The sequence below is a fragment of the Caretta caretta genome, chromosome 25 (assembly GCF_965140235.1).
Source record: "Caretta caretta isolate rCarCar2 chromosome 25, rCarCar1.hap1, whole genome shotgun sequence".
Lineage (NCBI taxonomy): Eukaryota > Metazoa > Chordata > Testudines > Cheloniidae > Caretta > Caretta caretta.
This window is the reverse complement of record NC_134230.1, coordinates 11,431,364-11,495,151: the sequence shown is the minus strand read 5'-3', so window position 1 is coordinate 11,495,151 and position 63,788 is coordinate 11,431,364. Positions and strand designations below refer to the sequence as shown.

Sequence of the window (63,788 nt, the reverse complement as noted above, 5' to 3'; positions counted from 1 at the left end):
TGTTTGTTTGTTTGTTTCTTAAATGTCTTATAGCCAGTGCTAGCCCAGATGTCTCTCCCAGCTTCCCCCAGGCCCCTCCCGCCCCAGGAGCATCTTAGCTTGTGTAGCAAGGAGGAAAGAAAGTGTCTCAACTGCTGGGTGATGTAGTTGATCAGGGGGAAAGGACCATGGGACGGGGCAGCCCCTGTGTTCTTCCTTGTTTCATTTCTTCTCCGAGGGATACTCAGCCAGGCTTGGGTAGATGATGAGATACGTCTCCTGGGTATAGAGCTCAAAGCCAAAAGCATACTCGATCTTTGAAGTTAATCTAGCATTTCCCAGCTCTGCCTCCTGCCACTCCACTGTTTGGACAGCAGTAGACGTGTTTCTAGCATGAAGCAGGGATTCAGGTTTGAAGTCAGTTTGTTGATGTCTAATTCAGGATAGAGACTTTTGTGGCTTGATGATGCACATAAACCCTCCTCCTCCCCACTTGCCATGAGCCCAGTGACTATTCCAGAATCAGATGCTCAGAGTGGAGGGGGGGGACCCACCTTACAAATTAAATACAAAGAAAACAAATATCAAAAATAATGTCCCCCATTGCTTTTCTTTACCAACCGATAGGCTGGTAGCCAGATCTTTGCCTCACAGGAGCGCCCTGCTTCTAGAGTAACGTAAAAGCCCCCAAAAATTTCGCACAAGGAATTCCCCCCCCCCCCCCAAGGGTGAAGAGAATAAAAAGGGTACAAAACCTGGCAGTCCTGACTCAGCGTTTCCCCCAGGGCCTAGGCCCGGCCTTAGTGTCTGAACGTGGGCTCGCTCCAGGGGACACGGAAACCTCTGGGCTGGTGCCTTTGCTTTCAGGCTCTAGTTCCTGTTTGCAGAGCACGAGGCTGGGCTCGGAGGCGCTGTAAGATCAGGGCCTAGGAGACAAATTGTTGGGAGAATGTGCCCTGCCCTCAAGGGGATGGAATTGATGACCTAGGAGGTTTCTTCACCTTTGACTCTTCTGATCCCATGACAGTTGAGATACATTTTAATAAGATGGCTCAGTAGTTAGTTGCATTTAGTGCCAGAAGCAGGTGTCCCATCTATTAAACTGCAGGGGTTGGAGGTTGTCGGTCAGCTGAAATGTACAGCCAAAGGAGGGACCATATGTCTCCATGCAGCAGCCAACTAAGGGTGACTCTGAAATGCCCCAAATCCAATCCCAGTTTCTCCGTAGTGTTGGTGACAGTGCAGATGCTGGGTCCTTCCTCCGTGCTGTAAAACACCTTAATCTTGGCCCCCGCCTTCCCATCCCAAAGAGAGCGGAGTGGAATGTCCCATGACCCGGGCACTAGCTGGATGTGGCAAGCCACCTCTTCCAGGGATGAACCTCTGCTTAGCACTGGCTACCTATTGCATATGCAAAAACTAGTGTGGACTTGTAAATAGACAGTTACTTGAGGTTCTTTATTGTAATCAAAAGTTGTGGTATCTCTTTTCTCGTTTGTGTTACCCCTTCTCTGCCCCCACCACCTTTTAAAGCTTGTGTTTCTCTCCAAACCTCCTTCTGCCATTTCAGGGGGGGGGAATCCCCCTCCCCCCTCCAAAATGGACAGGAAAAAAATAAGTCTCAGGATTCTTGTTGGAGAGAGCGAGTCAGACACCTAGATTCCTTGTGAGAAATGAGAGCAGCCATGGGGCCTTGACAGTCCCAGCCTGCCAAGCCCCCATCTTGGAGATCCCAGGGTGAGCCACTTTGGAGGTGCTCTCTGCCTCTGAGAATGAACAAACAGGGATGGGGCTGTTCTTAAGGGCAAAAGTCCTGTCCCCTCCTCTGTGAAATCTGCACAGCAGAGCTGGGGCCTGAATTAAAAGCCCAGATCCCAGTTCCAATCCCAGGGCCCCCACCCAAACCAGAACAATCCCACACTTTGGGATAGATCCCCTGAGGAGCTGGAGCAGAAAACTCCCTGGTCAGTCAGTTAACTGTGGGGATCCGGCGTTCTGGTCTGTGGTTTGGGTTGGGATCCATCTCTGCTACAGGCCAGGGGGTATCCTTCCACCCCCGGAGGAACAGAGGGCAGCTTCCACATGATGTAGGATGGCACTACACCTGCCCTCCACGCCCCCCGACCCACACCCTGCCAGTGTCCTCTCTCCAGAGCGAACCTCCTCTCCCTGTCCCCTGGGGGCCCCTGGGCAGAGGTGGGTTTGGAGGCAGATCAGCAATGGCTTCTGAACAGAGATACCGCACCTTATATGTGATATGAGATGCTTTTACCTTTATTAGAGATCCGGGGAGCCGCCGCGTGAGCTTTGATTGATACATGAGTGCCGGCAACACTTTAGCACAAGCCTTGATAAGTTTGCACTAAAAACCAACCAACCAATCTTCTCCCTTCTCCGTGTAGGGAGGCGTTGCCTCCACGTACATTCTGCCTTAACTTTTTGACCTGTCTTACTCTATGTACCAACCGACGATGAACAGACTAGTGCATGCGAAACCTCCCCAATCATATACTGTATATAAGCATTGATTCTTAATGTTGTTAAGGTTATTATTATTCTTTTGAAATTCAGGTTGTGATAAAGTGTTGCCAAAGATACTGCTGAATTATGACGTTTCAGGAAAAAAAACCAACCCAACCCATAACTCCTACGAAACAAACAGACAACACCGCGGACTTTTTAGTATTGCCTCTCTTCGTTTCTTGGTACAAAACAAACCCTGTAATTTCAGTTGTGATATAACTGTGTGTGTGGGTATGCGTGTCTCAGAGAGTGGGTTCCCCTAGACTGGGGGGATGCCTGGGTTGTCCAGCCACCCTAGATGGGGCTTTATCTGTGGAGTGGGGGTTTCACGGGGGCCATTTGAGAGCTCTCCTGCTTTGGGGGCTAGTTGAGGATCCTAATTGCCCAGCCATGGGATCATAGCTTCTACACCAGTGCCAATCAGGAAGAACGCCCTTCGAAGTCAGCAGTGTAAGTGGGCTCCGAAACAGGCCTGGGGTTTTTGACACTAAAGACAAAATGTCGGTGTGGTCCCATCACCCTCTAGTGTTGTGGGAGGAAAGCACAGATTGTCCAATGCACCTGACCCGCTACCCACCCCCCCAGTCTAGAAGGAAACTTACAGAGACGCACATACTGTCCCATGTCTCCCAGCCATGGTGGGATACAGAGAAGCCACCTCTGCTTGCACCTCTGCTCTAGGAAACCATGGATTTGGGTTGCACCCAAGGCTGTCAGGCTCACGGAGGGAATGCTATTGTCGTCGTTTTAGGTTGTTATCTCCTCCCTTCTTTTCCCTTCTCCTCCCCCCACCCTCCCCACATGAAACCAGTGAATGTAAACCCGTGACCGTGGCGAAGGGTTAAGGAAGGCGGGGAGAGGTACGGGCAGAACTGCCCAGCTGTGTTGTAAAAGATCCTGTTTGCGTCCGGGCCTAACGGTGATGAGATCAAGAACCGTGAGTTCCAGCGATTTCTTCAGTCAATACCAAAGTATACTCCACCCTCACTGCAGAGCTCTCTCTGGGGGGCAGGAAGGGGATTTCTGACAGGACCCCTTTGATCCCTTCCCACAGACCGGGATTCGTTCTTCGATTGGCTGCTGCCCCAGCCCATGTGGGGAACTTTCTGGGGGTGATGAACCAGCAGGTGGTGGGTGGGCCGAGATCCTAGTGCTGCGGAAGCTGCCTGACGTGAGCGTGGGGTGTATTTTCCTCTCCGTTTGTCATACTCTAGCCCCCCCTTCCCCATTTTTGTGCCCCCCCCTTCTCTGAGCTCCTTTTAAAGATGCTGCATCTTCTTGCTGAAACCCTCCCCCAGCCTCCGCTGGACCCACGTGTGAGTCGACAGCTTTGCCTGCGGAGGCGGAAAACCGGCCACGCCCAGGTAGAGCTTGGGCTGGGCGGGGGCTGCCCCCAGTTCTGAATTTGGGGGGAGGCGGGGGCGGAGAGAGAAAGGAGTCACAGCACAGAGCAAAACCATGCAGTGGGAGCGGCACAGCTGTCCCCTTCCATCGCTGTCATGGGGGAGCATCACACGTCCCGTCTGCCCTGGTGTGGGTGCAGCCAAGGAAGCTGCCCGCTCTTCCAACCCAGACCTCGAGTCACCTGCCCCAGAGCGGGGGTCTGAGTAAGGGGCAGAGACTCTACTTTCCCCCAGGCCTTAAACAAGAAAGAGGGATGCAGCATCTTGGAGGTGCAGGAGGTTTCTTTGCACTAACGGGACCCATTAGACTCAGTGGGAAGTTGTTCTGTGGCACATGGGAGCTAGGCTAGCGGCTGTTCCTAGGCGAGCCCAGGCTGTTGGGGGATGGGGAGAGGGCTTTCCTAGCCATTTCCCTCATTTCTTGGGGGCCGATCTCTGCATGCAAAGGGCTCCTTTTCCTTTAGCATCTGCTGTTCAATGCTGCGAGGGAATTTTCTCCCTTCTATCCCCTCCCCTCCAGAGCTCTCACCAGCCACAGCTACCCTCAGAGCCTGTGGAGCCCAGCTCCAAGGGAAGAGGGGGATAGGTTGAAAACCCGGAGGGAGAGTTCGGCTGTGGGGTGTGGCGGGGGTGCATGGAGGTTTCTGCGCAGTGCAGGTATTAAGCCATTGGGACAGCTCCTCAAGGGATGGGTGGATTCTCCGTCCCGTGGTATTTTTAAATTGAGATTGGCTGTTTCCGATAAGATTACACCGTTGTCCAGCCACAGGGTGCCATCTGGAAGCAGGAATGGTCAGCCTGAGCAACCATAACAGTCCCTTGAAATTGACAAACCGTCGTAAGTCCCTACATCATCCCCGAACATTTGGGATGCTTGAAATGACCCCGTCTTGAGCCCATCCGTCAGGTTAGCAAACCAAAAGCTCTGTCTGTATTCTCAAAATGCCGGTGTGAGGAGCATTCGGGAGGCCTGATTCGACTATTTAAAAAAATCTCTATATATTTATATTTTTGATTTATTATGAAAGTTTTATTTAAATAAAGAGGAACACTTTTTAAAGAGCAGGTAGCAGATTTAGCTTCCTAGTTGGGAACCTGTGTGGGTAGCATTTATACTGCCTGGGACAAGTAACGAGATGCTGTATTGAAGTTATGTTTTCTAAAATATATATATATATATATATGTATACACACACAGAGATTAATCTTTAATCTGAGGTGGGTAGATTTTAAACTCTCCCATCACCTCCCCAGAAATCAACTGATTTGATACCAGGAGGAAGAAAGAGAATATTAAGGCTAGGGCCACATTTCCTGCGTCTTTATATATAAACACAGAAAAACAAATTCTATATATAAAGCACTCGCAAGTTTCATCAGTTTTATGTGTAAACTACTTTGTGTGGTATCTGGGTAATGAGCGAGGCAAGAAAAGCACAGAAAAGACATTCCATAGATTGTAACTTTGGTAGTTCTTTATAAAGTGTGGGAGACGAGAAAAAAAAATAATAAAAAAATGCACTTTTTGGGGGCGTTAAAAAAAATAAAAGAGATATATTAAAAATATAAAAATGCAACCGGTTTTTCTTCTTGTATATAAGAACCACTAAACCCCACCACACAGCAATGTAACAATCTGCCCGTTACGAATGTGGGGGTAGTTTTTGTTTTTTTAAAAAACTTGTTTGAAATCAAAAGAGAAGAAAAGAGAAACTACAGCTGCATAAAAACTGCCTGTTTCTGGGCTAACACTTGAGGCGAGCTAGGATCCTGGTGGGACGAGAGGCAGCAGCTAACACGCGCACTCCTGGCATGTCACCAAATGCATGGCAATTCCAATCCCAATCCCTCACGATGCCCCAGTACTTTCCCCTGCATGCCTGAGGGGGGAGAGTTTGGGCCCCGTTGCAGCTGCTGTTCACCCCAGAGCAGAGAGGCTAACACCTCTAATGGCCCGGAGGCCTTGTATGGACTCCTTTGCACCAGGATGGATGCCACCCTGGGATCCAAGGACAGGCAATGACGGCAGGCTGTGGCATTGAGCTGAACTGGTGCACGGGCCTAGCAGATGCCACAAGATAGTGGATCGGATGCGGAGAACAACCCTCTTATGCCTCCCAGGTGTACAAACCTCACCCCCCACATCCTGGTCATTAGCTGGCATAAATCACCTGTGGCTCTCTGGACTGAATGGAGCGAAGCTGATTTACGCCAGCTGAGGGTCAGGGGAAATTGTTCTGACAGGTGTTTTCATTGGAGCTGATTTCCCTTTTTGTTGATTTTGCTTTTATTTGGATTTGGGCTGTGCAGGATCAAGCCAGGCAGAAGGAGGTTTGGAGCTTTGTTAACTAGGTTGCTGCTCTTGGATTCTTTCTACTCCTTTCCCCCCAGCGCTGAGCTTGGAACAGTGTTGGGGGAAATGGGGGGGAAGGATGGAGATTTGGGTTTTATATCCATGCTCTTGGCTTTGTTTGCTGAAGGAGGGCAGGGGAGTCTTTGGATGGGGCCATTGCTTGGTCATTTGCCTGCATCCCGCTCCTCAAGCTCACCGCACTCTGGCTAATGGGTCTTTCTGAAAGCTGCCTGTCTCACCCAGGTCCTGTTTGCTGGGCGCCTCGCAGCTGGACTTGTGACTTGTTTCACAGCGACCAGCCACTTCGGACTCTCCTTTCTGTCTGGCGCTATTTATACGAGGGAGCTGATCCCATTCGCCCCGGATATGGGTCTGGCAAGTCAAATCCCAGTGCTGAGGAAGCCAAGCGTAGGTGGGGGTGGAGGCAGGTCTGCTTTTCAGACCCACCACCCCAGTGAGTGCCTGAGACCACTGAAAATTAGTCCCCAAGACTGTGGGGCACAATCCTCAGCTGATGTAAATCTGCATCACTCAGTTGAAGCCAGTGGGCTGATGCTGGTTTACGCCAGCTGAGGATCCAGCCCTGGGTCTACACTGTGAAAATGGCCTGTTGTTGGAAAGTGGGTGGCCGATATGGCTTTTCCCCACCATTGCACTCCTGTCAGTGTTCTCCCCTGGACCAGGATCTGAACAGTGCTGTGGATCTGTCCTGGTTCTCTCTGCGATAGGGGATGTTGATCTCATTTCTGGCCCGGTAAGACAGCCCATTCCCAACCCCAGCTGGACGGAGGCCAGGAAGGGCTGGTAAAGTTTTGGGGGCCAAACTCTACCCCGTGGTACCAGGTCAGTGGCTGTCCTCCCGACTGCCCGGGCTGGAAGCTGGAGTAGAATCAGAATCTGGCCCTTTGGTATTGGAGAGAGGCACGTTTCTCCCAAGCTACTTGGCGCTATCGACAAAGTAACTCAGAGCTCTTTGCCTGAACTATTAGGTCCCATCTGAGGTTCTGCTCAGAGTTTGCTGGGTTCTAATGCAAACCGTGTGCCTGGCCTGGCCAATTCCCCAAAACCAGCCCCCAGCCCAGGCAGGGAAAGGTCGAGGGTTTTGGAACCCGCTTTGTGCCCATCCTGGCTGGGCAGAGTCTAACAGTGGTCGATGGACCAGTTTTCGCCAGCATAAACAAGGTCTTAGTGAGCTCAGGGCCCCGACCGAGCCAATAGATTCACAGAAGTTAGGGATTATTCACCGCACACTCCTGGAGCAAACACCCATCTGTCCTGCCCTGTACTAACTGCTGGGAAACACCAAGTCACCGACCCAGGAGCTAACCGCCTGATTTTAATTGTTCTAGTTTGGTTTGGGACTGTCTAGTTCTAATTTTTTAGTTTCTAGTTTTAATTGTTCTAGTTTGGTTTGGGACCTGCCTGCAATTGGAAATGATGCAGGGATCTCTGCCAGTCTGGTTCTATCCCAGGCCCCAAGATGAACCCCAAAGTCCTTTTGCAGGAAAAACTTACACAGGAGTGAGGACTGGAGAGTGGAAGAGGCCAGCGGCAGCGAGCCTGGGAAGGGGACAGGGGTGACACTTAGATTGGAAATCAGGCATTTGACTTCCTGGCTAAAGGCCAGAGTGGACTTGCCTCACCACTCACTTCACTTGGGTTTTTTCTCCCCTAGTGAGCAGTAATAACCTGGAGGGACTGCTCAGGAAGGGAGTGTTTTCAATCACCTTCCTGGGGTGGATCCACTTGTTTTAAACTGGCTCAGTTCGGCAGCAGGCCTGAATTCCCCTCCCCACCCGCCCTAGAAGAAAGAAACCAACCAATGACTCCACCCCAGTCCCAGAATAATCGAAGAACCCGACTCATTTTGCCCAGGATCTAGCAGCAAACATGCATCTTCCTCGCAGACACCTTTTTAAAACCCAAGCGACAAGGTGAGAGCGGTCACATTTTGTTTGGGCCCGAGTTCCGACGGTGGAAGAAAGTCAAGCCGTTGGGCCCACCGCACAGCTGTGTGGCTCGGACGCTTGGCTCGCTCCCCACCAGCCGCTGGTCCAACAGAAGATGGGACCTCGCCCCTCTTGTGGCTCAAGTAGCCGGGGTCAACACAACAATTTAAAAATCAAGTCAGGTGCCTTCCCCGCCCTGCCCGTCTCCTGCTGAAAGTGACAATGACCCCGGGGATGCTGAAACAGGGATGCTCCCACCCCGCCTCCCCGTAAAGTAGCTCCCTCCTGTAAATGCCAGACTTCACTGCGGTAGCTGCTCCAAACTGCAGAGGAGGAGGAGAGCTGCACTGGCTCGCCGATGGCCTCGAACCCGTCGTTCCAGGCCCGTTACCCGCAGAGCCCGTCTGCCCGAAGCGCCGGCAGTCCACGGTGTCACTCTTGGGCTGCCCTGAGACGCGGGGCTCAGGCCGATTCCGGTGTCGCTTCCACGTGTCTCCTTTATGAGTCGACTAGTGACCGATGGTCAGGGCGGCTGCTAACGCCCAAGGGGAGGAGGGCTGGAGAAGGCCTGGCTGGTTTGCTGGGAGACCTGGGTATTTTTTTTTTTAATTATTATTATTAATTGATGTCCAGGCTGGGGCAGCCACCACTAATTTCAAGTCTGTGCAGGCCACGTTCCCGTCCCCTGGATTTTCTGTCTTGTAAGGAGACGCCAGTCGAAACGCTACATTTGATTCTTTTCTGCTCTTGGTCAGGATCGGCTGCTGACTGAAATGAAGGCCGTTGTCTGTTCCGCTCCCTCTGTTGTCCTGTAATAGAGAAATGGTCATTTTTGCACTAACAGATTGTTGTCTCTCTGACTTCCGGCATCTGCTCTGTTTACTTGTGTCCGACTCTCATTCCCGTGGCGGCTTCCTCGTGACCACTGGCGTTCACGACTCGCACGTGGCTCCGCCGGCCCGGGGAGTCGTGGCTCACGCCCTTGCAGCCAGTCCCTGCGTGAGCGCTAGGGCACCTGAGAGCTCCCTGTGTAACCAGAGCTTTCCCAGCACCACCTGCGGGGAACGGGCCCCGCAGCCCACGCTCCTGCAGCGCCTCCTGCTGGAAGCTTCTTCACAGGCGCTCCTCCCACCCCAGCTCCTGCTGCGGGAGGCTGAGAGTGGAGAAGCTCTGAACTCTCCCGGCTTCTCCCCCTAGAAATCAGCTTTGCAATCCCACTCCTGAGAGCTTCTGCCCTGTGACAGGCAGGGGAAATAAGGAAATCAAATGCCATCGACCCACGTGGCTCGCCAGCCCAATTCCACCAGCTCCCCCCGAAGGAGGGAGGCTGGAGCGCCGCGACCACTCCCCTTCCACTAGGGGGGCTCCAAAGCAGCAGGATCCCAGCAGGGGCAGGGGCTCCTCTCCCCCCCTCCCCCGCACACCCCCTCAGCAGCCCGTGCTGGGAGGGGACGCACCGCGCTGGATGGAGCAGTGATCAGGGTGCGAGCCAGGGGTTCAGGAGGTCTCTGTGCGTAGGCCCCGATTCCCCCCTGAGCCCTGCCGCAGAGGTGGGGGGGGGGGGGGGGGCTGTGCTGCGGGAGAAGATGGTGCGGGGCAATCTAAGGCCCTCCGGGAGATGCCAGCTCAGCCCCCCTGCGCTCTGCAGTGACTCCTTGTGGTGGGAGCTGGAACAAACCCAGCAAGCGCCCGGTACCAGGCCCTGTGCAGCTGATGGCCCCTGCTGGGTGGAACACCCCGGGGGGGGGTTCCTCCCCACCCCTGCCTCTTGCTTATTTATTGGGTGACACAATGTGGCCCATCTTTGCTTATTGTCTTAAAGGAGCTTTCCCGGCGCTCAGCGCTCTAAGCCGCTTGCCGGCGCTGGCAAGAAGTGCGAGGTGATGCTGCCGACGCCGGGATAGAAACACAAAGCACGCGTGTAATCCTCGTTTTGCTCAGCTTACTGCCTGAACGGCTGCTAATGCCCCCCCCCCCCCCCTTTTGCGCAGCGTGTTAAGGAGCTGGGCCAGAGCCGATGCTGAGCGCAGGCCAACCTGTCGCCCAGCGGGAACGCGGCAGCATATGGCACGGGCTTAACGAGCCCCCCGGGGGCTCAGCTGTGGGCCAGGGCCGGGAGTCAGCAGCCCCGCTGCCGGCCCTTCACAAGGGGGTGGGGGGGCTGTGCATTAAGGCAGCCATTAAAACAGCAAGGATGGCTGGAGCCACACGGCCCAGGCGGTCAGGCGTGGCTTTTTTACGGAAGGCCCACGGGCCATAAAGGCTCAACAGGCCGGGGCAGCCTTGGCCTGATGCACAGGATGGGGGCAGGGCCACGTCCATGAGCAAAAATGAAACTAGTCCCACAGCCGGGCCGAGAACCTGAGGCCTGACAGTTGTTCCTCTTCTCCCCACCGCCCCCGCAGCCAGGAGCCCTGCCGCCCATCCCTGCCCCCTGCCCACCCCTTTCCCACCCGCCCGCTATGTGTCAGCCAACGCAAGCGCCGGGTTCTCAGCCGCGCCAGGCCGCTCCCTGCCTCGGAGCACTGCCCCGCGTCACGTTACCCCCACGGATGGATTCGCCCTGAAGCTCCAGCACCATCCCCCCCCCTTCCCCCTTCCCCCCCCAGTTGTGTGCTGCCCCTGGCAAGGGTCGGGCCGCTCACGCTCCCCTCCCCCTCACTGCCGGGGTCAGCTGACGGCCCCCGAAGCGCAGTCTCGCCAGCCCCCGCGTGGCAGCGGGGAGGTCTGCGGGGAGGCAGGGCGTATGCGCCAGGCAGGGCTGTGCTGATTAACCCGGGCTCTGCCCGGCCCGGGCTGGCTGGCTGAGGGCCCCACGCGTTAAAAATCTGCAGCTGATCCCCCCTGGGCTGGGGGGGGGGCCGCTCACGCCATCGTCCAGCCGGGGAACTCCACGCAGCCGAGCCCATTGCTGGCAGGGAACCCAGCCCTCGCCCCCAGCACCCCTGCAGCCTCCCTGCTGCTGCTGGGGGCGTTCACACCTTGCCCAGCAGCACCTGGGCCCGCGCCTGGCACAGCGCAGCCTTCCCCCCCCCGCCCCCAGCCAGGCTATTTCAGAGCAGCACGGGGGGCAGGGGATTGGGCCAAGCCCTGCACCCGCAGGGGCCAGCTCAGCCCGGCCGCTGCTGGATAACCTATGCGGCCTGCAGTTTGGGGGTGTTGGGATGAGGCCCCCCCCTGCCCAAAAAAAGTAAAGCACCTACATAGGCATGAAGCCCCCTCCCCCCCCCCCCCCAAAGCACGTCCCTATACAAGCAGGTTTGCCTGGGCGGCCAAGGGCCACAGCTGCCCCCCCCCCCCCCAGGTTGGTCGCATTTTGCTGGCCCTGGAGCTACGGCATGTGCAATGATCTGGCCACTTGGTCTCGCCCCCCAGCCCGAAGGTGGGGCCTGCCTGAGAACAGGGAACCCTGGGCGGGTGGGAGAGGCCAGGCCAGGGCCTGGGGGAGCTGGGGGCCGGGGGGGGCACACAGCTGTGTCATGCTTACATAACTGTGGACGCGAGTAAGCAGGAATGCAGGCCCTGTGAAACGCATGGGATTGGGTAACACTTCCTGCGTGCCAACCCCCTTGGCCAGCATGACCCCCCCCCCCCCCCCCCCGAGGCGGCCAATGGTGGATGCTGGTGCAAAGCAATCGCCCCGGGTGGGACGTGCACCAGAGCCCAGCTGGCCCCGCACTAGCCTGGCCTTGCACAGGCAGCATAGCCAATGCTTAAGCCCCCGGCACCTCTGGGCTTGGCCGTTCCAAGCCCCCTCCCCCCCCGGCACCTCAGGCCTTGGCCATTCAGAGCCCCCCCGATACCTCTGGGCTCAGCCCTTCAGAGCCCCCCGGCATCTCTGGCCCCGGCCCCTCTGGGCTCGGCCGTTCCTAGCCCCCCCCCGATACCTCTGGGCTCAGCCATTCAGAGCCCCCCCAGCATCTCTGGCCCCGGCACCTCTGGGCTTGGCTGTTCAGAGCCCCCCCGGCACCTCTGGCCCCGGCAGCTCTGGGCTCGGCCGTTCCTAGCCCCCCCGGCACCTCTGGGCTCGGCCGTTCCTAGCCCCCCCGGCACCTCTGGGCTTGGCTGTTCAGAGCCCCCCCCCGGCACCTCTGGGCTTGGGCCGTTCAGAGCCCTGGCACTTCTGGGCTTGCTGCGTCAGTTATGAAAGTAAAATAATTGCTTGAGTCCCGGCCCCTCTTTCATTACAAATTAAGCGCTGGGTGTATTGGGTCCTGGGGTAGACATGCCAGAGGGAAGACTCAGCCATGGAGGCTCCAACAACGCGCTGCAGGGCGCAAACGGGCGAGACGGGAGAGGAAAGACAGATGGTTTGGTGCCAGCCCAGGCCTTGGGACCTCTGGGTTTAGGTCTCTTTGCTGAGTGACCCTGGGCAGGTCGCCTAGACCCACATCCTCAAAGGCATCTAGGCACCTAACTCCCATTGGACCCCATGGAGGAGCTAGGCCATAGGCGCTGTGTGCCTCGGTCCTGTCCCATGGGGACTACTCTGCCCGCCCGCACAGGGGCAAGGGGAGGAGAGAGGCATTACAGATTGGCGGGCGCAGCGTGGGGAGACACGGCCCAGCCCCGGGGAGCCCCTGGGTGCTGCATCGTCAGCCTCACTAACACAGAGATTAGAGTCTCTAGAACTCCAGGGCTGCTGGGATTAGCAGTGGGGCAGTGACGCCCAGAGGCCCCACCCAAGAGCAGGGCGCTGCACGGACACTGAACGAGAGAGTCCCTGGCCAAGGGTTTCAGCCTAACGGGGGCGGGATGGGGAGCAGATTGCTCAAGGATCCAGCGGTGGGATTAGAACTCAGCTCTCCTGCAGCCAGCAGATGGCCCTATGCCCCGGTCAGGCGGCCTCCCTCTTGTGGGGCTCAGCGGGGCAGAAGATGAAGGTCGTGCAACTACAGGGCTAGGTTAGGGGAGTCAGAAGCTGGCTTTTTACCTAGCAAAACGGCTCCCCAGGGCAATGGCAGCACTGCCTGGGGTCTGCCCCTGACCTTAGACAAGCCACTGCCCTGCTCGCTGCCTCAGTTTCCCCACCAGTACCCTGGGACAATGCTACTGACCCGCCTCCTGGGAGGTTGGGAGTTTTGGATGGGAAGGTGCTTCCTCGTACTGCCAGGCCCCAGGAAGTCCAGCCCACGCTGGGTGTTGGAGGGAGACAGACAGACACCTGTAAGCATCCCCACCTCCCAAAGGCAGCGGGGGTGATGCTGCAACCTCACAGTTATGTGATCATGTGCTCATCCCGCAGGGGTGAGACAGGCCCCAGCTGCCCCCCGGACACAGAGTGGGGCGCCCAGCCCCGTTTGAACGTTGCACCTGAACCGTGGTTTGGCCCTGCCAGGTGCCTTGATTACCAAGTGGGCATAGCCTTGTTCTGACTGGATCCCACGCCCACAGACCAGGCTGGTCCTTCAAGAGCTTGCCCGTTGGCAACATGGTTAGAAGCACAGCTGGCCGTCAGGGTCAACCAGGGCTATTGTGGTAGCAGGGAGAGGGGCTTTGATTACAGGTCTCACCACCTGGGGGAAGCTGGGACAGCTCCACCCGGGACCCTCCCCAGGGTGGGCAGCGGGTGCAATTCCAAATACGCCAGGGCAGAGGCTGGTGCACAAAGCGGCGATGGGGGGGGGGGGACTGGTTTGAGACCCAAACTCATTTCCCAAAGGCCCCCACCCAAGTAAGGAGGTAAAAGCGGCGAGTCTCAGCCTCTGCCGTGACCGCCCCCCCCCCCCATGTCGTGAAGTCAGGACCCTCCTCCCATGGAGCCAGCTGGGAAGGGCAGGGTGACCACCGTGTGCAAGGCCCCCTGCGGCCTTAAAGGGTCGAGAACAAAACTATCCCCAAGCCTGCAGAGAGAGGGGGGCCCGCGTGAGAAATCGGGCTACTTTTCTTTGCCGGGGGAAGGGAAGCAGGTGTAGTTGTGTCTAGAAGACAAAGCCTCAAATATCGGGACGAGCCCAACATTCTCGGGACGTCCAGCCGCTCGCTGCGGAGCCCGTGCACCCGAGCTCGGCATCAGGACCCTCGCTGGGTGGGATCCAGGCATTAGCTGCTAGCTAAATAGAAAACAATCACATCTCCTTGCTGCTTTAGCATAGCGGCGCCTGGTTCGCCTGGGCCCACGCATTACAACCCTACCCCCACTCACCCTGGCACGGGCCACATTTACTCTGCTAGAGGTTCAACACTCAAGCCAGGGCCCCCCAAGGCAGCAGGGGAGGGACTTGAGCTAGGAAAGGGCCCTTGTTTGTTCACAGGAGGGGCACAGGATTTTGGGAGAGGACCAAGACAGTGGCTTCCCCTCCGGGGAAAAGAAGATGAGGGCTTGCGGGAGGTGCAGTGGAAAATCGGCTCAGGAAAGGAGCAGGTAACTAGCAGCCGAAAGCCTTAGTGGCAGGACATTTTGAAAGAGAATTTCAGTGCACCAGCCCCCTTGCAGCCCTCGGGCCTGCACCTACATGTACATTTGACCCAGGGGTTGAAATGTGTTTCCCCAGCAGCCTCAATCCAAAGGGCACGGACCACGTTAAAAGATTAGTTTGTGTCATAAGCTTCCTATTTTGCGAGGCCGCTATAAGATTTGGGGGGCTTAGCCGCTGGGCTTAAACCAGCAAAGTCGTCTTTCTTAGCAAGGCTGCTAATGCCACTTAGGGCCTGGGATCTGCGATTTTCATTAAGGGCGTCAGGAACAATTAGCAGGGGGAAATCAGGGCAGGGTCGTTCTTAAATAAAAATGGAGGCTTATCCCATCAGTCAAATGAATTTCCAATCAAAGCACCGCAATACCCCCGCCCCCCATGCAAGGAGGAGATTTTAAGCCCCATATGTGTAAGCGGCTTCTGGGAGGGGTGGGATGAACCTACATGTGCACACTTCTAGAAGTCAGGAGAGAAAAGGAAGTGGCCGTTCCCAGAGGATTCATTGCACTGTCCCAGGAACAGACTTTCACAGTGAAGCGTTGATGCTTGGACAGCGCTTTAATATGAGGCAGGGTGGCGGTGTATTTCCACGCTGGGAGGGGCGGAGGGTTCGCTCGATTTCACTCCAGCTACATCTGAAAAGAGTTCGTGCTGCACAAGACCTTACCCCGCAAAGAAACCCACCCGATCGACTTCACAAGCCAGCCAGGGTCGGAGTCATTAACACGAGAGGAGGGTGGGGGTCGCTGGGTGTCCGCAGGGAAGGGGTCACCCAAACCCACCAAGACAAAGCGCAAGGCAGAAGTAGAACATTACTGCCTGGTTCAAACCAAAATGCCACATCAAAGTCTCAAGGGAATTAAGAGCCTGCTAGGTCCCCGCTCGCCCACTGGTGATTGTTCTCTGCAGCCTGTTAGCGAGTGCTGGGCCCAGCTTGGTTGTAAGTGGCACAGGAAGAATCATAGAAATGGAGGGGGAAAGGGATCTGAGAGGTCATCAACTCCAGACCCCTGCACCGAGGCAGGACCAAGTCAACCTAGACCATCCCTGACAGAGGTTTGTCCAACCTGTTCTTAAAAACCCCAAATGACAGGGATTCTACAACCTGGTCCAGAGCTTAACTCCCCTGAGAGTTCGAAAGTTTCCCCTAATATCTAACCTAACTCTCCCTGGCTGCAGATTAAGCCCATTGCTTCTTGTCGTCCATGGGCATGGAGAACAATTGATCACAGTCCTCTTTATAACATCCCTGGACAGACTTGAAGACGTATTAGGTCTCCCCTCACCCCCATCATCTTTTCTCAAGACTAAACATGGCCATTTTTTTAACCTTTCCTCAGCAATCAGGTTTTCTAAACCTTCCCTCACTTTTCTCACTCTCCTCCAGCCTCTCTCCACTTTGTTCACATCTTTATTACAGGGTGGTGCCCAGAACTGGACACCGTGCTCCTCACCGGTGCCGAGGAGAGCAGGACAATTACCGCCCATGTCACCATGACACTCCCATTAATCCATCCCAGGTTGACAACAGCTGCGAAAAAGGCCAGTATCGCATTGGTGACTCACATTCAAGTTGTGATCCGCAGTAACCTGTTCAGCAGCACGGCCACCTAGCCAGTTATTCCCCAGGTAGTAGCTGTGCAGTGGACTTTTCCTTCCTACTTGAAGTTCTTTGCACATCAAGGGTAGCTGTGCTTCCATCCCACGTTCCCTCAGTCGCACGAATACACTTCTGTGTATTGGAACCCCGCCTCCTCCTCTCTATCACTACCTTCTGGCTCCACTGCCAGAGTGGGTTTGCACCGGCTGGGGGGTGCAAATTCCATCCCAGCTTCCTGGCCCTGAATAGGGGAGTGTGGGCCAGGCTCACCCTGGGCTCAGTGGCTTAGCCTACAAGGCAATGTTGAGAGGATCAGTTGCCCAACTGGAAAATGGTTTTGCTTGTGAACATCAGGCCATGGCCCAGGGAGGGTCATTAGCAGCAGGGCTTGAAGGTGGGACCTCCGGCTCTGGCTGCCTGAGCTGACGCACCCGTGTGCGTTCGCCACAGCTGCAGATGGCTCGTCAAGATCTATCTGTGACCCAGACATCCCTAGTGGTGCCCAGAGCACCACACTGAAGGGAGGCAGGTCACATTGTCTTTATCTTAGGCATCAACATGGTGCTAATCCTGGTATGTGACGGCCCTGCGTTTGACCCTAGCCCAGCAGGATAATGGAGACTCCATGACCTATTCAGTCCTTGGCCTGTCTCCAGAGGCTGCCCACAAGAGTGGTGTGGGATGCAGACAACTGGTTATCATCACGTTAATGCCCAGCCCAGCGAGCAGCTGGGGCCAATCTCCTCCCACCAGTACTGCACTTTACAGTCACCCACCAACCATCAGCAGCTGAGCCGAGCCACGCTTGAGCTCAGGAGCTAGATGCGAAAGGCTCTGTGCATCCCTTTACCGATGGCCTGGGCCCCCAGAGCAGGAGTGGTCAAGTCTGAGGAGCTCCTAGACCAGAATTGGCAGAGCTTCTGGGCGCATTGCAGAAGACCTAGCGGACGGAGGGAGGGGGAGGGCTGGAGAGGATTGCATGCATGCCCCTGGAGCAATACAGAGGTGGACAGATGTCCTGTAGGTGGCTGGCAGGCTGAGTTCCTGCCTGCTTGATAGTTTAACAGCAGTGGGGTGCAATGGAGCTTTAGGGCCCCTTCAGTCTTGCGTAGGCCTCTTGTCTTTTGAAATCAAAACCACGGGGAGACACAGAAAGGAGCAGCCCCAAGCAATGAGGAAGGGCAGTCCGTCAGCATTCAAACGCTAAAGACGCTGGGCAGGTATGGCCATAAGCATGGACGGTTCCATGGCTGTACGTAGGGAGCCAGATGGAGCGGGGCTACTCGGGGGCTGGAGTTGCAAGAGTCACTTCCCCCTTTGAAGAGGGTGGAGGTGGGGAAGATAGCCAGGCCCCAGGGACCCAAAGGCAGACCACACCGAGCTGCTCAGGGGCTGCTCCAAAGCCGCGTCCCAGGCCAAGCAGAGAAGGAAAAGCACCCAAAGATCTCCTTGCTGGGACGATCCCTGGTGGCCCAAGGCTCCCCGGAGGCTGGCGAAGTGGAGGCTACAGGTACGGATGAGCCTGCAGGGGGCGATGGAAGTGGGGTCTGTGCAAAGGCCAGCTGAGCGGCTTCTCCTGCAGGCCTTTGTGGGCGCCCGCGGGAAGGTAGGGGTGACGCTGGGAGGCGGGCGGGTAGAGAGGGAGGAGGGGGAATCCAGGCTGGCAATGCGCAGAAGGGCTGGGGCCAGCAGGGTGCGCGTAGGGAGGGCAGCAGAGGCAGACACGTCCCGGGCAGCAGCTCAATCCGTAGAAGGCGTACGGGTGGCAATAGCTCAGGTTCACCGCCATCCTGCATCGGGCAAGGAGAGGACAGTCAGACAGACAAAGGCCCCTGCTCCCAGCCTGGGGCAGATTCACCTGAGCTGGCTGCAGAAGGGGAAGATCGCGCCTCCCGCGGCAGCCAGCTCACCAGGAGGGTTGGCCCTGATGGAGGGGAGGGAGGGTCGCCCACGACCCCCGCCAAGGCAGGGCAGCTTCAGCAACTCCATGGGAGGGTCAGTTGTCTCAGCTACGTCCCCTTCTGCAGCTTCCACCCCACTGGCACAAGAGTTCATATTGGCCTCCAAGAGGGAACATAAGAGCGGCCATACTGGGTCAGACCAAAGGTCCATCTAGCCCAGTGTCCTGTCCTCTGACAGTGGCCAGTGCCAGGTGCCCCAGAGGGAATGAACAGAACAGGGAATCATCAAGTGATCCATCCCCTGTCACCCGTTCCCAGCTCCTGGCAAACAGAGGCTAGGGACACCGTCCCTGCCCATCCTGGCTAATAGCCACTGATGGACCTATCCTCCATGAACTTATCTAGTTCTTTTTTGAAACCCGTTATAGTCTTGGCCTTCACAACATCCTCTGGCAAGGAGTTCCCCAGGTTGACTGGAAGTGGGTCTCTCTCCAACATGCCCTGATTTTCCATAGTCCCCCATCTCTTCCCATGGGACCCTTATTTTCCCTTCCCTAGTATCTTTCACCTGAGCGCCTCTCCGAACACGCTTACCCGACATCAGCCCTCTCTCAGCGGCTGGGGAGGGAGGTGAGCATTATGCCCGTTGTACAGATGAAACTGCGCCCCACACGCTGACTGGTCTAGAAGCTGCACAGCTGAACCCAGGAGTCCTAGCTCCCCAGTGTCCATCTCCTACCCACAGAAGAGCTGGAGCTCCAGAAGCCAGAAACGAATGAGGCTGCATTTCATTAAATGGCCGAGAGCCTGCAGTGGTCCTTGGTCTCGTGCACCAAGGAATGTTTGGTAAACACGGGAGGCCAGGAGCCCTGGTGCACTGGGCAAACGCCCTCCCCGGAGACCTGACTTGGTCTCTTCACGCCTCACCACAAACCACCACCAGGCCGAGTCTCCCCAGCTGGCTGAGAGGAGACGTGGCAGTTTTTCTCCTTCCAAGAGCAGCAGGGTGATTTTAAAGCAAGGGTGGAGACAAGGTCACCTGCAGGACCAGGCTCCAGTGAAAGGAGAACGCGGGTAGCATTTGGGGTCTGGCAAGGTCAGATTCAGGTCAGCATGAAGGAATAATGGTCTTAGCCCTGAAGAGGGAGTAATGCCGGCTGGTCATCAGGCTAGAGGCTAAGAGTCCATTAGGGAGGGGGTTACCGGAGGGATAAGCGGAGGATTTGAGCGCCTGGCCCCACTCCCCCACCCCGAGCCACCTCTCACCTGCGGATGCGCCTCCGGGCTCGGCGCCGGTGGTAGTCGCCCTTGGAGAAGTCGTCCAGGTTGGCCGGGTGGATGGCCCAGAAGTGCCCTTTGCCATTGTCGCTTCGCCCGGCCTTGATGAAGCATTCGTTCAGGGACAAGTTATGCCTGACACTGTTGCGCCAACTCTTCTCCTGCAAAGCCAATGAGCGGGGGCGGTGGGGGGATTGAGATACGGCAAGCGGGGTAGGGACACAGGCAATCAAACCTCCATGGCAAAAGCCCAGGGGGCGAGGCAGCGGCTACACGAGCCGCAAACCTGTTTTCATGATCCCAGATCATCGGTGGATCCCTCAACCGTCCTGTCACGTCCCCAAGCTCTACAGATGGATAAACCGAGTTAGAGGGGGTCCAGCAAGGGACTTAAAAAAAATAAAGCCCACCATCTCTGGACTTGAGACTTAGACACTCCTGCCATCTTTCTAATGGATAAACGAAGTTTTTCCCTCCCCTGGTGTTTTCCCCCCTAACTTTAGAAATATCCAGTCTGCTCTTCTCCAGGTTTGCTGGAGCAAAGGTGTGGCTGGAGGTACTTGCGATTGCCGGGTGACTCTTTTAACAGAGAGGTCTCTGCTCCAAACGGTTCATTCGCCAGTGGAATTAAAGCAGCGTCGAATGACCCAAGTTTTAGTGGTGGGACAAACCGCTTCCCTCTCTCAGGTTTCAGAGTAACAGCCGTGTTAGTCTGTATTTGCAAAAAGAAAAGGAGTACTTGTGGCACCTTAGAGACTAACCAATTTATTTGAGCATGAGCTTTCGTGAGCTACAGCTCACTTCATCGGATGCATACCGTGGAAACTGCAGCAGACTTTATATATACACAGAGAATATGAAACAATACCTCCTCCCACCCCACTGTCCTGCTGGTAATAGCTTATCTAAAGTGATCATCAGGTGGGCCATTTCCAGCACAAATCCAGGTTTTCTCACCCTCCACCCCCCCACACAAATTCACTCTCCTGCTGGTGTGTGGGGGGGTGGAGGGTGAGAAAACCTGGATTTGTGCTGTAAATGGCCCACCTGATGATCACTTTAGATAAGCTATTACCAGCAGGACAGTGGGGTGGGAGGAGGTATTGTTTCATATTCTCTGTGTATATATAAAGTCTGCTGCAGTTTCCACGGTATGCATCCGATGAAGTGAGCTGTAGCTCACGAAAGCTCATGCTCAAATAAATTGGTTAGTCTCTAAGGTGCCACAAGTACTCCTTTTCTTTTTCCCTCTCTCACTTGCTGCAGCTTGCAGCCTCTCTGCTCGTGTTGCTTTTGCTAGGTCCCCTCTCACCCCGCTGCCATCGGAGATTCTTCCGGGGACGACCAGCCCTCACTTTGCAATGTGAGCAAGCAGGGGTTTGTAACGTATGGAAAAAACAAAGGCAGATGCGGGATATTTTTCTGCCTCCTTTGCGGGTTACTTAAATGACTCCCGCAGCAAGCCATGAGTTCGCCCCACAGCTTGGTTCCCCGCACCCTACTCGAAGCCCTAAGCAGAACTGACGACCCCTCTCCCCCGCACAGGGGCACCCCCCCATGTACTCCAGATGGCAGTGTCACAATTCCCATTGTTTGCGCTCAATCGCTCGGACGACCCAGGGACGGGGACGCTTTCCTAGTACAGTCACAGTCCGATTGTTTTCAAAGATGAGTCTGACCTGAAAACAAACAAACCCCAACCCAACACCACTCCAGGCCCGAAAGCTATGGACCCTCTCTGCACCTGCCCCTCAAACCGCTGCATTCTCCTACCAGGCTGGAAAAGGGCCTTTGCATTCCCCCAGCAATGGAGGTTTAGAGCAGACTTTCCATTTCAATGTTTCCTGACCTTTTCCATCCGTTATACCCAGAGTGGCCGGAAGGCAGGAGCGGGAGCGTTACCTTCACCCTGCCCTCTCTCGCAAGCGGCAGATCACAAAGAGCAAGTTTGAAAATCAGGAAGAGGAGACACAACAGCAACGAACAGGATACAGCACCCTGGGGACTCAACTAGTTCGGGGCGCGAAAGGGCGAACGGCTGAGAACTTTCCACTCGCCCTCAAAAAGAGGAGGTTTTCCCTAGTTCTGACCCACCGCCCTTCGTCTCTGCTGGTCTAATTTCAGAGGCCAGGCGATCTCGTGTCTATTCCTCACCGAAGAGGGAGAAGTTTGTATTGGGCAATTAAATCCCCCCAAAATCCCAGCGAAAACATCAGAGAGAGAGAGAAGCAATGCTTTGCAATTCAGCTGTGCAAGCCCCCACGCCGATAGGCTCAGACGGGGCTGGTGGGTTTTACGAAAGAAAGCGTAACCGAGTTCTATAGAATCGCTCTGCTCCCCTTGGGAACGTACCAGGGGCCAAAACACAGCCCCAAAGGAGCGACTCTGGAGCTAGAGAGGTTTGGAAAGCTTGAAGCCCAGGGTATGAATGCACTGGGGACTGCTGGACCCGCTCCAGCCCTCATCCTGGCCTAGAAAGCCTACCAGCCCAAGAGAGGGGGAACTCACCTTATTTTTGAAGTAAGGGTAGTTATCCATGATCCACTGGTAAATATCTGAAAGCAGCAGCTTCTTTCCCGGGGAGGAGAGGATGGCTGTGGAAATGAGGGCGATGTAAGACTGGTTGGGTTTGTCCAGTGGATCCAGAGACTCCGGGACGGGCGGGTTCCCCCGAACCACCTCCTCCACTGATTTCCTTTCAGAGGAGCCAGGGGTGTCCTGTGGCCGGCAGCTCCTGGGCTCCCGCTCCCTGCTAGCTGGCTTCCCCTTAGCGAAGAGCAGATAATCAATTGTGAAGGAGGCTCCAGGTTGGCGTCTGCTCCCAGCTTCTGCCTCCTCCATGGTCTGGGCAATTCTGGGGGTTTCACCTGAGCTCTTGCCCCTCTCCTCCTCCAGCACGAGGAGCGGCTTCCAGTGGGGCCAGGGAAACCCTGCGGGAGCCGAGGCAAATGAACCTCCTGAGTGCTGCCTGATAATTAGTGCAGATTACAGGGTTTGCTAATTGTGTTTTCACAAACGGGCTGCCTTTGCAAAGCAGCCTGTTTATCTGGCAAAGCCCCGGGTTTAGCAGGATTTGGCCCGTAAGCCTAATAAATAAAATGATTAATCCGCTCGAGGTGGAGGAATTCTGAGCCAAGCTCTCCAACAAGGCCAGGGTTCACAAAGAGAAGAGAGCTGCTCGAGCGACGCAAGGGAGGACACAGAAGAGGGCTCGGAGATATTTAAGGAGGGTGGCTCTTCCGGAAAAACAAAACCTGAAAGCCATCAGCACGCTTATTCGCTGGCTCTGTTACCGCAGAGGGGCTGCAGATCCATAAGCAAGGGACCCAAGATCAGCTCTCTCCCTTGGGTGGAAAGGTGTCAAAGGAGAGTTGGGGGCCCAGTTGTGGAACTCCATTGCTGAGCAGGATCAGCAAAAAGCCAACTAGGGAAGTCGATAAAAGAAGCCAAGGTACCGGCGTGGCTTGAGTGTGCCCAAGGGGTCTTGTGCTCCAGGCCGCTACTTCTGATGTCAAAGAATCACAGAGCAATGGGTGTTTTTTCAGCCGTGAATAAGGAGCACAAGACTGGGAATCCCATGGTGAGGGTATCTCTGAAGAGCTACATTTTTCATACTGGTCACAGGATAACTGATCACAAAGAATCATAGGATGAATCGAAAGCTTTTGAAGGGAAGAAATTTCACATCCTCAGCCAGCAACTTAAGAATGAGGCGCTAGCCAGGCAAACCAGCAAAGATGTATTCAAGTAACAACCCACTCATGTTGCATCACCAAGCACTAGCTGCTGTTAGGGCCAGATTTCCAAAGGCGCAAATGAGAGTTCAGTGCCCAACTGGCCCGGCAAATCAACAGAAGTTGGGTACCTCACTGACCTTTAATCTCTGACCCTGAGGACAGCAAGAGGGGTGAGATGCTCAGTAACTAAAAGCAAAATTGCTCTAAACCACGGAGGTTAGAGCAGCTGCCAATTCTTAAAACCTTCCTGTGGCCACAAGAAAGTCAATACGAAACCGTACTGACCTTCGGCATTAGGCCTGTCCACTCCGATGTGCGTATTTGTGCATTTAGGATGGCTTGTGCCTCTTCTACAATTGAATGATGTGTCGAGCTCTCATCTCAACCAGCCTCCCACTTACTGCGTTCTCATGTTCTTCTAGGCCTGTCTTGCAAAAGGACAATTTCTACCCTTACCCCCCCCCCACCCTTGCCCTTCCCACTTTCCCATTGGAGTGAGTGGCCCACCTGTTTAAAAATAGAACTGAAAGATCACCTCACTCCACCCCTGCCGTGATCAAACAGACACACTCCTTCAGAATAGAGAACAGGCCTTGGTCTGATAGAAGCAGGGCATTTTACCCAATTTTTTTTAAAGTGCCCATAAAAATTAAACCAACTTAAAATCCCAATGTATTTTAATACACAGGTTAAGAAAACCAGCTGGCAAGGTTCCCATTTGGCCTGTCTAGTCAGCCTCGTGCATGAGAAATTAACTCCCCTTCCTCCACTGTATGGACCAATTCAGAACTTAGGGCCTGATTCACATTTAGACATAAGGTTCTGCCGGACTTAAACTCGAAGTCATTTACACCCAAAGGGAGACCCCTTTGCACCACCAGAACAGTATCAGGAGGCCCTAGTGTAAATGAGAACCAGGCTTTTGCAGAAGACCCTAAGGGTACATCTATACTGCAGACGGGAGGTGTAATTCCCAGCTTAGGCAGACGGACACGGGCTAGCTCTCCTCAAGTCAGTGTGCTAAAATAGCAGGGTGGCCCTGGCAGCGCGGACAAGCCCCCAAGCATGTATCCAGGATTTTGGATGGGTGACCCAAGGTGCTGTGGCCACGCTACCATTTTTCGCGGGATAGCTTGCGCAAAGCTAGTGCACGTTATTCTACCCGTGCTGGGAAGCGCCCAGAGGTAGCCGAAGGAATGTGTCTACACTGCCTTGAAACGCCTGTAGCTGGCCTGTGTCAGCTGACTCACGCTCCGGCTGTGGGGCTGTAAAATTTCAGGGTGGCCGTTCAGGCTGGAGCCCAAGCTCTGGGGCCCCACGAGGAGGGTGCTCAGCCTCCAGCCCGCATGTCTACACCAGTTTTACAGCCCCAGCTCGAGTCAGCTGGCAAGGGCCAGCTGCATGTGTTTAATTGCAGTGTAGACAGACCCATAGTGACTTAGGAGCACACCAAAAGCCAATGGGACGTGTGCTCGTAAGCCACTGAGGCGCTTTTGAAGATTCCCTCCAAATCTCATGATCTTAGGCCCCGGATGGGCCACCCTTACCCAGCATCCATGTGCTCCTGCAGTAGGGCACGGGAACGTTAAAAACTCTGTGCAACTTACCAGGTTTCTTTGTGCTAATTTGTACTTTCAAGCCAAGCATCAGGGCTTTGGCTACTGGTATGGGAAGATTTTATGCCCTTTCTAGGGAAGGTTTTTAAAAGTGGCTTGATAGATGGTGCTGTAACTGTGTTCCTCGCCAAATGAAAGGCTGAATGCTCTAACACTACAGAGAACGCATGGAGAAACCAGAATCTGACTGTTACGTGGGAAGACTCCCTTATCTGCAGCAGCTAAGACAGCTGGTGTTATCCACAGGGAACCAGCCCACCAGAGGCTGCGGTCTCTCACTGTCTGCGGGTGGATGGGCCAGCGTTCCAAGCGCTTTAAAGCCAATTTCCAGCCCATCAGTTTGTTGGAATCGCTCAGACATTTCAAAGCCAGGATTCGAGACCTGCAGCAGGATTAAGCAGGGCCGCATCTTCCAGGAAGTCCAGTGCTTGGCGTATTTTGCTTTAGACCTCTGTGCTGTTGTTCTCGTGCTGGGTTGCCTGTTAGTGGATCTCATCGGCCCAGCTCTCACTGATCCTCAGTCATTTTTTGAAGATTACGTAGCAAAACTCTTCCAGGACAGAAGAGAGTTATTTAAATTACAGTAACACCTAGGGGTCCCAAAGCCCTCCACCTTTTACTTACACAATGGCCCCCTGCTCCAAAGAGCTTACAATCTAAGTGGACAAGTCAAACAAAGGGTGGGAGAGGGAAGAGGCAGAGAAAGGAAGTGACTTGACCAAGGTGTCACCGCTGTTCAGTGGCAGAGCTAGGAAAAGCTCTCTTAAATCCCAGTTCAGTGGACCATGCTGGTTAGGGTTTGGAAAGTGTAGTTCCTTCCACAATTCTGGCTGCCACGTGCTTTTTGTTTCAGTGGCCGTGCCCAAGGACAGGCTGTTGCTGATTGGTGCCCTCTTAACATGGATAAGAAACAAAATGGTGCACTTCTGTTTTGGTGCTGATCTAAATTCCAGACATTTATATGAAATAAATGGGTCATTGTATAAAGCCTAGTTTGGTTCAGTGTCCTATTTTAAGTGGTGATTTGAGCATATCTGCAGGGAATGGAGCCAGAGCTCAGTGTGAATGCTGATGGCTCATAAGACCTCCAATACCAAAAAAAGCCCCCAACTTGAATAGGAGAGAGGAACAAGGGCTGGTCCCAGATTTAATCGGTAAAAGGATCCATGCAAGCTCAGAGCAGCCTTTCCCACTCAGAAGCCCCGTTAATGATACAAGCAGGAATGCAAAATAAAGGACAAGGCAGCCACTTTATTCCTAATGAATTCAGGAGTTATGGCGGGGGACATGTGGGAGGTTCATTGCTATAATTTAACAGATGTACACACCCCCCATTTATGGTCAGGAGATGAACACACTCCGATAGACCAAGGCCCCATATAAACTGAGATTACAGCTATGTCTTAGTAACCAGTCTGTGACACACTTCTGGCCCAGGCATGGAGTTCTCCACACAGCACTTATTCCACGGCAACCACACATCCACTAAGCTTGTCCCCCATAGCGCCTCTGAACAGCTGAGTTTTAACTCCATGCAGTCTGGGAAAATGTAGGCAGCTATCGCCCCGTGCCTCTGCCGGGAACACGCACCCACAGAGTGGCAGTCCACCTGCGCATTCTAGGATGCCCTGCCTGCCGCACTGAGAACTAGGAGGGAGAAGCAGGCAAACTGGTTAAATGGTTAAAGGGAGTCTCCTCCACACAGCCAAAAAGGTGGCTGTGACCAATTTGACATCCGTGTTCCCGCTTAGGATGCATGTGGTAAGCTACTACAGCTCTGAATATTAATCATCTGTTGCCGCAAACCGTATCTGAAGTCAGCCACGTCACTATCGAGTTATTAACTCAAAGTTACAGCATAGGAGTTGCAATGTTACATCTTCCCCTGGAGAGTCACAGATTAAGGATGACCATTATGATCACCTAGCCTGGCCACCTACATGATACTGGCCAGAGAATCCCATCCCGTGACTCCTACATGAAGCCCAACATACAGTGGAGCCAGACCATCTTTTTTAGATGTCCGGAGCATTGGATTCTCCCTTGCCCTGAACTTCTCACTGAGTTTAAAAGTGCTAGTAAATCACCATGGTAACATTCACGCCCACTTCCCCCTGGTGTAATTGACAACGCTGGGTAACAAGGCATCGGGCTCCCAATCTTGACCCCACACAATGGAGAATCCACCATCTCTCCCGCCCGCTCTACACTTAAAAATTAGATCAACCTAGCTCTGTTGTTCAGTGCTGGGAGAAACGTCTCGCTCGGTGTGACATCAGGTCGACCTCACCCGTGGTGGAGGCGCAGTTAGGTCAGAAGAATTCTTTCACTCTCGAAGAGGTGGATTAACAATGTCAACGGAAAAACCCCTTCTGTCCATATATGGAAAGCAGGGTCCACGTAATGGCACTCCAATGGCCCAGCTCTGGTGTAGACCGTAGAAGCAGCTGTAAGGTAGACATGCCTTCAGTCAGAAGAGGGAGACCCCAAAGTACACAACGGAAAAGGACAAGCTGGGAATTAAATGTAAATCTTTCTTTTTATTTAACAAACACTAGAATTCTGAACGCTGAAGAATGTGTACGGAGGGAAAGAAAAATAATTTTCTTTTGTTTTGTTTTTTTCCTCTTCTTTATAAAAAAGAAAAAAACAGGCTATAAGAACAAACATATGTACAGGAGGAGCTGGCCAACTCCAAACAGAAAGCAGTAACAGAAGCATGATGTCTCCAAACAGTGGCTTGGCCTGCAAAATTTAAAAACAATTAAATTAGGATACAAATATTAGGAAAAAAACCGGACTGTAACACTACCGGGCGGCTGGGGGTGCAAGCCGCCAAACCCTTTATACAGTAAAACAATTGGAGCTCTACCAAGGTTTTATTTATTTATTTGTTTCAACCTGAAAACATATTGCTTATTTGCAAAAAAAAGAAAGAAAACAAAAAAGGAAAAAAGTCTTCCATACAAATAAAGGTTTTCCTGTGGGAAAGGAACTAAAATGGTGGACGAGTGAACTAGATTCCAGGGTTGCCTCTTTCCCTCCCGTCCCTCATCCCCTCAATTGCTCTTGAGGGGGGCCCTGGGCAATTCCTTCACCATCGTGTTTTCACAGGCTGGTGCTGCTGAGGAAATGCAAGGGAGGCTTCTTGACAATCCCCCCGCCCTGATGTGCACCTGCCAGTCAGCTTTGCAAGTGTTCGTTTAGGGGGGAGGGAGGGGAGAAAAAGCAGAAACATGCCTCCGCTTCCGTTTGCTGGGCCGAATACAGATTTGCAGGAAGGACTTTTCCCTTCAAACATGCCCATGCGGTCCAAGGTGATCAGCTCTCGCTCTCAGAGGATGCAGAGTGAGATAACCCACCACCGCAGGGCACGGGATTTCTTGAAGCAGCTTAATCTGAGGGACAACATGCCTCACTGGAGAAAGCTCTATTCATACATCATGCAACCAGTTTCAGTGAGAATTTGGAGAGGGAAGGCTCCAAAAGCCAGGGTCTAACTTTCTGCTCAATAGCCTTTATGGGATAATATTCGGCTCTCTTCCTACATGCTTTAGAGTAGGTCCTTAAAAGGGTATTTTAAAAGAGTTCTAGTGGAACTTGATGGCTTTTAAGTTGATGGGGTATTTTAAATGCATTACTTTTTCTTAAATGCATCAGAAGTGCTTTGGAAAGCACCATCACTTTGGTTCTGTGTTTTAACATAGCTGCCTCCTTTCCTCCAGGCCCAAGCTTTAGGGGAAGAGGTAATTACAGGAGATGAAATAGGGTCCATGCTCCCCATGTGTCTGTACTTTCACCGCAGCTGGGCTCGACGGTTAGAGAGTACAGTGTGAGCAGAAGGGGTGGTGGGGCTGGAAAGGAGAGAATGTCCTTTGCCAGCAGCTGGGAAGTCTATACACAGCACAACTGGAAGCTACTCGCATGGCCTTGGTTACAGCATCTCTGCTCAGCTGGTGGGGTGGTCCAGTGCATTACTAAGGGCAGTTACTTTGAGTTCCACCCTTCCCTGGTACACGGGCAAAGTTAACATGCCAACTTCCTTCTAAAGTTTATTCTCATCCACAGACGAGAAAGTCAGCAAAAGAGATGCAGACTTCAGAGGCTTTTAACTAGGAACAGGCAGAGCGGCGTATGCAATTTAGTTACCAAAAAATCTTTACAAGACAAAGGAAAAGGTTACCATTTGGAAACTCAAAAGCAACAATGTTTTGCCATTAAGAGCTTAACAGTAGCTTTGGGTCTGGGATCAAAGTCTTAAAAGAAGTGGAAAAGTCCAGAGGCCATCAACACGTGGTCGCTGTGCTCCACTTAGCCCTTGGCTAAGTCTCCAAACACCATGACATGAATGCGGTCAGCAGTACCAGTGATGGGCTTTGCACTGTTTCATGACTGAAATAAACCTGAATTGGAGTTACCGAGGTAGTTGGCTAGAAACTGAGATTTCCCCACCTGGCATTTTCTTGAAGGCCATACATCCCCTCCACCCCACCTCACGCCTACACAATGCCACATGTCCAGGTGATGGGCGTCAGCTGTCCTGCAGGCTCCTGGCACCGATTCCCGAGACAAAGCCTTCTTTACAAAAGGGAATGCCCAGCCCTTTTAGTCTTCAAAAACACCAAGTTATTGCACTTCAAAAATACAACAGATTTGTGGTTCAAGCCCTCCCCACCCTCCCCATGGCTTCTGCTCAACTAAAATGATTCACTATGCACGATTTCTACATTATCTTCAGATTAGATTAAAAGGATTCAAAATGTGTCTCTTTACATGAGGTGCAGAGCTGCTGGAGCTCCTAACTAGAACAGTGCGATTCCAATCTTAAGTCTCTTTCCTTTCATTCCTTCCCCCACCCCTAAAAAACCCTCTAACCTTGCTGGGATATATAAACCTCCCCCCTCCACCCCAAGTCCCTCTCTTTCCCACCCTAACCCACCCATTCACATGTCCAGCAAAACTTTAGATAATCAGGAATGGTTATTTAACAAGACAATAAAAATGCACACAGCTTTGGAGATGCACTGGAGTTAGCCATCCCGTAGATTTTCAGGGGAACTCCAGAGATTCACACTGTAATGCTGAATGGCAGCCGAGGTCAGTTAGCTCTGGATCCTGGCCGCCTGGCTTAAGACACTTTCCTTACTTCAGACTCCGGGTCAGGTTGAGCTGGCAGAACTCGGGTCAGGCTGTTTAGTGGGGCAGTTTTCCAACCAAGAAGCAGCTCAATGGTTTTATTTTTCGTTTTAATGGTTAACTTGGAATAGGAACGTCAAGAGGAGACCAGGGAGGAAGGGAAGTGAGGCGAAGGAGAAATTCCCCTCCCCTCCAGTTTAGTAAGCACCAGAGTATTCAAGTCTGTCCATTCTGAGATTCAGAGCTACTTCCGCAGTCAGCAGGCAGAAACTAAACCTTTCTCGTAAGAGCAGCGTCGTTTCGGTTGGGGTCCGTCATCGTCGTCGTCGTCTTCTTCGTCTTCCTCCTCCTCTTCTTCAGATGATGAACTGTCCAGTGTTAAATCCACAACGTCGGCGGCAACCTTGCCGTTCTCTCCATTACCGTTGGGAGTGGGCAACAGCCCGTTCACATCAGAAGAACCTGGGAAGAAAGGCTTCATTAGAACATCTACAAAACTTACTAACACTTCTCAGCAGCTCTTTCACCATCATCATCACCACCACAGCAAATCCCAGAGGGATGCAACCTCCTTGCATATCTGAACAGTATTTGGAGAAGGGGCAGATAAAACATTCCTTCTAGGGAGGCTGCGTACGGAAATCCACATACTTCAAAGACCAGTGGGGTAAGTGAATACTTCCTGAGATGCCCTGGAAGGCCCATACACCCTGGAAGGAAGATGGTTACTTATCTGTACTGTAACTGTTGCTCTTTGAAATGTGGGTGCAGACATTTATTCCACTCACATGTGCACACACCCAGAGAACTTTGATTAGCAGTACCCATCAGGGCACTGCTCATGCACTCTGGCCCCCAAAGCCCCTCCCCGTAGCTACATACAGGCCGCTCCACCCTGACCCCCCTCAGTTCTTTGAAACCAGAATCCAAGACTGGAGACTCTGATGCAGACACAACAGAGGGCGGGATTGCAGAAGATAGGTCTGCACCCACATCTCCAAGAACAGTTACAGGTAAGTAACCATCTTTTCTTTGCGTAGCTGCAGACGTATATTTCACTCAGATGATTCTCCAAGTCCTACCTCCTACTGGTACTGCTTGAATCTACTCATACAATGACTTCAGACCTGCCTTCCGTAAGTTTGCACCTGACCTAGATGCCACCACAACAGCATTATGTTTAGTAAAAGTACGTATAGTAGACCATGCAGCAGCCCTGCAAGTGTCCCTTATCGAAACACTGTTGAGAAATGACAGATGTCACTATGGCTACTTCATAAGCGGTCATAATGTTGGAAGTTCTCCCACCTGGAAATTGTGTGTGTTGAGACCAGGTGCCCTTTCATCCAATCCGCACAAAAGACAAAAGGCCAGTGCAATGATTGAAGTGGTTTAGTCCTTTCCACATAAAATGCCAAACATTGCCTCACATCGAACATATGAAGACACCGATCATCTGAGTGTGACTTAGTAAAGGATACAGGGTAAGTAAATTACTTGCTTATGGTGAAACTGTGAAATCACTTTGGATAAGGAACTTCAGATGTGGCCTGAAGGACACTGTTTGAAGAACTGTGTAGGAGGAAATCTTGCCATTAGGGCCTGCAGTTGGCAGGCTCTTCTTGTGGATGTTATAGCAATAAGAAAGGCAGTCTTCTTGGAAAGAAAAAGGAGAGACAAAGAGCAAGCTGGTAGCGGCTCAAATGGAGGATACAGGAGGGTGGCCTGTACAGCATTAAGGTCTCACAATGGGACCATTTCCTTCACAGGTGCACACAGACTGACAATACCTTTCAGAAATCTCACTGTTATGGAGTCTGAGAAAACTAACTTCCCCTGGATTGGAAAATGGAATGCCGAGATAGCTTGTTGAGAGTTCAGTTAACAGCTAAGAGGCAGACGGGAGGACTTCAGATGTAACAAGTAATCCCAAAGCATCCTGAGCACGAGTGAACATCAGCTGAATTCCCCTAGATATTGACCAAATGGAAAAAACACTTTCACTTGGCTAAATTGGTGGTCCTAGTAGATGATTTTCTACTATTAAGTAGGACCCTCCAAACTGCTTCTGAATACTGCCTTTCCTCTTCATCTAATCATCCATACCGTGAAGTTTAGACAGCTCAGCATAGGATATGCAACTTGGCCATGGTGCTGAGTCAGTAGGTTGGAAAGGAGACAGATCTGGGAGGCTGGACAGACAGATTGAGAAGATTAGAGATCCAACCTTGTCTTGACCAAGCTGGCACAATAAGTATCAGTTTGGCAAGGTCTGACTTCAGAGTTTGAGGATAACCTGAGAGATAAGAGGAATAGGGGAAAGGTATATATCAGGGCTGATCTCCAATTCAAATGGAAGGCATTGGTTAAAGATCCTGGACTGAGGCTTGGTCAAGAACAAAACTGATGGCACTTTTACTATCTTTTGTTCCAAACAGGTTTACTGAAGGGATGCCCTGTTCCCCGAGGATGGACCTCACCATGCTGCTTTCCAGAGACCACCTGCGGTTCTCGGAGAAAGTCCTGCTGAGATGGTTGGCCAATTGGTTTTGCGAAGCCGGTAAGCGTGAGGCTGTAAGCATGATGTCTTTGATGCAAAGTACCAGAACTCTATTGCTTCCTGGCAAAGCTGGTTGGAGCGGGCTCCTCTCTGGCTGTTCACATGAACCACTGTGATGGTACTGTCAGTTGGTATGCTCCCCTGATCTGATCCCCAAAGGCAGGACAAGCATCGTAAGTGGTGCAAAGCTCCAGTGTGTTGATATGAAAAGACGCTTCCATCTCTGACCACAAAATCATGAACCTTTAATGTCCCTAGATGCGCTATTATGGAAGCATCATAGACTGGAGTCCTGGTCAGTAGAGGACAGGCAAAGGGAACCTGACATGCATTGTTCTGTTTAGCCCACCACAGTAGCAAGACCAGTATCTCTGGTAGCACTCAGACCAGCCTGTCCAATGACTGGCAACTCAGGTGATAGGCCAACTTCAACCATGACTGAAGAGGACAAAGATGCAATCTCGTGTGCTGGACCACGTAAGTGCACAGGGCCAATATGGTCTAGTAATTTCTGGTATACGTGGACCAGGGTCGAAGGCTGAGATTAGAGGTCCAGAGGCACACAGGCATCATATTGTTTGGAATCGCGGACACAGGAGAAAGGCCCTCAAATTCATAGAGTCTAGTAGAGTCCCCATAAAAATCAATGTCTACTTTGCTGTGTTCAGAATCAGACCCAGGTGATCAAAGAGGTACAGTGTGAACAGAACAGGACTGAGGACTTATTCTTTGGATCTGCCCCTCACTAGCCAATTGTCTAGGTACGGGAGGACATGAATTCCCCTCCACTGGAGATAAGCCACTGCAACCATCATTATGCATTCACTAAAGACACGTGGGACTGATGACAGGCCAAAGTGGAGACCAGTGTATTGATAATGATTGATTGATGACTAGGAAACTTTCTGTGGTCTGGGAAAATCACCAGATGGAAAACAGGCATCATGAAGATTGAGAGCAACAAACCAGACGGCGTGATCCAATGTGGGGAGAATAGTAGCCAGGGTAACCATGTGGAATTTTATGCGTTTGATGTAATTGCTGAGACCATGGAGACTGAGAATAGGTGTCAACCCTCCCTTGGACATAGGGATCAGGAAGTACCAGGAGTAGAATCCCTTTCCATGATGGAGAGGAAGCACCTTCTCTCCAGCTCCCAGAGCACAGAGTCTGAACCTGCTGAAGCAGCAGCAGCGGCTCGTGAGATGGGTCCATGAAAAGGGATGGGGGTAAACGTGTGGAAAGGGGAAACAGAAGTTGGATGGCATAACCTGACCCCACAGTGCTTAGTACCCATCTGTCTGTAGTTATTGCTTCTCATGCACTGCAGAAGTGAGACAGCCCGTCCCTGAACTGAGATGTAGTTGAGACGGTCACAACTGGTAAGCTGCTCTCGATATGCAAGTCAAAGACGCTGCCTGCCCAAAGATGGAGGAGGAGGAGGATGGGCTGGTTGGTTAAAATTAGAACCAGGTCTCTTCTGGTGATTTATGCCCTTTTCTGAAGAAGTCTTGTGGCCTAGCAAGGGAGGATAACAGCTGGAAGTATCACTGCAGACAATGTTGCTGGGCTGTCGCTGACCCCGCAAAATGACGACTCTTTGTGGACTGGGTATAAAATTCCTAATGACTGGAATGTAGTACAAGTCCTCAAAATAATGCAATGTATCATCAGTTTCTTAGAGAACAAAAACTGACCATAAAAGGTAAGTCCTCTATGCTCTTTTGGACCTCAGGAGCTATGCCAGAATTCCGTAACCTCGAGGCCCTTCTCAATGTTACAGATGAGGCCATAAATCTGGATGAAGCATTTGCCACATCCAATGTTGACTGCAAAGAGGTTGTGGCCACTGAATGGCCTTATGCAATAAATGCCTAAAAACTCTCCCTGAAGGATTCTGATAACTAATCTGTAGACATGGACACAACATCCGAATTCACAAAGTCATATTTAGGTCATAGTTTCTGCTGGTTGGCAACGCACATTTGTAATGAAGAGACTGAATAAACTGTCCACCCCATCAAGTCCAACCTCTTAGACGCCGACATGAGGAGTGGATTTATATCTCCCCTGTTGTAACTTCTCGTTTTTCACCATTACAACCACGGAATCAGGAGCTGGATGTGAGAAAACACACTTGCCTGGGAACATAATTTCTCTTATCAGTACACTGTGGGTGTTAGAGACACGGCGGGGTATTTCACAGATTTGGGAGGCTCTAATATCACTTCATTTATAATGAGAGCCACTCTCCTAGGAGCTGAGAGCTGAAGGATATCAAGTAACGTGTTTGTTCTCATTAAAAACCTCAGCTTGAATAGCCAAGATCAAGGTCATTCATCTCAGGAGATCTTGATAGGATTTTAAATCCTCAGGTACCAGAGATGAAGAATCCAGCAATATAGTATCATCTGGTGACAAAGAAGAAGAGGGAAGCAGTGGAAGTACATGACTATAACAAGGGATCCAGGATGCACCAATTAAGAGGGAGCTTACTCAGTCTATGGCTGAAGCTCAAGCAGCTCACAAGGGGAGAGAACAGGTGATCTTCCCTGGACTTAGTGGAAGATCAGGACCTTGCTGAATAAGGATCCACCCAAGGATGCCAAGTAAGCCACTTTGGATAGGGAATGACATTAGTGACCAGTAGAAGCTACGCCAGGTGCAGTTATCCCTACTGCATAAATGGTACCGATCCCCATACCACTGGCAATCGCCCAGAAGTTTAAGTGACCTCAGAGTGGTACTGTGAACGTGAAGGGATGGAAATGTCTCCTAACTAGATCCTGAAGACCCTTCCACATAGTCTGGCTATAATGGAGAAGCCACTCCAGATGAAGCCAGTAAACGCCTTGCATCATCTGCAAGAGATGGCACTTACAGTCCTGATAAAGGCATCCCACTCGGTATCGAAGCTGGCATTCGTACCAAAACCAAAGTTGGTCTCAGACTCAGAGTTAGACAGTGCTGCAATCATTGTCGGTACTGAAGATTGTACTGAGAGGTTTGGCAGTGCAGATGCTGACCAGGAAGCCACCTGCAACCCTGGCCCATGGATACGAGGTGCTGCAGTCGACAGAGCCAACAACAGTCTGCAGCCAGTCCCAGTGGTACCAAGGACACCGAATACTAAGCCACCACTGTAAAATGCTCCTGAACAAGTGGTGAGTCAGGAACAGAAAGGCACAGCAAATCCACTGCTGCCAATACACCGCCAATATGGGAAGCATCCATGATGACACCACCACTGTTGTTGGTGGTACTGGACTCAGTGGATGCCCCACAGGCATCAGTACCAGAGTTTACTGTACGGTCTCTAACTGGTTTCACACTGGTACTGCAGGGTGGGTTGACAGTCCACCTCTACCCCATATATTGAAAGACTCACGGTGCCGGTCTACATTCTTCTTAGAAGGGGAGGAGGAATCTCTCCAAGCTCTGGAGCGGCTCCAGGCCATTTTGTGAGAGCTTTTCCTCAGATTTCCAAAGGAAGGAGAACAATCGCTGTTCCTCCTGGGCGAGGAATCCAAGTGAGACTGTGGAGTCGCAGCCTGTACCAGCTCAGGTGCTCTCTGAGGGGCCTGATGATCTGTGGCGGTCCCCTATGCTGAAGCAGGCCTCATGTTCTGCCCTAGTAGATGCTAATTTAAGTGCAAGGCTCTAAACACCTGCATTCTCTTCTTGAGCTTACAGATGGAGCATCTTTCCTTAATGTGCCCTTCCTCAAGGCACAATAAACATTGAGTGTGGGGATCACTGGTAGGGATAGCTACTCCACATGGTGGACAATGCTTAAAACTCAGAGAAGGCGTCACACCTGGCTAAAAACTAACTACACTAAACCCTAAGGTACTACTAAACTATTTCTTTGGTTTTTTTGGATAAACACTGCGATGCAGAACGTGAGGTGAGACACTACACTGAACGCTCCAACTCAAGCCGCGGGTGGGCGAGAAGGAACTGAGGGGGGTCAGGGCACTGCCTCCCCTATATAGCCATAGGAGGGGCTATGGCAGCCAGCGGGCATGAGCGCCACCCCAACAGGTACTGCCAAACAGAGTTCCTTGGCGTCAGTGCTGTGGGCAAGCACATCTGCAGCCACTCAAAGAATTAGTGTTTGCTCGGGAAATATTTGCACAAAAGTAAGGGACTGCTTCAGTCAGAGATGTTACAGAACAACGCAGACGGATTTGTTGGTAACACCACCACTAAGGAAAGGTCTGGCCTTCCACTGTCCATGAGTGGAGGCAAACATTTCAGGGTTATTCCGTAAGTGAATATACAAAAGATATTCATTCCATGCCACTTTGAAGGCATAACCCAGTTTTGCTAAACAACTGATCTGAATGCTAACTCAACCATTAGGGATTTACTCAAAGGGCTGGAGGACCCCAACCAGAATAATCCCCTCCTTACTGTGCAGTTACTACCTCTCTGATACTACTTACTCCTTTGTGTAGAAAGACGGGGGAACCTATTAGCTGACTTATAATGGTATTCTGAGCAGAGCTCATAAGGTGTTTATAACTCTCCAACACTGACCCAGCTTCCTGATGTTGTATCAAGTGATTTGTGTATGTTCTTTACAGTTTATCTTTCAGTGCATTTAAAATCGTTCACCCCACTCACTACACACCTACCTAGTACCAATATTGGACATTGAGGGCTGCAGCTTCTCTCTTTCTCAGCTTTGATTGGACACCAGGATCCATCCACCAGGTATTCTATTTCATCTGCATCCTCGCATTCCGTCAATATTTTTGATAGCAGCCTGGAGAGGAAAGAAGATGCCATCTGTTAACCTTGAGGCAATCAGCAGAGCACCTTTGATGACAGAACGCTAAGATGGATCCTCACCTTAAATGGCCCTAAAATTTATGTTTGAAGGAATTTGGTAGTGAAAAGCTGCTACACCCAAGTCCTATTTTCCCCCCACACAACAGGTACTGGCAGTGCCAACATCCCCAATCCATCCTGACACGGCTTAAACCATGAATCAGAGCAGCCTCCATGCTCAATTCAGTCCTTGGTCTCTGTTGACGCTGCCCATGGTGTGGGAGAGGACAACTACTGTTACTTATGACAGGTGGTAGTTATGTAATGAAGACTTTCCACTAGGAAGTGGGCCGAGATACCAGCTCAGTTATTAGACCACATTTGAACACCATGCCAAAGACTCAGCTCCTCACACCCCATCCTGTAGCCCATCAGATCCCTAAAATTTTAATTATAGTAGAACACATTCCCACCCCGCTGCAAGTGGGAAGTTAGACCAATAGACAAGTCCCTTGTGCTGCTCCCCAGACAATATTCTTACGATGCCACATCTATAGTACACTGGGTGACTTGTGCACACATATTCAGTTTATTACGTTATGAAATGACAGAGTAATCCACCAGATTAATAAAGTCAGGTAGGAAGTGTAGCCTTCCTCTCTTCTCACTCTTTATCAGTCCAGACGCTGGACTTCCCAAGCTAGTGCTGAAATCTCTGGATGCAATGTCCTCCCGCTAGAGGCTGCATCAGAAAAAGCTTCTGTGCCCAGCCCATATTGTGTTGAAAATACAAAAATGATGGCATAGATTCAGATGGCTATTGTGTTGAAAATACAAAAATGATGGCATAGATCCAGATGGCTATTGTGTTGAAAATACAAAAATGATGGCATAGATCCAGATGGCTACCTTACCTATCTCTAATCACGAAGAGACGGACCTCTAACTAAATAGAGACTACCTCTCTGGTTCATCATGCCTTAGAGGTTGGGCATTTGCTTTACTACTGTTGAAGTGTTTCTCATCACTGGCCTCAGGAGGGTGCTTGTTTAATAGCTATTGGAACAGACCATCTAGAATTCAGATTGTAGAAAGCATCACTCATGCCTAGGCTGTAGAGTTTTTCCTTTATCAGTATGAGGGTGAACCAACACTTGATTTGTAAAAGGCCATTCATGAAGTTTCCTTGAAGTGTGATACCATTCTGAGCACTGCTTTGTCCTGATTGAGTAGGATCTGCTATTTGATTCACGACAGGATCTGGACAGCTCTAGTCTCCTAGCCTAGCAAAATGAATACTAGAAATAGAACTTTAAGGATGTAAAATGGTTCAGGGACGCTTACATGAGCTCCCTCAACTAGCTTGGTCTTCAGTAGCTTCTTTGGATCTTTACTGGATGAGTTGTGTTCCTTTGCTTGCTGAAACGGACAACATCCAGATGAGACTCCAACATCGTCAGTTCTAGTTTACTCCTAAAGACTGACTATTACTACCAATTTTACAAAAACCGAACAGGTATCAAGTCCAGCTGTCTAGAGAAATGCCAGATTATTGACAAAGGCACGGACTGGATCGAGTTCATCTTCTCTACATCAGTGTTTTCTGCTCTAAAATAAAGACAACGAAGCTTTGCCAGTGGAGATAGCACCCTTCTTCTATAAGCTAGTCCTCCATAGCCAGGCTATAAACGAGAAAGGGAAATGTTCCTGTTGTATTTACTCCGGGGGGAATTCTGCGCACGATGTTTTAAAATTCTGCAAAAATCTACATATTTTGTCAAAATAATGCAATATCATCATTCTGGTTTCAATTATTTTGGTAATTTATTTAAACTACCATACAATGGATGGAGAATGGGAGTGGGGAGCATCGGCGGAAGTACCCAACCCCCTTTGTCTAATAGTAATGTAGCTAGGTTTGACCCTTTATTTCTAGTTATTAGTCAACAAATATATGCAGCCATATGCTCAGTGTTACATCATAGGCAACTGAAGAGCAAGTGAGGGCTGGGGAATGAAACTCACAATTTACACTGGCTACTGACCACCTCCAGAAAGGCCAGTAGCAAACAGTTCATGGAGCACATTTTGATAGGAAATGTTTTCAGTCCAAAAACTTAGACCAGTTCTAATCACGAAAGCACAATAAGCATTTATAAGGGGATACTGTCCTTTACACCCTTCTGGCAACGTGAAGGAGCCTTAAAACTTTTACAGCTGTTTTATACACCTGGGGGGAATTCAAAAAGACAATGGGAACAATTCATTAAGCGGGCAGGCTGCTACATCCTGCTCTGCCTGAGGGGACAGAGCCTGCCCCATGCCTACCTCCTCAGAAACACCCTGAAGCTCTGCCACTCCATGCCGAGCATACTGCAATAGCGAGTGAGAGGGACAGAGTGTCTCTCTCTTTCACTTGCACGACTGCCCAGCTCCTCCCTCTTGGCGGTGATTTACGCCTCTACCGGCTGCTCTGGGCACCTGAGCCAACCTGCCTGTGCTGTCGGGAAGTGGCGCATGACTGCTCTTGCAGCTTCCCTTTGCTTTCTTGTCAGAAGTCATTTTTCTGCGGGGAAGCAAAGAAATCTGCGGGGGACATGAATTCTGCACACACGCAGTGCCGCAAAATTCTCCCTGGAGTATGTATTGGTAGGCTTGGCAGAATTTATTTAATAATTTTGAAGGATAGTCTCAAAGACTATTTAAGCACCTTCTTCCATTTTCATCTGTTTAAATAATTGTTTGACCTCACCTAACTTCCTGAAACTGTGGAAAATTTAATGACAGTAGATGTTGAGATTCAAAAAGTTAAAGCTTTATGACTGTTAAAACAAACATCAAAATATACAAAGTAAATATCTTTAATAAAGTTTTCAAGCATTTTTCTTACTTTGCACATCAGTAACTTTGAATTTTTACTGTTTACCAAGAAAAATCTAAGCCTATGTATTGGCCACAGGGCAAAGTGAACAGGTAATCTATGCCGAGGTTGCTTCAGACTGACCGAGGAGGACACAAGAGCCAGAGAAGATCAGTAACTATGAATTCTTGATGCCCTGAGTACAGTCTGCATGACTAAATCCACGGAAATATATAACCTAGGTTGAAGTTCACATATACTCACTCATCTGCCCTTTGTAGAATTCATCTGAGCTCTTGTGATTGAGTCCATCAGTATATTTGAGGACTCAATCACATTCCCATTAGGATGTCTGAGATATCTGAGGCGGGGGGAGTTCATTTCCCAGAAACAAGAAGCTCTGCAGCTTGTTGCCATCACCATTTTTATGACTGTCAGCAATTTCCTCACTGGAGCTCAGTGAATAGTCAGGCTGTCTAGCCATTTCCTGACTCCTGAGCTGCCTTGTTCACATAGGAAACAATGACAGTCATCACTTTGATCCTTACTTTGCTCTTTGCAGAGCAGGCAGCCAGTTTACTGAGCTCTCCTTTAAGGTGATCAGCATCTAAAGCCATGTTTCTGGAGCTATCAGGGATCCTAGTCAGTCTAACTTGGGTGGCATCTATTGCCAGGACTAGCTAATTCAGTGGTTCTTGTAGAGGACTCTTGTCCAGGTTCTGCATATGGAGACCAGATAGCACTGATAAGAGGCAGACATTCCTTGGATAGGGCTATCCTCTTGATAAGACTCAATTCCATCTCTCCATGTTTCTTTATATGATCTTCCAATATCAATGAATCAAACCTTGTTCAGAGATGCACAATGGAAGCAGATCACCTCCAAGGTGGTGGTCTATTATCAAGCATTAATCTTTGAGCAGCTGACATTCTTAAAGGTCTTCCAGGCTAAGGATTAAGGACTTTCTTTGACTCAGCCAGTTGCCCACGTATGGATAGACTGTGAAGCCTTCTCCCTTCCAGGCTGATGTATAAATGGTCACCATGTTAGTCCAAAGAAGAAAGCTTGGTACTGGTATGTGAACCCCAACACTGAATATTGCATCTGTAGACACGCCCCCTCAAAGGCCAGTTGTTCTCTCATCAAGTTTTTTCAAAGGGCATAGAAACCCCCTACGGTTCACAATCTGAAGGCATGGGCTTTTAGGGTCGCCACCCTAATGTTTGGGACCCACAAGAACACACTGGGCAGCATAAGATGACAGAATGAAAGAACTCTCCTCCAGATATATTAAACACAGTCTCCACAAGGGGCAAAAAGGGGAGATTGGTTTGGGGTTGGCCAGTCTTTAAGGACCTTCCCTAAAATTTGTGGCTTCAGACCCTTGCCCCAGCTTGGGGGTGACAGAATGCAGGCCCTCCTGCCTCCCAATGTGGACCATAATGCTCTTGGTTCTCTGGTCTTCCTCCTTCATATGCTGTTTTAACAAAGTGATCCAAACTTGACTGGCTGGATCAGAGCCCAACAGGGCCATCTACAAACCTTAGAGACTTTTTTGGAATCCTACTGGCACACTTACAAACAGCATGGAAGGCACAGTAAGTGCTGGGGTGTGCTACCAGACCTCGTAACGTTGTTAGAGGTACAATATACAGGATCTTCCATCTGAAAGCTTAACGCTTACTCACAAAAAGCTCCTCTCAGAAAGCAGCACAAACAACTAGTGTGACGTTATAACACAGATGATTCAGTTCTTAACAGCTTGAGGTTCTTTGAACCTACCAAAGTAAGGTTATTGGATGCAGACACTGTACTACTAGAACCATGAACCAACAAGCCCCTTTTATTCATGGAAGAACATTATAAAAGCGTCTGTTGTACTGTCTCCATCTACTGGCAGGGAAGAGCCTGGATTAGTACTGAACGATGCAAGACTACAACCTTAAGCTGCTTTGATGAACCCAGACCAAAAGAATCAAAAGTAAAAATAAAATCATTTCAAGAACATATTCGTAAAAACAATGGCTAAAAAGCCAGGAAAATTCCAAACTAAGCTTACAAGAACCCCAAACCTTTGAAAGTGTGGATATTCATAAATAAGGTGCCCAAAGTACCCTAAATATACCCCTACAAAGATTCCAACCCCATATCTTGTTCCTTTTATAGGAACTCATAATACATATAAAAATAGAAAAAGCTTTGCCGGCAAAGGACTTTGAGGAGTTTGCAGCCTACCACTACAGACACTATTTGCACAGTTTGCAGGTGGAGTATCCAAAAAAATGTACCCACAGAGCACTGGTTTATAACTGCAGTCGTACCTCCATCTTAGATGTGCTAGCTCTGCATCTAATGACACCTGGATTAATGGCTGGCACATACTTATGACGTGCTGAGAACTGCTTGTGAGGTACTGAGCACCTTCAGCATCTTGCAGGATCAGGCCCTTAACGAAGGAGTGGGAGAGGAGTGCATGCCGAAGGCAGCCTGTCTTGTCAGGAGTGTGTAAAGTAGTTTTACTCTAGGGAGTGTAAATGACAATCAACAATCACTGCATGGAAAAGAGCAAAGCATCCTAGCTTTTGCGGTCACCAAGATGAAAAATGAATACGGTTGTATGAGTTTCAGAGCGAGCTGATGAGAAACTACAGAATCAAAAAGCAAAGACTAATGACCGAGTCTCACGCAAACCCACTACCACCCGTAACGGGGAGGTTAGTCTCTTACATGTCCATGGAGCAATTATATATTTTAAACTTAAAAATAATTTTGAAATGGAGGTGGATCAGCTATAAGGCCTTACAAATCAGAGCATGAGCCCAACGTGGAAGAGGGTGGGGAGGAATAACCAAAGGGGCAGAAGAGGAAAGAGGGTGTGAACTCACCCGTCAATTATTAGCTGATCATAGGGTGCTGGTTTGTCACACACAGGGCACATCCAAGTGGGTTTCTTTTCATTCATCTGGAGGTAGAAGACTGCATCGAAGCACTGTAGGTGTGCACAGGTCTCAGCCCGGCATGGGACAGACAGACGCATCTTCACCAGCTACGGGACCAAGAGCAGACAGACCAGTGACCCATCCCACCATTGCATCACTAGATGCTTCCCCTTCCAAAATTGGATACTGGTGCCATGTGCAAATACACAAGAAACTGCTTCTAGATGTTTCTGGTGAAAAAGATGATTATCCTGTAAAGATGGTTTGGGCGGATGAATAGGAGAGCTAATGTTAAAAGCCTGGACTGCTGTGCAAAAACTTACCGGGCAGATGAGAGAGACTCGAACACCTGTAGTAGCAATTTCACTGTCTGGATCCAAACGCAACTTCTCCTTTACTGTATTCAGGAAGACAAGAGGGGATAACATTAAAGCAATAAACATTACGTTTTAAACCTGGGAATAACATGTAGTATAAGAGGTAAGCTTCTGCGATTGTCACATGGGGAAAAAACTGCTGATGCCAGAGGAGGATGCAGTAAATTCTCTGCAATATGCAAGCACTCAGTCAACCACGGAGAGCAGGGACAACAGGGTGGGAGGTGGTAGTAGGTCACTTCACTGCAACCTCAGGGCAGATACTGGACAAATACCTGGCACTCAAGCTAGGGGCTCACCAACAAAAAAAAAAATCATAGTAAAATGCAGAGTAATGCACGGCAATAATGAGGCAAGCACAAGAGATAGCGAGGCAGCTGGACTCCTAGTCCAACTGACCCTCCTAGTCTCACCTGAGCTGAATAGACTAGCTCTATCCAGACCCCAGTGGGATGCAACTCTGAAGCTAACCAATGAGCTGGGCTGCGGGCATACTGGCCAGTTTCTACACTGCAGCAGCCTTTGTCAGGTCTGGGAGATTAACATGTGCAAAGCCAGAGAGCAAGCAAGGCAAGAGGTCTGGCCAAAATGCTGTTTTCCAAGGAGGGAATAGGCGTATTTGGAAGGAATCAACAGATTAGGAGAGGAGGTAGGGAGTTCAGTCTCTGCTGAAGCTCACCGGTGTAAAAATCTGGTGGGACAGCAGACAGAATCAAGGATGATACTCTAGCTGGCAGGTGAAATGTGGCAGCCTACATGACTGCAGAGGCCACAGGGAGACAACCATTTACATCGTTTGGAGGGACATGTTTTTAATCAAACAGGTGCTGAACAAACATAGAATACTGTCCCTAAACAAAATCACTCCATAAACATTACAAAACCTGCCACTAGGGCGGCTGTTCATACAGGTTTACTGCATTTCCACCATCTCCTCTCTTTGGGGAAGGGTGCATTACCTTGGCTGTTTGAGACCATAATAAAACAGCTCTATATAGAATCTTTATGCAATTTTGAAACAGAAACAGCTCTATGCCAAGACGTTGCTTTACAACTAAAACATAATGGCTTGTGGGGTTGTATAGTGTTGTTTTATGAGAAAACCAAGCACTAAATTCTGCAAACAGTTAAATTCATTTTCCATCCAGTCCAGCCGAACATGGAAAATGAGAACAACTATATCCTAGGAGCTATTAACTAGCATCATGGATTTTTTTTTTAAATGGGTGATGAAACTTTGGCTTTCACAGTTAGGCATCTAAGTACCTGATTTCAGAAAGTGCACTTATAGCACTCAACAGAAACATATGCAGAGGACGATAAATCAGCCCTGGGAAACAAGTGGAGTTAAGGGCAGTGTTAGTGGTTAATGAAATATAGAGGTGATCAGAATCCAAAACTATCTGTTGAATGCACTGGTGAGCTATCGTAGCAGGGTTTACAAGATACTTGGATGTGGCAGATTCAGATGCCCAAAAAAAATGAGTTTGTGTAAACCCAAAGTGATGGTATTTCTCATTAGCTCATAACGTGACCAGAGAAACTAAACAAAAGAAAGATGACTCCAGGGTTAAGAATTTAACAAAAGTAATCCACCTCTGCCAGCCAAATGAAGCCAAGGTTTTTATTAAACTATCTCACTGGAGTTTGAGGTGATGACAAAAATCAAGCTTGCGAACAGTGAAGGCAGGAAATCCTGTTTGTAGAATATTTGCACGATGGTTCCAGACTTTGAGGGGATATATTGTAAGCACTAGTTTTGAAAAGAAGAGCCATTCTACTCTGATTACCCACGGTCCTGTTTCAAGGAAAAGGAAAGTGCTGGGCTCAAAGAGGAATGATGGGATCTGGTTTTATTTATAGCACTAACGGCTAGGGGAAATGGGAGTGCAGTCCACAACCGCTGCTTCAGATATGCTAGATACAGAAGCCTCACAACAACTAGTGACTGCCAAACACTTAACTGGTTGCCACTTTCCTTCCCCTTATGCTCAGACTGCCCTAAGCAAACATGCAACAGTTCTGCTGATGTCCATCAATCACATGGGACTGCTTGTTATTTAGGCACAATTGCGCCAAAGCCACTGCCAGAATGTTGAGCTGGAAGAGATCAGCATGGCCATCTGCACCACACCTGGGCAGGGATGGGAGCGAGGGGCAAGGTACAAAGGTATATTGGGACCACAGGGAACCCCAAAGATAGTTGTACAAATGGATGCTGGAGTTTGGCTGAACTGTTGCAATGTAATAAGTCTTATCTAGCACTTTTCATCGGTAGATCTCAAAGCACTTAAAGGAAGTTAGTATCTTTAGCTCATTTTATCAATGAGGAAACCGAGGCATGGAGCAGGAAGTGACATGCCCAAGGTCACCCAGCAGGCCAGTGACAGAACTGGGACTAGAACCCAGGTCTCTTGATTCCAAATTCAGTGTTCTACCAACTAGGCCACACTGCGCCTCCTAAAGGCATGTTGACTTCTCTCTTTTCAATATAATCAGTCATTTGTAGCTAGTGACCAGGCTACAAGGACCTGATACATCTGAACCATGCGTTTTCTCCTAGACATTAAATAGACCCTTTTTTCAAATTGTGCCCCCTAAGCCCGGTAAGTGCAGTCTGTGGTTAGTATAGAATACCATAGCATGATCTTTTTTATTGTCCTCTTATACAGAATTAAGTGCTGCGGCCATTATGTCATAATATAATTTGGAATCACTGAAAGACGAGGTAAATTCCTTGGACTATTAGGAACTGATGGTCTGGCCTTGCCTTTGAAAGGTAATTTCCCTAGATTTCCAATAAGGTTCTGCATTTACCCAATACCATGATCTATCTGAATGGGTTCGACCAAGGATCACCTCTTTTCTAAAGGTCTATCATCAGATTTGAAAGAGGTGCTGTGAACTCCAGCTCTCAGCCCTAAGAACTGAACACAGGGGAATTGGCAGCAGGGCATCTCCACAGAAGAGTTCTTTGCTCCAGAGATTTCCTCTGGAGATCCTGCAGGTGCTCTGGCAACATTCATAATTATTCAGCCAAAGGCAGGAAGCCTCTCATCAGAATGACATTGACCCTCAGCAGCACTCACCATAATATGATCTGGGAATGAATTCTAAATCCAACTGAATGTCATCATGATTTATCTGTATAGCCACAAGAAAAAGTGCTGCAAAAACCTCTGCACAGATCTGGGGCAATTTGATAATGTGCCAAATACACAACTTAGCAAAGTCACTCAAATTTGACAAATGTTTTTTATAGAATTGCAGAGGACGATTCTATAGAATTTGACAATTGTTTCTGCACAAATTTCTAGTAGCCTTACTTCTCAGCCTTTCCAATCTGATGAAGGCTGCATGAACTTTACCAATGACATGGACTTACCGAGTGCCTTGCAGAGCTCTGGATGTTTGATTCCAATGGTTTTCAACCTCTGCAGCAATTCTGCTGAGGTCATCTGCCGCACTAAGTATAGGCCCACTGAATAACTCTGAAGAGAAAGGAAAGGGACAGGATGAGGAGAAAGGGCACACTCCACATACATGCTCGTTTAGTTCCCAAGTCACACAGTCATTTACCTTTCCATAATTCCCCCATGTAACCGTGATACGATTGGTCGCTGCAGACAGGTACATGAGATGCGTGAGGTTAATGGGACGACAGGGCCTTTTAGGCTCCACTCCAGGCTTGTTGGATGGATAGTAGCCCTATAGCAAAGACAGACATTTATGTCTTTATTTTACCAGACACGCTGCTGTGGATTTTTTCCTTTTCAACTACAAGAACATCAGCCTTGCAAAATTCTACTCATGCACAGAGTAACTTTTTTGGATAAGATCATCAAGTCATAGTAAAGAGCAGGGAAGTTGACACTGTACTTTCATGGCAGTTTCGCAAGAATACTGTTAATGAACTCTACAAAACAAATCCATTACACAATGAGCTTCAAAGCCAAAACAATCTACTTCTAGCACTGCAGCTCCCCTTCTGTATTCGCCAGATAACAATTTCCAGAAAAAAACAGAACCATTTAAATTGCACACATTCTCCCTGTGCTGTCAAGTGACACTTCGTGGCTGGGTTGACTTACCGGCACCGAGCAGTAACTATGATTCACTTTTACTGCGATGTTTGGAGGGTACTGATCCTCCTGTGGGGAACTAGTGTCCGTGTAGCAGATTCTGGAAAGAAATGGTGACCTTTAAATGTCTACATCCCATATGCGATTTAAAAGATCTCTAACCTAGTATATACTATTGATTTCAACAGCAGCCAGCTATGAGTACCAGCCAAACTAAATTAGGCTTGTCATCGGGTCAAACCAAGCCCATTAAACCCAGGAATCTCTACTGGAGGACATGATATAGACTTAGCATTATGCTGTGAAGCCGAATTTGATGTAATTAGCGTTTTCTATTAAAGCAATAACTCACATCATCTGCAGAGAACCAAGAGGGTCAAAGCAGTAGAAAGTTATGTTGTAGACGCATGTGCTATCCTTGCAAACAAGGGACTTGCTTAAAGTGATCAGTTATTTTAGCTACTGAACACAGAGCATTGAAATGGTTACCATGTTGTGCTAGTGATCTCCCTCCCCTAGTTTTCTGCCTCATGGGTTTAATTAATTTCATGCTATTCAGACGTACCTTAGCACAACCTGAACAGATTTCACACCGGCTTGTAACTCCCTGGTAAAACAAAACAAACAGACTTTCATTTAACAAAACCTCGTTTTCTTCTTTATCCAATCAACAAAATAACCTAAAGCTATTAGAACTGATTTTTTTTTTTTTTAATTACTTGTCAGGTTTGTGCCCTTTACTTTTAAGATTTCACTTGTTCTGGAAAATAGGAACAGTCTGGTTAGTTTCATTTTCCAGCTCTCCTGCACTAGACCAAGGCTGTGGTGTTTGGGTTTCCAAAATTGCAGAGAAATGTTTAACGACAAATATCTGTCTTCATCAAAATATGAAGTGACCATGGAAACATTTCCAGACAGATGAGATTTTGTAAAACGTTCCCACCCTCTGCTCCCCACTATGCTTAGGCTGACAACGTCCCTACAACATCCTCTTCATTCAATTAGTAAACTAAAACTGCTCCTTCAAATCAAGGAATCTGAGCATTAGGGTACCAACAGAATATTCCTGTTGACACTATTCGCTTTATCAAACTGTATATTAACTAGTTTCAGAAAAGCTGCACAGCAGAATATGGGGTTCTTACTAGAATGTTTTAGACAGAGGCACAAGATGTACTCTAACTTATACCCAGACTGAATTCAGAATTTTGCCTGGATTTGACAGTGAGCGTGTTTCACAATCCAGTCCTACTTTTAAATTGTTTAAAGTTTTCAGGAGGTTGAGTTCAGCCTGTACCTTACAGGAAAAGGAGTTACTCTGACAGCTTTAAAGAGTCCATCAGCAGGGACCATATTGAGATACTTCTTGCTGGTGTCAGAGAAGGCAGGACCTACCCCGAATGAGCACTGCGTGTGATGTCAGGCACTCACTAGAACCTCTACAGGGAGTGCATGCTACATTCTAATCAGACTACAGGTGATGAGAATCCCCTCACAGATCCAAACAGTCCTGGCTTTTCCTTTCGCCACAGTCACGATACAGAGTAAGCAGTCTTTTGTTAGATCATCCCGAAAGGTCTGCCCAAGTCTTGGTATATTGTTTCCTCTCTGCTGGTCTTTGAATGGCATTTCCTGGCACTACTTTCATCTACGTAGATCACCATATTATTTGGGTACTTAATTTAAAAATACATATTCAAGAAGGAAGCTCGCCCCGATCTGACACATTATTATTCGGTCGTTTACTGTGGGAGAGTTGTATCAGAGTTTTTACATTTCACTCAGAAGCCCAAAAGGTTTATCATCATTCTGATCTCTCATGGCAACAGAGTCACAGGCCAGCTGCAGAGTAAGCTTTATCTCCCGCACTGGTGTATCTTGCTCCTGGGGTTGAAAATTTTGCCACTGAAGAGGAACATAGTTGTCATGGGAAGTTCTGGTGGCAGAGTGCAAGATAATTGCTCAGGTAGCTATTATAAGAATCTTATGTAATGGCATTAAGTGTAGAGCTTTTAACCTGTGATTCAAAAAAGATTCTGCAAACCAATTCACACTGCAGGCTTAAAAGAGAAGTTTCAAGACCTCAATAATTGCATGCTGTTTGTCCTGCCTAAACTTACTATTCTAACTGGGATTTATTGCACTATCCAGAAGGAAACCCTACAGAGACCAAGACAGATTGGACGGTGCCAAAAATAGTTATGGGCCTCATGTTGGGGAAAAGCCTGTCTGCTGGTGTTCTCAAGTGAGCAGTGTTATCAGACAGAGAACAGAGACCCAAAATGGAGGGAAGACTGTCAGGAAAGTTATGCATTTAACAGGGTTTTAAAAATACACAGCACAGAGTACCTGGAATTTCTGATCAGCTCCACTTGTCTTGGCGTCAGTGCAAAAATGCATGGACTCTCCTGAAGCTTCTCGTTATTCTGTGGGACTGAAGAGAAGGAGAAGAAAAAAAGAGGAGACTTTATACTCCAATGTACATCCAAGTGCTACTGAAATGAGTAGTGTTCGATCCCTCATTTCACTTCCTGTTTATCAATACACCCACAGTTTGTTTAGAGAGATATTTGTTTCTTTAAATTGGCATTGGAGAAGAAGTCATCTGCTGGGCTTAGAGGATGCTGCTATAAAGCCAAAGATATGCATGGATAGTCCAAAAAGGGAACCTTCTCATGGTAGGATAATGAAGGGAGAGATTAGTGAGACAAATGTCTTTGCACCATTGATCAAAATGCACTGCTCACTCCTTGCCTGCCTGTTTTGTTACCCATGCAACTAACACGCAGTGGAATCTGTCCCACCCATTTTTTAATGTGTTCCCTCAATTTCCCAATCAGGCAACAGGTGCATACTTTAAAATAAGAGCACATTATGAGTGGAATCACAGCATGAAGACTAGAATTCAGAGGGAGAAATGTAAGCATGTGTCAACGCATAACATGAAAGTATTTATAGACAGGACCATTAGACTGGCTGAGGAAAGGGAAAAAAGCAATCTAACATCAACATCAGGTGATAAGATAGCATCAGAACGCTGGCCCCAAAGGGCAGAGAAAAGAGGTGTCAACAAATACAGTAAGTTAATGGTGCAGTTTTAGGTATGGTAATGTAATGATCTGTAGACTGCTAAGAAGATACTGTTAGCCACAACCCAGAGCAGACAAAAACTGGATTAAAAAAGTCAGTTTAATTTTAATAAAAAAAATCCAAATGACATACGTTTTTCTTTTTTAAAAGAAGCTTATTTAAAATTAAAATAGAAATTATGACAGCTATGTTAAGGCCTAACCTTACTCTAAGGTATTAAAATATTTCACACTGAACAACATTCAAGCAGTACATGTTTGCAGACGACATTTTTAAAGAAAGCCAAACCATGGCTCTGGTGGAAGTCAGAGTTTAAGGCCAGAAGGGACCACCAGATCACCTAGGCTGACCTCCTGTATATTGCACACCACATCATGGAGGTGATGAAGAGGGAGGGGATATTCCTCCTATCCCCTGTTGCTGACCAGTTTAGAGGCAGCAAATCTCATTGGCTAAGCACTCGTTACCTAAAGTGCTAAGCAGCAGTAGCCTCTTCTGCAGGTACAGACAGAATATTTTCTTCACTTCAGTTTATTAGACTAGATCAGTTCAAAGACTAGATCACTCAAATTTGAAAAACAGATTGGGAGTTGGAAAAGCAGGAAAGCTTGTTTATCTCTTTTGATCTATGAATAAAAACTAGGTGTGAGGACTAGATCTACTAGTTCTAAAATCTTGAATGACATGGTGACCAGAGACCAATTCACCAACTGCAAATAATACTTCCTTTAATAAATTAGTTTTAAATGCAAATAACTAAACAAAACAATTTTTAAAAGCTGCCTTGTGCATTTGCAGTTGAATTCCAATTTCCATGCAAATGTAGCTGGACACAAATTACCAGTAAAAATGAATCTAGTAAATAAATATTTCATTCACCATTTTCTAATGTAATAAAAAGTCAAAATTACAAATCTGAATAAATGTATATGAAGTTCATACAATTGCTTAAGTGTGTACAGGGTATCCTTCTGGTTAGCAAAAATAGTTTCCAAATTACAACAGTGAGAATCAACCTCTTCAGAAATTAACTAAAAAGTACAAATAAAAAACAATTAAAATCAATGAGTCACATCAAGGTTTCCTGCTTGGTGATTTAAATTACTTTGATTTATTTTTTTAAATCAATCCACCCTGCAAGAATCCCTCTTCTTTTTCAAAGCAGCCACCTTTTCCAAAAGGAATGCCTGTACCCTGATTGAGAGTACAAACCTCAGCATCAGCAGCGAAGCCATGACCCGAGCAGTCTCCCCACTTATCCCATCATCACTGTAGGATTCAGTTTTCATCTGAGGTTACGATCATCTCTCTTCATCAAAGTATTGCCCAGCAGCAAGATATCTAGCATACCACCTACCTCAAAATACATAAAAGGCCTATCTCTACAACATGGCAGATGGCAGCAGGCAGACACCACGGGTGAGGTGTCACTCCAAGATTACCTCTTTCCCTTGTCACTCATATGTAATTGGGCTACAAGTCCTGCCAGAGGCTGGGGAACAAAACAAGTATGACTGTGAGGCAGCATAGCAGTGCTTTCCTCAGACCACAAAACAGAGACTGAAGCAACAGCAGCCCTGGTCAATACGACTCCATAGGAAAAGCAATATCTGCCAAAGCAAAACTCTCCCTTTCCTTCTGCAGGTAGTGGGCGATCCTTGAAAGAGAAAAGGAAACAGAATTAAGAGACCTGAGCCACATGGGTCCCTTTGATCTTTCTTTATTTCTCCCCATGAAGGAGCAGGGCAACTCATCTTTCCTGGCAGAGAGTTCGGCTCCCCTCACCCATAGCCAGTCAATACCTCTACTGGGTGAGCCAGAGGAGGCTGCTAGAGGCTGATGTGAGTGAAGAACTCTTAGATACTCCTGATCCAAAAGAAGCTAGAAAAAAAACGTAAACTGGGTCAGCCCTGTGGTCCATCTACTCCAGTATTCCATCAACAGAGGCCAGTACCAGATACTTCAGAGGAAGGTGTGTGTGTGTGTGTCCGGGGGGGGGGGGGGGGGGCGAGGGCAGGGGGAAGAAGAGAGTGGGGGAAAACGGTTCAGTAAGTTGTTATGGGATAATCTGTCCCAAGGGAGAATTTTACCTGATCTCAACTAGAGGTTGCTTTATGATCTGAAGCATGAGACACTAGTCCCTTTCAAAATCTTACGATAAGCATTAAGTAACTCATACATGAATTATCCTTGGCCAACAGCAAAAAAAAAAAAAAGTCATGTAAAACTATTCAATACTTAGAACATAAGAATGGCCATACTGGGTCAGACCAAAGGTCCATCCAGCCCAGTATAGTGGCCAATGCCAGGTGCCCCAGAGGGAGTGAACCTAACAGGTAATGATCAAGTGATCTCTCTCCTGCCATCCATCTCCATCCTCTGACAACAGAGGCTAGGGGCACCATGCCTTACCCATCCTGGCTAATATCCATTAATGGACTTAACCTCATGAAACTGTCCAGTTCTCTTTTAAATCCTGTTATTGTCCTAGCCTTCACAACCTCCTCAGGCAAGGAATTCCACAGGTTGAGTGTATGCTGTGTGAAGAACTTCCTTTTATTTGTTTTAAACCTGCTGCCCATTTAATTTGGTGGCCCCTAGTTCTTATATTATGGGAACAAGTAAATAACTTTTCCTTATTCACTTTCTCCACACCACTCATGATTTTATATACCTCTATCATATTAACACTTAAGAGTTGGGCACTTTTAATCAAAAGCAAGTTTCAGCCAAAAACCTTTTCTGAAAGTGAGCTATCCCCGGTACATGAGTTACAGCTTTTCAGAACTGTGTGGCTTTTGTGACTTGCTGGGATGAATTTCTGTTAAAACCCCAGGATAGCAAGATATAAAGAAGTCAATTAATTATGAAGTTTGAGCTAGATCAGCAAATCTCAGACTTTATGACAAGACATAGAACCTCTAACACTTACAAGTACTTGGCATAGCCCTTTAGGATTTTAGTCCAATATAATTATAATGGATTCTTATTCTGAGAAGCCAACCCACAAGCCAGTTTGAGAACAGCTGAGCATGATCACTTAAAGCTCTTTGATGTCAGAATGATCGTTAGTTTTAGGGTTCCCCTACACCAAGCTGTATGTTGTATCAGTGCATCATATTTAATAGCCTGGGAGCCTACCACCTAACTTACCACCTCTCTTTCTGCAACATACTCCCATAGTTGTGGTCAGTGGAGGCAATGCTAGATTCTCCACTTGATATATGAGAGAAGGGGCTGCTGGCATGGGAGTCTCTGTAAGAGCTCCAGAGCTCTGAAGTGTCCTTCCACCCCACAATCCAAAGTAGCCCAGATTTGATGACTTTCACAGTATGGTACAGTGCCCATTCATTTCCCTGACCTTTGAAAATACATATTGACTAATGTAAGGGGATGGTAGTGGAGTTCATACTGGGACTTGGGTGAGAGCCCATTGCATTTTGTTTTTATAATTTTAAATACAGTAACTGGCAGGGTTCTCAGGGAATATCGATGGGCACTTTTTATTCAAACTCAAAGTGAACCAATAAATCCTCCAATTTGTTCACCTCTGAGAACTAGCCCAGAGAGAGAAATGAAGCAACAGCTTGAAAATATGCTCTTGGGAGGATTTCTCAGCGGATGTCCAATGCGGGGATGTGTGTTTTGCAATCAAGAGAATGCAGTTGCCTCAGCCATCACAGGTATGTCTACACTGCAGTTAGACACCAGTGGCTGGCCTGTGCCAGCTGACTCGGGCTCGCAGAGCTCTGGCTAAGGGGTTCATTTAATTTCGGTGTATAGGTTCAGGCCCGGCCTGGAGTCAGAGCTCAGGGTGATAGAGGCCAGGCTCCAGCCTGATCTTGAACATGGGTTCCCTAGGGAGGTGGTGGAATCTCCTTCCTTAGGAGTTTTTAAGGTCAGGCTTGACAAAGCCCTGGCCAGGCTGATTTAGTTGGGGTTGGTCCTGCTTTGAGCAGGGGGCTGGACTAGATACCTCCTGAGGTCCCTTCCAACCCCGATGTTCTATGATCTATACTGCAATAAAACAGCCCATTAGACTGAGCCATGCCAGCCTGAGCCACAAGTTTTTAATTGCAGTGTAGACATCCCCCAAGGCAGACTGAATATACACAGGAACTGAGCATGATCTTCAACAGGGGAGGAAATATTCTGGCAATTGTATTACTCATAGCTAGATAAAAAGCAGTATACAAATTGCCAAGTAGATACCATCAAAAGGTATCAAGCAAACTGAGATACAGTTTACTCTGACAGTGGCTGGAACACGCAGATTATGTAGCCCTCTGTTCCCACAATGATACCAGCAGATCCCCCTCAGGCACTGCCTCCAAGTGAAGACCACAGCACTCTGCATCCACAATAAGCAAGCATCTCTCCCCTCAGGAGAACCAGCCAAAATTCCCTATCACACCACATTTCGCTATTACCAAACCATGTTCATCTTTGATAAAAACCAAGGCATTTACTGACAGCCACAGTACAGCTAGGAAAGTCTACAAAAACATCCTGTCAGCAAATACTAAGTTTTAAGCCTTGTCTACACACACAAGCTGTACCGATTCAACTAAACCAGCACAACTACCCTGCGTGGACAATCTTAAAACCAATTTAGAAGTGTCCACACAAGGAAGTTGTGATCATTTAATTAAATCCATTACTAAACTGAATTGGTATAACGTGTGTTTATGTAGTTACCAAATATGGAATGTTACCAGGTTCACAAAACACTTCAAGTCTCCTCGCCCTAACACCTGAAGCTGTATCTTTGTCTGCAAGCATGGTAATCTGACACTCTTCTGCAGAGAAAAGCATGTCTGCCTAGAGACACAAGGTGGGTGATGTAATATCTTTTAACTTCTGTTAGTGAGAGACGAGCTTACACAGAGCTCTTCTTCAGGTCAAAAGAGCTCTGTGTCAGCTCAAAAGCTTGGTCTCTCTAACCAACAGAAGCTGGCCCAATAAAAGATACTAACTCACGCACCTTGTCTCTCTAATATCCCCTGGGACCCACACACCTACAACACCACTGCATACATATGGTAGAAATCTAGTTAAATATAGCCCACCTTTTGATCTCAATGTGATAATTTAAAGGAGGCAAGAAATCCTCTGTTGTTTCTCAGCACATATTAGCTTTTGATTAACAAAGATCCTTCTTTAATACACAAGTTACAGTTCCCTGGTTTCCCTCATCACAGTACATATGCTTAAAATGTCTTCTGTAGCAGGACATTTACACAGGCCACATTATGATGTGCATGTGAAATAGGTCTTTGATCTCAGATCTGTTTCAGGTATTTCTATGGGATACCACCAGTAGCATCTGAATTTTCTACAGAATAGCTCTCGGGATTAGTCTACACACAGAAGTTACACCTTTTGTTAAAGCAGTGCAAAGTTCAGAAGAGATAGTAAACCAAAGTAACTGATAAGCCTTTGTTCTTCTTTATTCTTTTTTCGGTCTCATCAAGTAGAACTCCATAGACATTTAACTTTGCATTGGTATTCTTAACTTAATACTCTTGGAGTTAAATTGTCAACATGCCAGTTTTCAAAACACAAACAATTAGCGTGTATTTGTGAGTATAGTTCACTAGCACACTCATGAGCATTGTTCTTGGGTTATGATAACTGGAATCTTACTGAGCCAAGTACAAAAGTTAGCCACTCAGATATCTATCACCTCTGCTAATGTTAATGCTAGGAGAGCAAGAGTCCAGAACCAGATCTCAGTAGAGATGCCTACTAGTCTCATTTCCAGTTACCAAAATGAAAGAGTACATTGCAGACATTCCGCCATGCTGAAGCCTAAACACTGGGATCATACACTGGGCTTGCTCCCCATTAATGATACTCAGCAATTGTACTCCCTGCCACCACCAATGCCGGACCTCCAGAGTCGGTAAGGTGAAGTAGAAATGTAAATAATCTATATTTTAGTGTGGATTCGGAGTGATAAAGCAGATAAATCAGGATTTAAAAGAGCACCTGTTCCATACCTAGCTGCCCTACACCAAGTCCCACAGATAAAGCACAAGTTACACCTATCAAAAGAGAACATTTGTCAAACACGCACAGGGAACAAGAGGACTTCTAGGAGGTGCTAGCTTTCACATGGAGTAGGATGCCAATCTAGCCAAACTAAAGACCTGATCTGACATAGAACTTTTATGTATTGTCAAACTTCAGTACCCTCTGGCAATCAGGCTAAATATATTTATCATCTCTAGATGCTTCCGCTCCTTTTTCTTGGAGCTATAAATAGGAGATGGGGTTGTAGCTGAAAAAAAATTAACTTTTTTCCTCCCCCTTCAAAATATTAGATTACATTGCATTTGTGTTTCCAGTGGACTGGCACACGAAGTGTTCAAGACTGAATTAACCAATTTCTAAAACTCTGTTTAAGTCATCACAGCCTTAACGTCTGTACTGCCTTCTTATGCAGACAAATCACATACATCTGAAGCCTGTATAATATAGTCAATACAGTTTTCTTTTTATACTGGTAAGTTGTCCAGAAGCTAAGAAATATGGAAAATAAGAGTAAACAGGGAAACTCCACAAGTAGTAACAAACATATGGAATAAGTTAACAAGGAAGGCAACTGAAACAGAGGATATAAATAACCTCAAGGGATACCCAGCCTAGTTTGTGAAGGCGGAAGGGAGTGAAGGGTTATGATGAAAACAGCAGGAAGATGGGATTAAGAAATTATGAAAGTGCAGGCACACAGGGCCAGATGGCTGTTTCCTGTTCCTAAAATTTATGTTCTCTCAAATTAAAGAGAGCAGTTTAAGTATTATCTGATTTGTGTTCTGGCAGGTTTCTCAGAGCCATGTAACATGGTTAAAGAAAACGCCTTTTATGTCCACATTAGAGAAACAAATCCACACTTCTGCCTAGTGAGGGTATTCAGCAATGGCTGCTTCCCACATGCCTTCAAATGTCCAGTCCATGTTCAGACACTGCAGCAGTTCATCGAGCTGCATCTTGGTAAGATGCACTACCTTCATTTATCAACACTTCTTTCATCTCTGTGCACATTAGGATCAAGCCTTTCCAGCAATGGGAGATCCTCAAGTTCAGTCTTTATTTTGCTCAGAACAAGGTCCGTTTTGTAACAAGGCCTGAGGTTACCATGTTTACTCTACAGGCCATTGAAGATGGGTGTAGTGTGATGGGTCACAAAGCAAAGGGAGCCACAGCCATAGCAAAAAGGCACATTTTGCCTACGCCATTCACAAAAAAACACATTACAGCCAGTTATGGCAATGCTCGTCACTACCTAGAACCATAACCACGCTAACCCAGACTCTGGTTATCATGGCTTCAAGGTGGAAGGAGCTGCTTCTTTCACCTTCCAAGCTCCTCTAGCTGCTCCTCAAAACACAAGGTATGGTGCATAAAGAACTGCATGACAGGTTTATAAAAGTAAAAAGAGGGGTGTGTGCGTATTAAAATAGTAAGTCCCCTTTCTTTATTTGTGGGAAGCTTTAAGTCTGTCATGATTAAGTACAGAACTGGTATCAGCATAGAAAGGGCCACTGTTCCAGTTTAGCAGAGTTGTGACAATGACGGAGAAAACAGCTGCTCTCCTAATATACTGCTACGTTAGCTAGAGCAAGGACAGATTATGATTCAGTACACAAGGATGCAATATGTTAAAAAGGTAGCACCTTCAGCGAAGGATACAAAAGCTACAGCAAAACAAGACAGACTTTCAAGTCACTTATCAAAGTGACTGCAGCTCCTGCTTTAAGAAAGGTTTAAAAAAAAACAACAAAAATTAATCTAGGAATATTCTGAATAAATACACACCAACTAGAAGAGAACCCACTGGTTTTCTTTTTCTCTCGACTATGTGGCCTCACTGCTCACCAGAAATGCTACCATCATTTCAAAACTTGTATGCTTTTTCACCGTCCCTTCCCAGATGGAGTCCTGGGCATTACTAATGTATCTGCGTATATGAGAGAGACTCACCTAGCTCAGTTGGCTTCAGCAGTTCATCCAAGGTGGTATAGAAGGGAAGTTTCACCAGCCGCACTTCAGGCTTTACAACTTTGGGTGGCAACCTCCCCAGTCCGTTAAGGTATTTCCCATAGAGTGCAGGATAGTCAATGTTAGGCGTGGAAAGAGAAGTCCTAGCAACAGTGCTCCCACGGTCATAGGAAGAATGTATGGAGAGTGCCTCTGGAGGTCGGTGCTGCTGTGTCTGCCCCGGTTCAGAGCTCTTCTTAGCATAGCGAGTCTCATAGAGCTCTTTAATTTTCTTGAAAACTTCAGGGCTACAATCAAACTGGACCAGCTGCAATGCTCTAGTGACCAGCTCGTGTTTAAGTCCACTCTTACTCCGGCCAACAAAACCCAGTAACATCTGAAGATCTGAGACTCTGAAACTCATCACCATGTTCTAGGAAATAAAGGTAAAAAATTAAAATAAAAGATTCTTAAAGCTATAAATAGATCAAGTGACAATTCTCTCCAAAGCCTGTACCCTGGAACTCAAAAGATTAAAATTCACTTGCAAGAGTGACACCAACGCTTCTGTTTAGATCACCTGCTTTTCAACTGATTTAACGTGCCACGTATTAGACACCTGTTTGTGCAATGGGAATACACAGTAGACCTACTGAACATCAGCCAGTATACACAGATCGGAAAGCAGTGACACAAGCTAGTCACTGAATTACTACAAAAAAATCTGTGATAAATACTAAGTAATCTCATGGTAACAGCTGGAAACAATGGCAATCACAAGGACACTAAATATCTTGCATCAGGTTGTTGGAAAAGCAAGCGTATTGGGGGTTAACAACTACTTCAGCTCACACCTCACTTCCTTCAATCAGCTCTCCTGTGAATAGGACCAGTGCCTGCTTCTTTTACTGCTCTGAGGGAGCACCATGAAACTACCTATTTCAAGGCTGATCCTAAGGTTTTGAACAACACTGAAACTGACCAGTCTTGTCAACTTCACTTTTCTTCTGCCTGGGGAAGCTCAGAGGGAACTGGAGCTGTCTGTAGACTCAAAGACAACACAGAATTGATCTACACAGGGAAGATTGTCTTCATAAGGATAAGAGTGAGAGAATAATAATTAAAATTAATGCACTTGTTCTGCAGAGATGGATTGTTAAGGCCTTCCTCATTGCCAAAAAAAGCTTCACATACACTCAGGGTGAAGAAAGTGTTTTTCAAGCCCTGAAAATATGTTTGAACATTTGCATTTATTCTTGCAGCTTGCTCACCGGTTTGTGAAAAATATAGGAGAAATTTTCCAGAAAACACTCCTACATGTCCAGCTGCAGGCAATGGAATCAGACACGCACTAGGTGTTTTCCGTATTTATTTTCTGATTATATGGAAAAGGCATACAGAAATCAGATTATTAATTTACCAAAATAGGTTGAAAATAATATTCTTACTGATCATTGAAAACACTGACAAGCCAACTTTTAAAGGAAAATGGCAACTGATTTAAATCCAGAAATGTTCATTAACACTGTTTGTGGGCCATGAAATTTAACAAAGGTCACGTCTACACTATGGGGGCTATAGAAGCATAGCTATGGCACTCTACCTCTGCTGGCATAACCCTGTAATGTAGACACAGCCTACAGTGACAGAAGGAGTTTTTGATCACTGCAGGAACACGACATTCCTGACCGATGGTAGCTAGGTTGATGGAAGCATTCTTCCCTGGAATTAGCTGTGTCTACACTGGGGGTTAGGTGGGCATAAGTATGGCATTCATGGGTTTTGGTTTTTCACCTGAGTGCCACAGTTATGTCAACCTAAATTTTAAATGTAGGCCAGGCCACAGGAAGAATTAACCTCTTACATTTTATTGTTCCCCTTTCCTGTGAAATCCCCTTGGACTTCCTATTTCACTGAAGCTGTCCTAGAATGCATCCCAAATGCATCTGGGTGCAAGGAGACATTTAGTAGTGTGATGTGTTCTGGAATCTCTTCAGTGAGAAAAAGAAAGTGAGGGGGGTTGAGAGATAGAGCTTTGACAAACCAAGGAAAGATGTTCAGTGGTTAGGGATCTAATCTAGGACTTGGGAGACCCAGATTCAATTCCCTACTCCACCACATGCTTCTGGTGTGACCCTGAGCAAGTCATTCAGTCTCTGTGCATCACTTATCCATTTGTAAAATGGGGGTAATAGAACTTGTCCATACCCCACATGGGCATTGTTAGAATAAATACATTACTGACCATGTGGTGCCTAGATACTACAGCAAAGCAGGCTGCATAAGCACCCTAGACAAGGGAGTTAGCCCTGTACTCATTGTTCCTCATTTCCTGTTCTCTTGGTGTATTGGGCATATAAACCAGCGCTTAACTCAATTGCTTTTTGCAGTTTACATTTACCCAGATTTCAGGTCTAGAGATGTTATCAGATTTGAACAATAAAAAGCAAAACAGGCTATTTTGGCACAGAGAAATATATGTCTAGAACCTCACACCTCTAACTCTGAGTGAGTGGTATGAATATGCAGTTCTCATTAGCTAGTGAGATTATTCATTTTAAAATGAATATAGATGTAGGCTTTGGGCAGCAACAAAAGACAGGAAATTGTGTGTTCAAGGAGCATGGAAGATAATGAATTCTCACTACAGCCAGGCAACAGATCACAGAAGTCTTCAAGATGCTTCCTTTCAGAAGAGTGGTGGGCTTCTGCCCACAATAATCAATGAGGAAGGGCTAACATATGGAGAAAGGGTCAGCCAGTGTTATGCCTACATTTAAAAACAGGGTTCTCCACATTTTACTTCTGCCCTACATCAGCATTCACTGGGTCTGCCCTGTCATTCCATTACTTAATGCCTAATCCTGCCAGATGCTGAGCATCTTCAACCATCACTGAAGTCACTCAGAGGTGTTCAGCATCTGGCAAGAATGGGAACTTTACCATGAAAGCCCTGTTGTGTGCACTGAGAGATTATAGTTCTGCTTCACAGACAGTACACCTGTGATTCCACTCATTGGCAGGCAGGAACTGAAGAGCCCCACTCATACAGAGAGCAGTATTACATACCAGAACTGGACTCAATAAAAAGAGAGGCTTGGAATCTGTGCTGCAAGTCTTCCTCTCCCCAAAGGGGCTCGTTATGCACAAGGTATGTTGTAAGTATAATACAACTTAACATATTTTTAAAAAACGGCACATCACTAGACAATCTCCAAATACATCAGACATCACAGAATCCTCCAGTCTATGCAGATTTATAGACATATCAATATTTTCTCCAGAACTTTTAAAGCACTGGATCCCATTCATTATCCACCACCATATTCACTTCTCTGAAAGCCTCTTCATACCTTCAATTTAGATAATAAAATAATCCATTTATGCTTTCATGGAGGGGTGGGGGTTTAAAGTTTGCAAACAATCTGACCCACTGGAGACATCTGGACAGTTCACTCACCCCAAAACTATTTCCTAAAATGTCAGTGGAGGAAACCCATATGTCATCACTTCACACTCACCCCCCAACTGCACTTGCAAACTCTTCACTCTGAAGCCCACTGAGCTGAGATTGGAACAGGAAAGGGGGTGGCATGAGGGAGTCACAGAGGAAGGGGAAAATGAGAAGAGTAGAAGTGAGGATGGGAGAACTGCAGAAGGGACCTGAGGCAATGACTCCATGGAGGAGGCAATAGTGAGAGAAGATGAAGCAGCAGGTGGGGAGGAAAGCCAAGGTGTGCAGGGAGCAGCATGCCTGTTGTTATGATTTTTTCAGGACAGTTATAAAAAATGATGCCCTGAAATGGGGGAGTAAGCTAGGGAACTTCAGGTTCACTGTTGGGGTGAGAAGAGGCTGAGACAGCAGCAGGTGGGGAACGTGTTAAGTAACAGTCACAAAGAATGAAAGCAGAGGAAGCATGGGTGGGGGTGATGAAAAGGACCTGAGGAAATCTCAGGAATCAGCATGGGGATGAGAAGGGGCTGAGCCAAATGGACTCTGGAGTTGGCGGGAATAGGAAGGCACTGATGCTGGTGGGATTGGGGAGGGATCTCCAGAATGGAGGGGAAGGTGGGGACACCAGAGGGATGGGGGCTCTCTGTGGTCGTGAGGGTCAGGAAGGCGCTGACACAGGGCTTGGGTGGAGTCTCCAGGGTCAGGAAGGGGCTGATGCTGGAGTCAGCTATAGAATGGCAGGATGGCACTGATGCCAGGGAGGGGGATTAGGGAGAAGCCTCCAGGGAAGATTATTGGGGGTGGGGGAAGGCAGGACGGCACTGTCACCAGGAGATTGGGGGTGTCCAGGGACAGGACGGCGGGGAAGGGACTGCACCAATGCGGGGGTGGGGTGGGGAGGGAAGGGTGTCTCCAGGATTGGGACGGCGCTGACGTGGGGGGGGGGGGGGGGGAAGATGATCGGGACGGGACGGCGCTGACGTGGGGGGGGGGGGGGAAGATGATCGGGACGGGACGGCGCTACGCTGAGGGACGAGGAGGCCAGTGAGGGCTCAGACCCGCAGAGGCGGGACTGGTCGAGGCCCAGGCCCCCAGGGAGCTAGCGGGTGAGGGCCCTGGCGGGGGAGCGGCGAACAGGCCGGGCCGGTTCCCCGCGGGGGGCCGGCGGAGGAGGCAGGAGCTGGGGGCGGCTCCCGCAGGGAGGTTATTGGAGCCCTCGTGGCCCGGGGGTAACGGGGCCGCCGCCCGCGGCCCTGTCGCCGCCGCCCCAACCCCGTGCCCCCGCCGCGGCCCCAGCCCCCCCACCGGGAGGGGGGGGGGAGGCCGCTCACTCACTTTCGCCTCCACCAGCTCCGCCGCCATCTTGGCTTCCAGCGTCCGCCGGCGCGCCGGGAGCCGCCGCCGAGTCACGTGACCATCAAGGTGGGGAGGTGCGAGGGAGGACCGGGGGACCAATCAAATCGCGCTCCGCCCCCTTCTCCCCCTCCCTCCGCCAGCCGGCGCGAGCGCACTACCGCGCCCCGCCTCTGACCCCGTTCCAGCCGCCTCGGGGCGCTTAAAGCGACAGGGCCGGGGGGCGCGCCAAGCCCGGCCCGGGGCGCTGCCCCTCAGCGCTCTTCCCAGGCCCCCCCCCGAGCACAGGGCCCCCCCGGGAGGCCAGGCCAGGCCATGTTGGGAACCGCTTCAAGCCAGGCGGTGCTGCCCCCCCTCAGCCCCCCTAGTTCCAGCACCTATGGAGGCAGGATCAGGCCCGTTGTTTAGAATGAGGGGCCAGA

At 48.7% G+C, this 63,788-nt stretch overlaps 1 protein-coding gene across 2 annotated transcripts; it reads right to left on the bottom strand.

Moving 5' to 3' along the window:
* Window positions 1-25,986: 25,986 nt before the first annotated feature.
* Window positions 25,987-63,460, bottom strand: PIAS4 (protein inhibitor of activated STAT 4). 2 transcript variants are annotated; one of them, XM_048831336.2, is made up of 12 exons: window positions 63,349-63,460; window positions 58,563-58,992; window positions 49,836-49,920; window positions 48,052-48,093; window positions 47,496-47,586; window positions 46,984-47,112; window positions 46,790-46,895; window positions 43,351-43,424; window positions 42,974-43,134; window positions 37,092-37,222; window positions 29,902-30,353; window positions 25,987-27,202 (listed from the first exon to the last, which is right to left on the bottom strand). In XM_048831336.2, the coding sequence occupies exons 1-11, from the start codon at window positions 63,373-63,375 to the stop codon at window positions 30,148-30,150; spliced, it is 1,482 nt and encodes a 493-aa protein (XP_048687293.1). In that variant the 5' UTR covers window positions 63,376-63,460; the 3' UTR covers window positions 25,987-27,202; window positions 29,902-30,147. The 2 variants fall into 2 exon arrangements, with proteins under 2 accessions (XP_048687293.1, XP_048687292.1); XM_048831335.2 differs by lacking the exon at window positions 25,987-27,202 and adding an exon at window positions 27,276-27,500.
* Window positions 63,461-63,788: the final 328 nt, after the last annotated feature.

What these genes read in the sequence shown, in the direction of transcription:
- PIAS4 (XM_048831336.2), bottom strand. Translation starts at nt 63,375, where the DNA reads ATGGCGGCGGAGCTGGTGGAGGCGAAA. An exon ending in CGGAGCTGGTGGAGGCGAAA is followed by an intron (nt 58,993 to 63,348) that starts GTGAGTGAGCGG and finishes TTTATTTCCTAG; the next exon opens with AACATGGTGATGAGTTTCAG. An exon ending in TCTGTTCAGGTTGTGCTAAG is followed by an intron (nt 47,587 to 48,051) that starts GTACGTCTGAAT and finishes ATTTCTTTCCAG; the next exon opens with AATCTGCTACACGGACACTA.